Source organism: Halichoerus grypus, chromosome 5, assembly GCF_964656455.1.
Source record: "Halichoerus grypus chromosome 5, mHalGry1.hap1.1, whole genome shotgun sequence".
In the NCBI taxonomy this organism is placed as follows: domain Eukaryota; kingdom Metazoa; phylum Chordata; class Mammalia; order Carnivora; family Phocidae; genus Halichoerus; species Halichoerus grypus.
Window position 1 is genome coordinate 83,170,881 of NC_135716.1, and position 72,089 is coordinate 83,242,969.

Consider the following 72,089-nt stretch of genomic DNA (forward strand, 5'->3'; position numbering starts at 1 on the left):
GGACATAGGTATCTACTTGGATTTATTCCTGGAGATTTATTCCTCTGAAAAAAGTGATTGTCGATTCTCACTTTCCATGCAAAGCAACAAGCTAAAGAGCTCGATCATGTCGTCCTTCATACCATGGCCCTTTGGCCCTGGCATCCTGCAGTCTTGTGTGGCAACAGTGACCTCAGCCTAAGAGGCAGCTGTGGAATGGAAGGGACTTGAAGTTAGGTGACTGGATTTGGGTGCTCCCTATGCTACTTGTGAGCTATGTCACCTTGGACAAAGTCACAGCACTTTGCCTGACATAGGAGGCACTCAGTAAGTATTTGTTGACTGCTGAATGAATAGGCTTCTGATGACCAGTTACCTTGTCTATCACATAGGAATAGTAATATCTGTTTCGTAGGCTTGGGAAGAGGGAATACTTATAATAAACTGTAGAAGGTGATGCTGTTCTTTTTATTGTTTTCTCCTATTACAGCACAGTCTTACCTCCAACTTGGCCTGCCTTTGGACAGCAAGGCCAGAAGGGAGTCTATGGATAGCTAGAGGCAGTTCTTCAGTAAGAAAATACTCAAAAATTCTCCATTGACCCTGGACCAATAGCATCACTTCTGTGTATGAACAGCATGCTCCCCCCTTCTTTCATCACAGGAACTCAATTGCTATTGTTTAAGATATGGCATTTGAACTTTGTTCTGCCCACCTATATGTTGAAATGACAGCTCCAATAATAAATTGACTGTTAATTATGGTGGCTTAATGATCAAGTGATCCTGATTAGACTGTGGTCTTCAGAAACTTGTGGTGCTAGTTCTAGTTTGGATGGCATGAAGCCAGGCAAACCCACATGCTCCCCTCTTGAGAGAATAGCCAGAAGGGAAAAGCCAGGATCTGTTGAAGAAAGCAGGTTTCTCAGCTTGAAGGTGAGGCACCATGGAGATTTTGAAGGGAAACAGGCTCCAACTAGATGATTGCCATGGGTATAACAAAGAATGGTTTTATTTAGTTGGGCAGCACTAGAGAAGGGGAGAAAGTATAGACCATGTGCAGTTCCAGCACTGATCTGTGGACCCATGTTGATCCATTACTGTGTGTTCTACAGTCTGGAGGAAAATGTAAGTAAAAGGATGTCAGCAGTGCATTCTTGAGAAGGCTTTAATTTTGAAATCATGGCCTTCCTACTTTTGTGTGTCTTAAAAATGTCATTTCTTTTAAAAGTGATGGAAACTCCAGGAGGTTGTAGTTGTTTCTTTCAAGTCCTTACTTGACCAAAAAAAAAAAAAAAAAAAGGCTATAATAGAACAGTTACCATATTGTTTTGAGGGAGATATGACTACTCTATGAAATTCTGAAATTTGGGAACCTCAAGTGCAGGTGACCCCAAAGCCCCAAAGAGCTAATAATCTTCAAATTGCCATGTCGGTTTGGAGGGTTCACATTCTTAAAAGAAATACATGTCTGTGGGGAGATCACAGCTCTTGAGTTTGGGGAGCCCCAGTTTGAAAGAAGCCTGCTCATCACAATCTTTAAGTATCTAAAGCTACACACACACACATTCTTATGACTGAGTGCTAACAACCTACCTGAAGGTTAAAGGGCAGCAGGTCATTTGTAAAGAATAAAATGGACACAGGGCAAGGGCTCAGGAGCATTGGCAGGGCAAGCATAAAGCTTGGAAGCCCTTAGCATTGTTTACATTCAGTGGGAAAGTTTTCTCTTAGAGTCCTGCCCAGGAGGTGCCTCAGAGCCTCAGGCACCACCACCCCCCACACCAGGCTACATTTTTTGTCCTCTCTCCAGCCCTCCTGGGTTAGCAGTTGGAAGAGGTGGTTGTCTTTGTTAGAAGTCTGGGAGAAGGACAGCTCTGTAGTGGTTCACATCTGCTAGAATTACTTCTCCAGGAAGCTTCCTTAGATTCATCCACCCACTGGTTCCATCCTCTTTGACACTTGCCCTTTCCAAGTCCTTAAGGAACAACTGTACTAGTTACAGCCTGCTAATGACACATCCAATAGCCTTGTCTCCTTTTTCAAGTTATAACTGTTCTTGACAGCCAGGGCCCCATTAATTCTTTATTCTACACCCTAAGATTTAAAGAGAGTTCATAACATCCTGGGGCTTTATCTGGACAAGTTGACTCTTGAATGACTCTTTTGGGTACTCCTGGAGCTCACCCTTGCAGGGAGAAGGAGGCTCACAGCTAAGTTCTAGCACTCCTGAATAGGTTGTAGATGCATGCAAGATGAGTGTGCTCAGGGACCTCACTCAGACACTTTCTGTGTGGACAGACTCTGGTGTTTATGGACTGCTGCCACATATGTGTTTTGTCTATTCCTCACAAGGGTCCTCTGTGGGGCACCTGGGTGGCTCAGTCAGTTAAGTGTCTGCATTTGGCTCAGGTCATGATCTCAGGGTCTTGGGATCGAGCCCCATGTGGGGCTCCCTGCTCAGTGGGGAGTCTGCTTCTCCCTCTCCTCCCCACTTGTGCTCTCTCTCACTCTCTCTCTCTCAAATAAATAAAACCTTTAAACAACAACAACAACAGATAAGGAAGCAACCCATAGAGCTAATGAAATTGCTCAAATTTCCACGACCTTTAAGCGGCAAAGCCAGGGTTCAGTCAGTTCTTTCGATTCCAAATCTTGCATTCTTTCCAAGTACTACATGCCTCTTCCATTTGAATCAATATAAGCAGAATGAAGGGATGACATTCCAGTCTGGCTCAGGCTGACACCCTCTCAGAGGCAGGGAACAGAGCTTGCTCTCATGGACCCTCCCAGCTGCTCAGGGACAGTTCTATTTACTGGTGGACTGCAGGAGCTGAGGGGACATGTAGAGGTCATCTGATCGACCCTTACCATTGGTGAAGGTAGATGAAAAACCCAAGGCCCAGAGAGGCCAAACAATTTCCCATAACAGGGCTGATACTAGACCCTGGGTCTCTGGCCTCCCCACTCAGGGCTTTGTCTACTGTAGACTCAGGCTGAAGCTTTGTGCTTTCTCCTGACAAGAGTATCTCCAGGTGTTGGCAGTGAGACTAGGAGTAGTTAAAATGACAGTAAAAGTATTTCATAGCTGAACAGACATGTTCAGAGAAGCTCCTGGGCCTGGGTGCTGTAGCCTCTGGGCCTGGAAGTATGTGGCTGATGTGGAGGCCTTCCTTACGTGGGCAGTTGCTGTGTAGCCTGAGGGCTCAGGGCCTACCTCCTGGCCTCACACAGAAACTTGATACACAGGGAGGAGCATGAACAACATTTGTGGGCCCCAGTCCTGCCTCAAGATAAGCGATGTCAGAGGAGGCCTCTCAAGATTTTTGTGCATGGTGGTACTTGGTGTTCCCAGAATGTTGGCCCAGCCCATCCACTGATAATCCACTGATAATCCACTGATATCCATGAAGGGATAATCCCTGTTGCTTTAACTGATTCTCAAGTCAAATGGAATCTGGAAATCAGTACGATATGAAGGAAAAAGCACAAAGATTTCAGACCTACAGCCCTCTAGGCTCTTTGTTCTAAAGTTTCAACCCCAATGTTTTGGGGGAGCACGCTGCTTTAGATAACAATCACTAATATACCTCTCTTTTATCGGGGTCATTGAAAATCAAAGCAAGGTAAGTGCCCTTTCCGCTTTGGTCTCAAATCCAATTTTGATACTTAACAAGCTTCTCTCAGGAACTCCCTGGGGCTACAGCGGGCTTTGGGTGTGACCTCTCTGATTCACAGACAGCTTATGGGATTTACTACTGAAGACCAGAATTTAGGTCCAGTCTCTGTCTTGAACAGTAAAGTTTGTCAGACTTGCCAATTATCCTTAATTTTTGTTCATTCTTCTAACTACCCTCCTCATTTCAATAGTTGAACTTGTTGAAATTGGGTGGATTTGTGGCAAACCTTCTTACTGCTTAGAAAAGTGGGAATGATCACAATTTGGTTGGTGGCTCTCTACTGACTTCTTCACTGGTTCCCTTCATGTACTCAGAGAATCCCAGGGTGAGGGGCTATGGAACCATCACTCACATCTGGTGTGGATTCCTAGGACCTTCCCTTCCAGGCTAGGACCACCATCCAGACAAAAATCAGATCCTCCTAAATTTTCATATCTCCATCGAACTCAGAGTATTTGATAAATATTTGTTCATCAGCCAAGGAGATGATGAGAATTTAGTCTCATATCCCAGGGCAAATACAATCTGATTTAGTTTTCCATGGAAAGTAGCTTAAATAGATTGGCCATGGCAAACTGCTTTCCCCTGCCATCCCTCATCTTTCATCCAAGGTGCCTGATTCCCCGATCATCTCCTGCTTCTTATTTTTCAGAATATCCTTTGGATCATACCTTCCTAGAGCTTTCTAGAGAGGCCTAAAACAGCACTAGGGGCACTTCTGGGTTTTGCCAGTCTAGTCTGTTCTGAAGGGTAGGGATTAGAATCTTTCCTCTTCTGAGGTTTTGGGGTCTTGGGAGTTCTATGATCTAAACCTGTGAGCTTAGGTAAGGCATTGTCCTCCCTCAACCTCAATTTCTCCACCTATAAAGCCAATCTGACTTCTGACTGGTTTTCCTTTTGGCTCCTTCCCAGAGCACCTCTTTCCCAGGGCCCCCCTCTGGCCAGAGAGGAGGGACAAATGAGGGTCAGAGGCATTGACAGGGAAGAAACTTGGGTGGGATGACAAGAATCAGTGGTCCCTGGGAAAAGAGCCTTGAAGCTCTCATACTTCCCTGTGTGCTAGCCTTGGGCTCCGGTGAGAGGCATTTCGGGAACTTTTCTTCCACAAGAGCATTTCCCCCACCTGAGCTTGCTGCAGAGGAGGAGGGAGGGATTTAGCAGGAGGGCTGGGTGAGGAAAGTTGGCCTATGCTATGAGTAATCTTTGCAGAGTTACCCAGGGTGGATGTAATTGCTGGGGATTAAGAAAGGCATGTGGGCAGGCTGAGTTGGGAAAAGGGGAAAAAAAAGATCAAGATAAAAATACTGATCCTTCTGTGATTAACATATATCATTTTGGGTCTCAGAAAAAGGATGATTTTGGCTCCTGAATGTTCATGCAGAGAATCCCCTGGTGGTAGAACTGGTCCCTTACCCTCTAGTAAGTCATTTTGCTATAAAATGCAATGAAAAACAAATCAAACAAAACCCAAGTAACCTTGCCATGAATAACTTGAAAAGCAAAGCAGAGGGGTGCCTGGGTGGCTTGGTCAGTTAAGCATCTGCCTTTGGCTCAGGTCATGATCTCAGGGTCCTGATATCAAGCCCCACATCAGGCTCCCTGCTCAGTGGAGAGCCTGGTTCTCCCTCTCCCCCACCCTTGCTCATGCTCTCTCTTGCTATCTTTCAAATAAATAGATAAAATCTTTGAAAAGAAAAAAAAAAGAAAAGCAGAGAAAAAAAGTTATGTATAATTCCAGTATTTATATACAACTGGTGTTTAAGTGTTGGTGAGTATTTTTATCTTGATCTTTTTTTTCCCTTCTTTATACTTTCCTATAAAGTTTCTATTTTGGGTGCCGATTTTCCATGTGACATTGTTATCATGCACATATTCACATGTCCCTCCACAGTCTCTTTAACCATTAGCTTTAGTGGCTGTCTCCTTTGCCCACTCCTTATCTTCCAGCTGCCCTGTACCCTCTGTACCCTTGAGAACTCATTGATGAATTTTGTTGGGTCTTGACTGTCTCCCTGATAGACTGCCGGCAGGGACTTTAATCTTCCTTTATATGCACAGAGTGGCTACATAGTAGGTGAGGAGAAAAGTTAATTGCATGAGGACCACCCCCCAACTCTTTAAACTTCTCATCGCCCCTCTCTTTGTGTAGAACCTAGTGCCTCAATTCCTTTTGACTCCAACTCCATAGAATCATTTCTTTCCCTCAAATGGTGTTTTCATTTTGTTTAGTGGGGCATTTGGAAGACAAATCACTTAGGATGCTTGAGTGCAATGGTAGCCAAGCACCTGAGGGACAAGAGGATGTAGAGAAAAGAAGCCACAGGATAAGCCTTCTTGGAAGAGGGGTTTTGAGTTAGGATTGGGAAATAGTGAAAACTGTAGATAGGTTTCTCCAGGTTTGGGCTTTGGCTCTCATATTACCTTCATGTGTATGTGGCTGGGTGTGCACGTATGATGTGTGTACACATGTGGGATGTGTATGTGTCCATGTGTGATGTATGTACACATATCTGCATGTACATGTTATATGCTTATACATGTCTCTGTGTGTAGACATGTGTGATGTGTGTACATGTCAGTGTGTCTGTGTGGTGTGTATATATATGTCCACATGTACATGTTATGTGTGCATGTGTGTGTGTGTGATGTGTGTATATATGTCTGTGTATGTGTGTCTGTCTCCTTTCCACAAACTTCAGTATTGCTCCTCATGTCAGACTCTTTTTCACAGAACCTGTTCCCTCTCTCCTGAGAATCCTGGCCCTGGAATTGCTGTCAAACAGCCCTCGGTCTCCACAGTAACTGTATTGTGTGTGGAACCGGCCCACATCATTTTCCATGACTTGTGTCTCTAGCCATCGTAGTAGATTTGCCCCAATTAGGTCATTCTTCACTTAAAAGTCTTCAGTGTCCCCACATCAGGACGAAGCCCAGATTTCTTAGTCCAAAGGGCCTTTTGTGGTTCAGTACTGCCCACATCTGACTCTTCTCCAATAGAAGCATTTTGCTCTAGACAAACTCAATGACTCTCTCCCCAACTGAGTTGGCTGTGTTTAATGGTTTTGTATATTTTCCTGGTTTTTTTCCTGCATCTGTTAATTCCCCCTTTCCTTGATTTGTCTAAATCTTATTTTTCTTTTAATATCCTATCAGACATCACCCCTCTAGGAAACCTTGCTTAACAACCCATCTGATTGAGAGAGCACCTTCTCTGCAGCACGGTAATCCTGCCCACCCCCTGCCCCCCAAGACTGGGAGCTCCTTGCAGGGGAGCTGGGTCTTGTTTACTGTCCTGTATCTCAAGCATCCAGACATGCCTGGCATAGCCTGTAGTAGATGCTGGTAGAATGGAGGAATGAATAATGTACTCCACATCTGCCCACATCCAGAATTGTCAATGGCCTGGATATTGTGTTTTAGCCTGGGTGGGGAACGTATTTAGTCTCTGTCATATTTTCACTTCCCTGACAAGATTGTTTGCCCCTGGAGAGCAAGGATGGCATTTGCAGCTCTTAGTAAACCAGGAGCCTATGGACACACCAGGCACTGAGTCAGGATTTATTAAAAGGAAAGGAAAAAGGAAAGAATGAAGTGGAGAACAGAGGGAGAGAGAAAGAAAAGGAAGGTAGGAAGTGCAGGAGAATATGTTGCAGGTTTTGTAACACTACTAGCTTGAGTCTGGCCAAAATCCTGACTTTCTCTCCCTTCCCAAATTTGGGTTCTCTGATCTCATTCTGGCAACTGCATGAAGTTATAAGACCCATTTGACCCCCAGAGAAGGAGATAATCAGACATTACATCATTTTAGAAGTTTTCTGAAGGTTTTTAGAAGGTTTCTGAATTATTTTAATATGATTGATATTAATATCTGATTAAATTATTCATGGTATTTAATTGCTCTCCATGATTAATTAAGATATTTTACTCCTCATAATCCCTGATGGATCCTATATAGGTTATAGGGGAGTTACATAAAATGAGGTGTGCTGATGAATCACAAACATTCCTTATTGTAATAGCTATGTACTACTTTCCTCCCCACGCTTACCAAACTATTGATGTTTGTGCTAGGCCATGTATTTGATTCCTGAGTTATTCCCTTAAATAGTCTTGGAATCTGGGACAAGTCATTCGACCTTACCTTAAAGTAAGGTATAGAGTAATATCAACCTCGCAGTTATTGGGTTAGTATGTGAGAGAACCAAATTTCAACACTGGACCATGGTTTGAACATTTCTAATTGAGGAGAAAAGATTAGGAAACAGAATTGGGGAATATAATCACTTATTTGAGCATTTGAGAATGAAGAGAAAAAGAAAGAGATTCTTCTACATCTGTCCCTTTAAAAAAATGAAAATGGCTTGTTCATGTTTGAGATTGTGGATGGAGGTAGAAAGCATATGTAAGTATGTAACTGGGTGATAATTTGCAAAACGAGGGTTGCTGGAGTGGGGGGTGGGGTGGGAGGGATGGGGTGACTGGGTGATGGACACTGGGGAGGGTATGTGCTCTGGTAAGCGCTGTGAATTGTGCAAGACTGTTGAATCTCAGATCTGTACCTCTGAAACAAATAATGCAATATATGTTAAGAAAGAAAAAAAAAAAGAAGAAAAATGTAGCAGAGGGGAAGAATGAAGGGGGGGAAATCGGAGGGGTAGATGAACCATGAGAGACGATGGACTCTGAAAAACAAACTGAGGGTTCTAGAGGGGAGGGGGGTGGGAGGATGGGTTAGCCTGGTGATGGGTATTGAGGAGGGCACGTTCTGCATGGAGCACTGGGTGTTATGCACAAACAATGAATCATGGAACACTATATCTAAAACTAATGATGTAATGTATGGGGATTAACATAACAATAAAAAATTTTAAAAAAAAGGAATGGATAAAATATTATTAAAATGTTACTTTTGGGACACCTGGCTGGCTCAGTGGGTGGAGCATGGACCCTTGATCTCAGGGTTGTGAGTTTGAGCCCCACGATGGGTATAAAGATTACTTAAAAAGAAAAAAGAAAAAAATACCTTGTGGCCTCTGGCTGGCTCAGTGGGAAAAAAAAAAAAGCGCAAAAAATGTTAACTTTTGATCTTCAAAAGATCTTAATTGGTTTAATATTTTCTTTTTTTAAGTTTTTTTTTTAAGATTTTATTTATTTTTTTGACAGAGAGAGACACAGCGAGAGAGGGAACACAAGCAGGGAGAGCGGGAGCAGGAGAGGGAGAACAGGCTTCCCACTGAACAGGGAGCCCGATGAGGGGCTCGATCGATCCCAGGACCCTGGGACCAGGACCTGAGCTGAAGGCAGACTCTTAATGACTGAGCCACCCAGGCGTCCCTAGTTTAATATTTTCCTTCATTTGCTAATTTGGATAAATTGTCAAAGTAAAACTTTACTTAATCATCTCTTCATGCCATGAATAGAATGCAAAGGCTATAGTTTTATAAATTTTGAAATATTTTCTAGAAATATTTATCTATACTTTACAACTACTTTTAATGTGTATTAGAACAAGCACTTCAGATTTATGATTTTTATGGATATTATTGCTTAGGATAAGGTAAAAGAAAGTAATACTGTGGTAATATACCTTTTAAAATAAATTTGGCTTCTTTGTTCTTTTTTTTTTTTTAAGATTTTATTTATTAATTTGACAGACAGAGACACAGAGAGAGGGAACACAAGCAGGGGGAGTGGGAGAGGGAGAAGCAGGCTTCCCACCGAGCAGGGAGCCCGATGCGGGGCTTGATCCCAGGACCCTGGGATCATGACCTGAGCCGAAGGCAGACGCTTAAGGACTGAGCCACCCAGGCGCCCCTAAAATAAATTTGGCTAAGTAAAAATAGTGAGTGGATCTAGAGAAAAGTATTAATAATACAGGGATTAATACAGTATTAATAATACACGGATACGGGAAAAACTGTGAAGGAGGAATGTGAATTACTGAGGTTTTTGAAGCCCTAGATTACAACATGGGCCCTGCTATTTTCCTTTGGAGGGTTCCAAACATCTTCCTGGGAAATACAGACTGTGGCATAGGAGTTTGGTCTCAGGTTCAGCGGAGAGTGGGAAAAGGCTCCATTGTGAGAGCAGGCCCAACTCTGTCCTGCTGAAACAGCATGGACCTGGGGGACACCAAGACTCAGGAGCTGACCCAGAGCACTACCTTCAGGGGCAGGCCGGAGTCACCCTGAACAGGCAGTGTGTCCTCTGAGCCCTACTCTTTCCTTTGGAGCCCCCAGCCTCTTCCATTCTGTACCCAGGTCATTATCTGAAATGGTCTCTGCATTGTAGCAAGACTTTGGTGACTGAACAGGTGTCAGGAGACATGGAGTGGAATCCTGGTTCCACCACTTGCTAGCTATGGGACCAAAAGTACATTACTTAACCTTTTTGAACCTACATCTCTAGGTGCAAAATGGCTTTGGTCTGCCTATGTTTTGAGGGTGTTGTGAGGATTAAACAAGGTCTATTATTTGGAAAACCTATTGGAAAATATTAGATGTTTGATTAAGTGTCAAACTCAAGGAAAGATTGTACAATCCATTTAAACTAGAGTGTAGACATCTGATAGTAGTTCAAAGTAAGTCTCCATCTAGGGGGCACACAGTTTGTAAGGGTCAGAATTATAGTTGAAAGGATGAAGCTCTTATGGTAAAATGTCAGGTGTCATTGAGGGATTGAGGGTGGAGATGTGATCAGGGGAAATCTTTCGAGGGCAGATTTTCTCCAGTGAGGTTGCATTCCCTATGGTTAATGTTGGGTTGGGTGTCGGCTGGCCTTATCCTTTTTGTCCAGTTTTCTCCCATATTCTTCTCTGAGTCACTCATTCACTAATACTATTATTACCAATGTTGAAACTACCATTTGTTGAGCACTTACTATGTGACAAGCACTATGTTAAATATTCTAGTGTTTCTTTGTTTAAACCTTACCACATTCATATATACAATGGAATATTACTCAGCCATCAGAAAGAATGAATACCTACCATTTACATTGACATGGGTGGAACTGGAGGGTATTATGCTAAGTAAAATAAGTCAAGCAGAGAAAGACAATTATCATATGGTTTTACTCAGACATGGAATATAAGGAATAGCTCAGAGGACCACAGGGGAAGGGAGGGAAAACTGAAAGGGAAGAAATCAGAGAGGGAGACAAACCATGAGAGACTCTGGACTCCGGAAAACAAACTGAGGGTTGCAGAAGGGGAGGTGGGTTGGGGGATGGGGTAACTGGGTTGTGGGCATTGAGGTGGGCACGTGATGTGATGAGCACTGGGTGTTATACACAACTGATGAATCATTGAACATTACATCTAAAACTAATGATGTCCTATATATTGGCTAATTGAATTTAAATAATAAAAAAGAAAAAATAAACATTACCACATACTGTGAGATTATTACCGACATTTTATAGATGACAAAAGTGTGGTCTGAGGAGCATAAAAAAATTGTCTAAGGTCACATGTTCAAAATAACTGAGCCAGAATTACAGGCAGGTCTGTCTGACTCCAAAGCCCATGCTCTTCAAATTCTGTTATCCTGTGGGATACAAGTCAGCATCCACATCAGGATCAGCAAATGTTTTCTGAGAGCTAATTGTCACCCATTGTTTTAGACAGGGACAAATCATACACACAGAAATCCCCTTCTGGACCAAGACTTCTAAGGAACCTGGAAAATTCAGGACCTTTAGAAGCTGGAATTAAAGATAACTTATTAAGCTTCCATGATGGAATGGGGGACATTATTGTGGTTCTTTTCAGCAGGGGATGTCCAGGCTTTGGGACCCCAAGTCAAACTTGCTTTGCACTGGATGGAAAGGAGGTTCTCAGCCAAGTCAGATATTATGCAATCCAAGAGGCCTCTTCCAACACTAGGTTATGTGCCGCCTTTCTGAGCCCCTAAAATGATCTGAGCTTATTATATTTTTAAAAACCAATTGCCATACTGTGTTTACATTATGTGTTAATGTCTGTCTCCCTTGCAGTGCTAAGAACTTGAGGGTAGAACTGAAACTTGCTGATCATTCACCTGTAGTACTTAGCCCAGTGTCTGTCATGCAGTGATGTCCTATAGATATGGGAAAATATCATAAACAAGGTGATTGTAGCCAGGAGGGAGCAGGTAAGCAGACATTTGAGAGAAAAAGAGGAAGAAGGGGAAAAGAGTAATGATTTTAGGAGATGCATGGCATTTGTGACTCTAGAAGGATGCTATTTCATTGGAAGATAAACATGTCATGGTAAGTAGGTCACTCAGTCCTGGTTGGGAGTCTTTAGTGATGCCACTACCATCACCATCCATTATCATCACCATTTAAGACTTGGCTACAGACAGGATGTATGGATGCCACACTTAACCCTGAGCCTTGCTGAGTAAGTGTCTGATCTTGGAAAGCCAGTAATTTCAGAGGAAGACCCCAAAAAAGAGGTGAGAGCAGGGTGATGGTAATTGCTGCCTATTGTGCCTAATCCCCCAGGAAATCAAATGTGAGACAGTGGAGATGCTTTAGCCAAACTCTTGGCTGATGGAGATAGAATTAACTTGAATTGAGTCCAACTTACTTGTTGCCTTTGCTGGAATGAGTCTCAGAAATGCCACTGAGTTCCAGAGATGCCATAGCTATTGTGGTTACTCTGTTTACACAGGATGTTATAAGCACAGCAATTTGTTTTTCTTTAAAATAGTGTTCTGATTCCTGAACCTAATTGCTTACCTTGCTATCTGTGGCAGAACAGGCCAAATGTCTCTCAGCAGGACTCTGTGTCTGTGGGGGTGTTGAGCCAGGTGTGGCCAGTGGGGCCTTGCCACCACCACCGGAATGTGGCCTCACACTCCTACCTGTTGACCTCTCCCCATAGGAATGGCAACTAGTAGGGCCAGGCTCTGACAGGTCTGGCCATGGTTAGCCCAGGGTGGGCTAAGAGAGACCTGAAGAAACTGCCTTGGTGGGCTTACCTTACTTTCTACTCTCTTCCCATTTTTCTTTCTCTCAAATGCACACAGAAATTGCCATTCTGGACAAACCCAAAATGAAGTGGACATGGAAGGTTGAGATCCAGAACAAACTACTGTGGCTGAAAGGAGAAAGTACTATCCTGCAGACCACCCAGGCTGCTGCTCTCACTGCAGTCCATGTGCTTTCCCCTCTGCTTGTCCTGCCAAATGGCAGCAGTGAAGTGGGGAGGGACTTTGGTCTTAGTAGCCAGTGATCATTCCTCCATCTAGATGTGCTTTTTGCTTTGTGCCTAGTTTGAAATCAACATCTCTATTTTATCATCTTCAGTGCCATTGCCACTGTGCCTATATTGTCATGTCTTTCAATACCACATCAAGGGCCAAACATCATACGTTATCATCTGCTTCAACAGCATTGTCATTACCACTATCTCCGTGACTACCCCTGCCAACTCTGCTCATTCTCATCATCACTGTTATTGTTACTAGCTGGTGCTCCACCGCCTATACCACTGTCACCACCATGATGACATGTACTACCACTGCCACCTCTGCTCACTCTCACCACCCTCACCTCCACCACTTTTATCACTTCTGTCATCCCTTCCATCACCACTTATACCATCCCCACGGCCACGACCACTATCATATCCACTGCCTTTAGCACAATTACCACTGTCATCACCACCATCACCTCCACCATCTTTCCCATTACTATCACTACCATCACTTTGACCACCATCACCACCGCCACTGTCACTGCCATCATTGTCACCTCCACCACCATCACCACCACCGTCATCTCAACCACCATCACCGCCACCACCATCACCACTGTCACCACCACCACCATCATTGCTACCACCGTCACCACCATCAGTTACCATCTCCACTATGTCCACCACCACCACTGTTACCACTGCTACTGCTACCATGACTCATTCTCACCCTTACCACCATTACCACCGCCATCACCATCACTACTTGTTTTCACCACCACCATTACAACTAGCATGGGGAAGAGAAAACTTGGGGGTTGATGAATAGTCATCTTTGAGTGATTAAAGGGCTGTAGAAGAATAAAGTTACTTAGGATGGGTAAAGGAGTAGAGTTAGAAAAGTGGACAGAAATTAAAAGGAATTAGAATTACATTTGTGTGAATATAAGCAATGTGTTTCATGGAGCTAAGGCAGACAAGAAGGGTGAGAAGTTTGATGATAAAAGATGATGAATAACTTGCAGCATGTTGAGTTTATTTGCCTAAGATGACAACAAGCTGGAGTGGGCCAGTAGGTGGCCTTGTAGCCCACTCACTCATTGATGCTTGGACCCCTTCCAAAGAATTCCTTAAGAATGGCCATCTAAGCTGTAGATCATCAATCCTTTTAAGATTAGGGAACCCAATTAATTTGAAGTAGCTGATTCCTTCTAGCCATTTTTATTTTATAAGTTTCTAATCATTCTACAATACTGAAATACATTGTCTGATCAAAAGTTAAGCCATTTTAGAGCAAGGTGAAATTTTTTCTGGTCACCATTCCCAATCCTTGTGCTTAAATCTTGTTGCCTTGCATAGGCAACCAGTGTTATATAATTCAATATGATTTTTTTTTTGGTAGGTCATTTCCTTGCCTTTATGTACATATTTAGGAACAACGTAGTGTTATATTGTGTATACATTTCTGTGTACACATACTTTTTGTGTCTGTTTGCCCCTTGCTTTTTTTCATCAACAATAGATTAGTAGAATAGGGAAGAGGATAGACTCTGGAGCCAGACTGCATAGATTCAAATCACAACTTTGTCACTTGTTATTTGCATGATCTAAGTTTTTGACCCTCCCTTAGCTTCAGTCTTCTCCTTTATTAGTTGGGATTATAGTATACCTATATCCCTTAGGTTCATGTGTGGATTAAATGAGTTAATTTATGTAAGCACTTAGATCAGCACCCTGCACATACTGTAGAAGGGTATAAAGTCACATTGTTGCTTGTCACTATTCCTTAGTAATGTATTGGTTTTCCCACAGTCTCTTTAGCCATTTCTAAATTGATGGCCATAGATTGCTTTGATTTTCACTCTTACAAATAAGATTTCCATGCATATTTTTATATATGCGTCCGTATACACATGAACAATAGTTTCTCAAAGGTAGAGAGGATGTACAATTGTTGTGTTTATCATTTTAAAGGCTTTTTAAAGGAAAATATAATGAGTAGATATCTGCCTTTCTGTTTCTTCCACCTGTTGGTTTTAGTTCTTACTCCTTGGGCAGCCTGAGCCATATAGCAGCTCTAAAGTAGTAGACCTAGTGGTTAGGACTAATAACCTTAGGTTCAGATTAACTTTGAGGGAGAGGGGGGCACATTTTGGGGATACTTGCTAAGCATTTATATACAATAATTCATTTAATCACTATGATGTAGGTGCCATGACTATCCCCACTTTACTCATGAGGAAATGGAGGCAAAATTATTCAAGGTCACACAACTGTAAGTGGATCCTTTGTATAGGTGTGAAAATTGAATCAGTCCATATTAAGTTTCTTAATACTCTGTTCAACATACAGAAAACATTCAATCAATGTTAGCATTATTCTAGGGTTAATTGGTGATTAATAAGCTATAGAATTATTATTACTACCATTACCCTTACTACCCTGAGATTGTGATAAAGCTTATCTCCGGAAGTTCATTTCATTTGTCTTAACAAAATGATATGAAACTGGTTTCATATCATTGGTTGGCCAATGTCATTTATTCTTTTCCATAGCCACAAACCACATTCTTTTTTTTTTTTTTTTTTTTTTAAAGATTTTATTTATTTATTTGAGAGAGAGAGAATGAGAGACAGAGAGCATGAGAGGGAGGAGGGTCAGAGGGAGAAGCAGACTCCCTGCCGAGCAGGGAGCCTGATGCGGGACTCGATCCCGGGACTCCAGGATCATGAACTGAGCCGAAGGCAGTCGCTTAACCAACTGAGCCACCCAGGCGTCCCCACAAACCACATTCTTAAAGTTTGAGAAAGTTGCCATAATTAGCACCCTTGTTTCTGCCCACAGATAAGATATATGTGCATATAGTTAAACGCAAATGTGGATGCACATAAGTTCTCATTTGTGATGGGTGCCAGTAGGTAGGGAGCTGAGTTGTGCTGTATGCCTAAGAGAGAGTAATAGGGGCCTGTACCTGGCCTTTGAGGAGGACAGGTGGGCTGGCTTGAGATCCTGGAGAACTGGAAGCAGACTACAAAAAGAATTCCCTTCTGGAAAGAATGGCATCCATAGATGCACTGAGCACTACTCTGGGGTAGAAGCTGGGGATATCAAGCTGAAGAAGACATAGCCCCTGCCCTCCAGGGTTTAATGGTAGTCCGAAGGACAGACATATTGATGAATGTTCGCACCATGGAGTTATACACAGGGACACACTCTAGAGGCACTTATAAAGTGTGGTGCGGTCTTCCTGGCCCTAGGACCCTCCAGAATATGTCATAAGGACAAAAGGGTGGGCAGGAATTTGAGGCAGAGGGAGAAGCATGTGTGAAGTCCTGGGTGTAGCACAGCAGGGAACATGCAGGCCACTGTAGGGTCTGGGAGGGACGGCTCTGTGGTGCGGTGCACATGTTGCGGGGGGGAGGCATCATGAAGGGGTCTGAAAGCCATGGTAAGGAGTTTTTACTTTTAAAGCATATGGGCAGCCACTAAAGGTTTTTTAGAAAGGAAAGAAGCATGATTAGATCTTAATTGTACAAGGTGTTTCTTCAAATAGTGGCACCCTGAGGAAAAATTGAGCTGCCTTGAGGTGGGAGTGGGCTTGTGGGGGAGAGAGAGCACAGTGGGAATGGGGTCCAGGCAGGGGCTGGCAGTAGCCTCTGGAAATGTTGTAAGGTGGATCTTATAACCATGACTGAGTTTGACTGACTACATTGGTCTGTCTGATAATTTCATGTGGAACAAACAAATAAATCACCAAATACCTTTGCCCTGATCAGTAATCACAGAGTTGTTTCATTTAATCTTCAAAATAACTTGTGATTTTGGCATCATTATTACTCCCATCCTGCAGCTGAGTAAATGAAGGCTCAGGGAAGTCAAGGAAGTGGCTTCAAATCCCATAGTATGTAAGTGCCAGTGTTCATTTGGCACAACCCAGTATTCCTTTGCTGCCAAGAGCATCCCCACAGGGAAGTGAGTGCAGAGTTAATTATGCTGAGTTCCAGATTGGAGCATAACTCTGTGTAGCTGCAGAAAGCAGCAGTACCCAGAGATGACTCATTCCATGGTAAAGTGGCCCCACAGGGTGCCGTCTGGTGTGTGAGGAGATGTCCAGGTGTCCTGCTGAGGAAGAGAGGTGTGGGAGACCCAAAGAGCTACATGTTCTCCAGGTGGTTCCCTCTTCCCAGGGTAGAGGCAGTAGATAAGACCTCCAGGGTTGGCAAGGGCGAGGGCCCTGTGACTTTCATCACAAGCGAATGACTGGATCAGTACAAATCCATCATTGTTTCTGGAAAAACTGCTCCCAGGACATGCCTGACTCTGCCAACAGAGCTCAGCAGAGCAGTTTGGCAACATGGCTCCTCAGGTGGTACCTTTCTTCTGCAATGTTTTGGTGACAAGGGAAAGGGATTTCTTAAGTGCTCAGCTGTAAGAATATGTGGGTGGAGGGGGCTATGGTGAAATGGGGTACAACCCCACCCTGACCTGCAAGGCTTTCTGCTGCATCAGGACCCTGGGTCTTGGCAACTCTGTAGGCAGTCTCACCTCTGAGTTCAGGAAATTGGGATGCCTTTCATGTTTTAGTTCTTTGGTTCTTCAGATACAGGCATACCTCATTTTATTGCACTGTGCTTTATTATGCTTTTCAGATATTGTAGTTTTAATAAATTGAAGGTTTGTGGCAACCCTGCATAGAATAAATTTATTGGTACCATTTTCCCAACAGTATTTGCTCAATTCATGTCTCTCTGTCACATTTTTCAAACTTTTCACATATTTCAAACTTTTTCATCATTATTATATTTGTTATGGTGATCCGTGGTCAGTGATCTTTGATGTTACTATTATAGTTGTCTTGGGACACCACACACCGCTTCCATATAAGATGGCAAACTTAATCACAGTGTTGTATGTGTTCTGACTTGTGTGTGTGCTCCACTGACAAGCCTTCCCCCTGCCTCTCTCCCTCTCCTTGGAACTCAATATTCCTTGAGACACAACAATATTAAAGTTAGCCCAATTAATAACCCTACAATGGCTCCTAAGTGTTTAAAGGAAAGGAAGAGTCACCTGACTCTTACTTTAAATCAAAAGCTAGAAATGACTGAACTCAGTAAGGAAGGCATGTCAAAAGCCAAAATAGGCCAAAAGCTAAGTCTCTGGATTCAGTTAGCCAAATTGTAAATGCAAAGGAAAAGTTCTTGAAGGAAACTAAAAGTGCTACTCCAGTGAACACACAAATGATAAAAAAGCAAAACAGCCTATTTGCTGATATGGATGTGGTCTGGATAGATCAAACCAGCCACAATACTCCCTTAAACCAAAGCCTGATCCAGAGCAAAGCCCTAACTCTATTCATTCCTGTGAAGGCTGAGAGAGGTGAGGAAGCTGCAGAAGAGTTTGAAGTTGGCAGAATTGGTTCATGAGATTTAAGGAAAGAAGCCATTTCCATAACGGCTGATGTCAAAGCTGCAAAGTTATTCAGACAATCTAGCTAAGATCATTAATGATGGTAGCTACACTAAATAACAAGTTTTCAATGTTGATGAAACAGCTTTATATCAAAAGAAGATGCCATCTAGAACTTTCATAGCTGCAAAGCTGAAGTCAGTGCCTGGCTTCAAAGCTTCAAAGGACAAGCTGACTCTCTTGTTAGAGGCTAATATAGCTGATGACTTTAAGTTGAAGCCAATGCTCATTGACCATCCCAAAAATCCTAGGGCCCTTAAGAATTACATGAAATCTACTCTGCCCAAGCTCTAGAAATGGCACAATAGAGCTTAGGTGACAGCACATCTGTTTACAAAATAGTTTACTGAATATATTAAGCCCACTATTGAGACCTATTGCTCTGAAAAAAAGATTTCTTTGAAAATATTACTGCTCATTGACAATGCTCCTGGTCACCAAGAGCTTTGATGGTTATATAAAATAATATTAATATTGTTTTCATGCCTGCTGACACAACATCCATTCTGCAGCCTGTGGATCAAGGAGTAATATCTGCCCATAGATAGTGATTCCTCTGATGGATCTGGGCAAAGTCAGTTGGAAACCTGGAAAGGATTCACCATTAAGAACATTCATGATTTATGGGAAGAAGTCAAAATGTCAACATGAACAGGAGTTTGGAAGAAGCTGATTCCAACCCTCACGGATGACCTTGAGGGGTTCAAGACTTCAGTGGAGGAAGTAACTGCAAGTGTGGTAGAAATAGCAAAAGAATGAGAATTAGAAGTGGAACCTGAAGATGTGACTGAAGTTCTGCAATCTCATGATCAAACTTGAATGGATGAGGAATTGTTTCTTAGGGATGAGCAAAGAAAGTGGTTCTTTGAGATGGACTGTACTCCTGGTGAAGATGCTGTGAAGACTGTTGAAATGACAACAAAGGACTTGGAATATTACATTAACTTACCTGATAAGGCAGTGGCAGGATTTGAGAAGATTGACTTCTTTCAATTCTGAAAGAAGTTCTGTGAGTAAAATGCTATCAAACAGCATCCCATGCTACAGAGAAATTGTTCATGAAAGGAAGTCAATCGTTGGGGCAATTTCATTGTAGTCTTATTTTAAGAACTTGCCTCAGCCACCCCCATTTCCAGCAACTGCCACCCGGATCAGTCAGTAGCCATCAACATCCAAGCAAGACCCTCTGCCAGCAAAAAGATTTACAACTAGGTGAAAGCCCAGATGTTGGTTAGCATTTTTTAGCAACAAAGTATTTTTAAATTAAGGCATGTACATTTTTTTTTAGACACAATGCTGTTGCACACTTAATAAACTGCTGTATAGTGTCAACATAACTTTTATATGTACTGGGAAACCAAAAAATCCATCTGACTTGCTTTATTGCAATATTAGCTTTATTGGGGTGGTCTGGAACTGAACCTACAATATTTCTGAAGGATGTCTGTGCTTTTAATTGCCCTACACAATGTGTCAGCTGCCTTGACAAGAGTTTTATAACAAGGACCTGATTTTATTTCCATAACAACCCTGAGAAATAGGTACTGATGTCTCCATTTAACATAAGAATATATCATGTACATTACCCTGAATGTCCATTTGATGCCATGTCGATTGCCACTCCATGCACACAGACAAGTGCTGTTCTGGATGCTGGGGAGAAGCAGAGAATAGGACCACAAGGACCTAGGACAGGGCACCAGGCAACCTGCTCCAAAGATTGTGTGAGATAATGTGTACAAATGTGTTTGCTAGGCCATAAAGTGCCACATGCCCCGAGGGACATCCTGGCAGAAATGAAGGGTCAGTACACTATGAAAGTTGGATAACACTGTACCATGTGAATCAGAGAGCTTAGAAGACCTGTCACTTGTGACTGTCCCACCACAGCCTTCAACTGGGAGGCTGGTGGTCTTGACTTTCAAGGTCCTGGAGGTCAGACAGAACACTATGCTAGTTGCCCAATTTTCACAAGCTGTGAGGAGACATCCTCTCCACTCCACCCCCCATTCTCCACATGTTCCAGCTCCTTCCACAGTGCCTGTTCTGGGGCTGGGAGGATGCTCAGCAGAGAAAGGCCCAGAGCCCTGGCACTCCTCACCCTGGAGTGGGGCTGGGGACTCCTCCTGTTCTCTTGAATCCCTGCCTGGACTTGTGCTTGAAGGTCTGAGAAGCATGTGGAGAACACATGAATTAACTCTGAATTCACAACTTGTGTTTGTGATAAACTGCCATCTCCTGTTGACATTAATGCTTTAGTAAAAAATTGTTTATTGTACTATATTTTATTTGTTTATTAATATGCTGCTTTTAAATCCATAGCAAAGGGTACCTATGTTACAAGTTTTATGAAATAGAAATAGAAAATCACAACCAAGGAAAGGAGACATATCAGATATGGGAATCAAAAGGAATAGTTTTTCTTGGTCATTTTGAAACAATGAACAAAGTATATAACTTTCTATTATAAAAGCAGTGCATACTTAGAACATTTGTAAAATATAGAATGCATCAAAAATAAAAATATTCTGTTGGCCTAAAGTATACTTGTGTTACTTTAGAGAATACAATTCCTTATTTTATTATTATTATTATTTACAGTAGGTATTTTATTGTATGCTGCTGTCATATAATAAATATGTAATTTTATATAAATAAATAATAAAATAATTACCCTTGTGAAATAGAAATTTATGAAAATTCAGAGAGGTAGATGTTAAGGACTGACAAAAGAAGTTTATATGTATGGCACCTGTTATAGGGATAAGCTTTTGTACAGGCTTCAAATTTAGTTCTCCTTTGAACATTCACAGGTTCATTAAAAGTGGTTTAGAAAACAATCCAAAGATTCGTGGCATTACAAAATGTAACAGGCTTTCTGGGGTCTGAAGGGATTCTTACTTGAAGATACCCCAGTCAGCAGGGAGTCATGTTGAGCCTTCTGCAGACAGAATCGTTTCAAGTCTGTAGCTGCCTAGGAAACCTTCACCCAGTGGAGCTTGGCTTCCAGCAGGAGTTGTTGAAGGACTTTCTTCAGAGTGGCAACACTGGAGGAACCAGATATGACACTCATTAGAGCCAGGCTGGCTTGTGGGTGCGCCGATGGGTTGTGTCTTAAGTCCATGGGGCCAGAATGAGGGGCAGTGCAGCCCATATTTATTATTTTAAAGCCTACCTTTTTTCACTTAACAACATGTTTTTATTTTTCTACACTATGTCTTAATGACTAGTTGTATCTCAGTATAGTGAATCATTTCTCTACTGCTGATAATTTACATTGCCTTTTCCTCTGCTCTTACAAAATTTTTTGCGGTAAACACCCTTATACATAAGCTTGTAAATATTGCCAATTGTTTTCTTAGCCTAAATTCCTAGAAGCAGGATCCCTGAATCTCAGCACATTCATCACATTTTGTCCACAGGCAAGGACACAGGCTCTAGAGTCTGACCACTTAGGATTGTCATCCAGCTCTGCCACCAGCCAGCTGACTGGCCTTTGAAGGAAGATCTTGCAGGACCAAGTTTCCTTCCTTGTGAATGTGGATATTAACAGTACCTCCTTTATTGAATTGCTATGACACCCAAGTGGCCTAATACATGGTAAGCCCTTAGATCCTGGCCTGGCCCACAGTGAGTACAAAATTCTTGGCTGTCATCATTATTATTACAGTTATGGGTGCCAACATGTCATCCTGAAAGAGTGTCCCAATTTTAACTCCCACAGGCATTGTATGGGAGCATTCATTTCCACACACCTTTGTCAATGCTAGGTATTACCATTCCTCTTATTATTTCATTGTTTGCCAACCTGATAAGCAAACTTGTTGCTTTTATTTTACTTCTTTGATTACTAGTGATAAACACTTTTTTGATGTCTTAGTATTTATTCATTAGTGAATTACCTATTCATGATTTTTTTTGTTTTGGCTAAATTGCTCATCTTTTTCTTTATGGATTTCTTTAATATATTAATAATGGATATTACCTTTTGCTGGTCATGTATGTTGTAAATGTATTTTTTCCAAGGTTTTTTTGGTGCTATTTAATTTTGTTTCTACTTGTAGACACAGAAATTGTATTTTTTTGTTGTTCTTGCCTATTATGCTTGTATACTGAAAAGACTACCATGAGATAAGTTGTCTGTATTTTCCCAATTTTTTTTAAGATTTTATTTATTTTTAGAGAGAGAGAGAGAGAGAGTGGGTGAGAGAGGGAACACAAGCAGGGGGAGAGGCAGAGGGAGAAGCAGACTCCCCACTGAGCAGGGAGCGTGATGTGGGACTTGATCCCAGGACCCTGGGATCATGATCTGAGCCAAAGGCAGATGCTTAACTGACTGAGCCATCCAGGCGCCCCTGTATTTTTCCAATTTTTTTAAAAATATTTTTTTATTTTTACTTTTTGAATTCAAATGAAATTAATTTGAAATTTTTATAGTTAATTTCCCTACTTTTTTATTATTTATTAATTAATTATTATACACTAAATTATATATTTTGGTTTGTTCCTTGGTTATCTACTCTTTGCCATTAATCTCTGTCTTTTCCTATGCTTGTATTTTAAATTGTTTAGAGCTTTATAAAATACTTTAATATCTGTTGATACAAGTCCACTTTTCATTAATTTTTTAGAAATATTTTCTCAGCTATTATCATCTTATTATTTCCATAAATAAACTCTGGAATAATTTGTTACTGCTAAGAAGAAAAATGATTTTGATTAACATTCCATCCATTTTATAAATTAACTTGGGGAGAATTGATATTTTTACTCTTTGTACTTTCCTACCTAGAAACATGGAAGTTATTTCTTATTTAATCAAGGTATTTTAAAATAAATTGTTTCAGATTTACAGAAAAGTTGCAAAGATAGTACAGCATTCCTGTTTACCCTGCACACAGTTTTCCCTATTGTTAAGGTCTTGCATTATTGTAGTACATTTGTCACAACTAATGAACCAATATCAATATATGTTACTAACAACTAATGTCCATACTCAATTTGTCCATCTCATTTGTTTACTCCTAATGTCCTTTTTCTGCCCCAGCATCTCATCCAGGATACCACATTAGTCACCGTGTCTCCTTGGGCTCTCTAGACTGTGGTGGTTTCTCAGACTTTCCTTGTTTTATATGACCTTGACCACTTTGATGAGTACTGGTCAGGTAGAATACTCCTCAGTTTGGGTTTGTCTTTTTTTTTTTTTTTTTATGATTAGACTAGACATTGTTTTTTAGGTCATGGGAACTAGAGCAAAAAGGAAAGCAGAATAAGTTACAGAGGTCTTGTTTTCCTCAAAGGAGACTTAAAAAAAAAAAAAAAAAGAAGTGTCTCTCAGTGGGACCTTACAGAAGAGGCATCATCAAGTGACAAGGAACACCCAGTCTCCAGGAAGAGTGTGGTAACATACAGAAATAGTTTCCATGGCCCCCTTTTGTAAAGACATGCAGAAAATTCCGGGTCAGCAAATAACATTTTGGTTCAAGGAAGGTCACTTTTTGAGCAGCTAGGTTAATACATTTGACTTTTGAGTCTTATACTGATCTAACTTGTCTCCTAGATAGAACTTAGAGGACAGGAGTGATTAGATAACAACTTCCTCTGACTACCATTCCAGTTTTAGGAGTAAACGCCGACAGTCAAACTGTCCAGGTTCAAGTCCTGGCTCCACCTCCTCACTAGTGCTCTGACTTTGATATCTCTAAACTGTAGAGTCCTGGTCTCAGATGGAGGAAGCCATAGACTCTACTGTAGAGAGCTGTGCAGCACTACATGAGCAGCAATGTTGGTTATGGTCATCATTAGAATTCTCTTGGGATGAGCCTTCTGGACCCCTGAGTGAGAAGGTACCCTCTCAGATACATGCTTAAACTGCTGGTGACTGTATTTGCACAGGATTTGGAAACCAGAGAAGCAGGGAGCAGGCTTGACAATCTGTTATGAAATCTGAGAAGTCAAACCAGTGCTCTGAACTTGCAGGGCAGGAATCCTGCCTCTGTATGGAGCCAGGCTTTTGGAGCCACCTGCAGGTAAGGCTGAGTTTTCTCTAGGAAGCCCCTTAGGCTCAGCTCTAACCTTTATGGAGGTCTTTCACTGAGTCCCCAGTCTTCTGTCCCACAGCACAGGCAGAATTAATTTGTCCTGAAAACAAAAAGTTTGATGACGGGAATACCTTGGCAAGGTTCCCTTGATCCTAAGCCAAGTAGCTTCTCTCAGGACCCCTTGGTTTTGAATTAGCTGCAAAATGGCCTCCCACCCTTTCTGGTACAATGTATAAGTCTGCTTCATGGAATTACTGAGTCAACTGAATTTTGGAGAAAATTTTGCAAAGACAGCCATTTTCAGTAATGACCAATTACTATTTCTCCATACTCTCTGGTGGTAATTACAGTCTAGACCCTGGTCCCTTGAGGCCTACCTGAATCATGATGTAGAACTGCATCATGCATCTTCCAACTCTGCCTGGCCTGAAGACATAAGTTCATTACATCCCAAAGTGCTCTTGCATTATTAGCATAGTTATGAAGGGGATGCTAAAACGTTGTCATACTTACTAATATTTGGAAATGTTACAGCTATATTGAGATTTGAATGTTGCCAAACATTAAGGACTGAGCACTTACCTGAAACTTATTTAGTGCCTGAGCTCATGGCTGACTTTGACCTTAGAGACTGAATCATATTTGTGTTTTGGGTCCTTGCCTGCACTTGGAGTCAATGTATTCATTCTTTGATGTTCAGAACTTTATGAGCTGGACAAGAGCTCTGTGGACATACCTTCATCTTGTAAACCAAGACACTGAGGACACAGGTGATTTCCACATAGCTCATAAGTACCAGGAATTTGAGGTCAAGCTGAAGGGTTCCAGCTCTTTTTTTTTTTTTTTTTTTTAAGTCACAGCTCAATTATCTCTACTTTCTTGAATTAACTTCCTCACCTACATGGGCAGAGTTGCTCACTTGGCCACCTTTAAGACTAGGCATTTTTCTAACATTGTATTTCTTTCATCATATTGTGTTTTCTTTTCTTTGTTTCTGTGTTAGCCTCTCCCAGTAGACTTTGAGCCCCCTGAGGACAGTGACTTTGTCTTATTCTTCTCTGAATTCCTAGGGTCTGGCTCAGTGCCAGCCATAGCAGGTTCCCATAAGATGTGTATTGAACGAATGAACAGGCCAATGGAGACACCATGCCAGTTTCATGAGCAATATTCATATTTAATTGTCAGGCATTCTTTATGCCAGGGATTTGTTTCATATATGTGTGGGTGATTTCCCACTCCAGGGTTCCTCCTGACTCCTGCTTAGAGCCATTGGATGTGTCTAGAGGGCATCTAGTACAATCTGTTATTTTCACAGGTAAGGGGGCTCAACATGCTTTATATACCTGGCTCTTGTCCACCCCAGAGCTGGAACAGAGGGCAGCAAATGAGACTGATGATTTGATTCCAGATGAAGCTGAAACAGAATAATCTTTTTATACAGTTGAGTCCATGGGTGGAATAGCTAATGAGACTCACCCACTTTTAGCTTCTGAAACATCTTGAGCTATGGGCACCAAGGTGGATTTGTCACCTGGATATTCCAGTAGAAGCTATGATAATTATCAGCTGGTCCTCCTTTTTGCTGCCTCACATCCGGCCCTTTTCACAGCCTGCCAAAACTCACCTTGCACAACTGTCCTCTTCTTTCAAATACACACAAGGCAACTCATTCTATGAGTCAGCTCTGCTGAGCTGTGTTATCAGTCAAGTGGATGTGGCCTTGGGGGTGTCACCTGGGGTCTGGAGAGCTAGGGGCAGGGTGGGAAACTGGAGCATGGTGGCCCTGATGAGGGCTTTACCAGGGGTGTGTGAACATGGGACGGGCCACATTTACAGTCATGTGATACCATCCCCTGTTCTTGACCCCCTCTTAACCTCTGATACAAAAATTCTTGAATTTAAGATTGGGTCAAGGTAAATGTAGGTGATAGTGTTGGTGATAGGTATATTAAGCTGCAATGATAGACAGACTGGGAGTGTCAGAATCAATGTTTTGGCCCAGACTGGGTTAGACCTCAGCTGAGTGTTCAGTATATGGGTGGGAAAATCCTTGCCATATTTTAGACTGACCTCTTTAACACATGAATAGTTTAGTCAAGTTTGTGTGTGTTTCATTTGTTTTTTATACGATATCTTCTTTGTCTTTTTTTTTTTAAGATTTTATTTATTTATTTGAGAGAGAGAGAATGAGAGACATAGGGCATGAGAAGCAGACTCCCTGCTGAGCAGGGAGCCCAATGTGGGACTTGATCCTGGGACTCCAGGATCATGACCTGAGCTGAAGGCAGTCTGTTAACCAACTGAGCCACCCAGGCACCCCTTCTTTGTCTTTCTTTAAAAGATCTTATTTATTTATTTGAGCGAGCAAGAGAGCGAGAGAGAGAGAGAGAGCATGAGTGGGGTGGAGGATCAGAGGGAAGGGAGAAGCAGACTCCCTGCTGAGCAGGGAGCATGATGTGTAGCTCTATCCCAGGATCCCAGGATCATAATCTGAGCCCAAGCCACCCAGGTGGCCCCATTTTTTTTTTTTAATAAACACTTCTATTTTTCTAATTTTTTAAAAGTAAGCTCTATGCCCAAGATGGGGCTCAAACTCATAACACTGAGCTCAAGAGTCACATGCTCTACTGACTGAGTCAACCAGGTGCCCCATACCATGTTTTCTTAAAGACCAAAGTCTGGAAAGGGTGAGGATGGATGTGCATGAGGATGGGTACTCTCAAACTTTGTAGGGTCATTAGCATGTGGGGATCTTTTGAGGCCAGGGGCTTTTCCTTGCCCTTCAACCTGGGGGTGGCCTTAAGGTCAAGACTGTGTCTCCCTGGAGGCTCCAGAGGGTAGGGTTGGGGTCTCCCTGAGGTTAGCTGTGTCCCATCTTCAAACTGGGGGTCTCTGTTGGTAAGGGCTGGATCATGTGATGGGATGATCCCTCCAACACCAAATGGAATCTATGGACATGCCTCAGGCCTTTGACTGACGCCCCTATGATGGACAAAAATAGTAGAGGTGCACTATCAAAAGACAGAACTGTCATTTTCCTTCTGCCTCTGTGGCCACATGGCTTGTGCTTCAGGCTCAGGCAATAGACAAAGGGCAAGAGGGCAGGCATGGTGCCAGCACCCAGAGTAACCTGTACTGGCTCTGGAGGAGGACCAGCTCTGTGTGTGTATTTTGTACTCATGTGCATGCACATGTGTTATGTACATATGTGTCTGCATGCACATGTGTTATGTACATGTGTACATGTGTGTGGTGTGGTGTGTGTGCCCACAGAGGGCATGTGTCTGTGTTTGTTTACATGTGTTGTAGCATATGGTGCATAGAGGTGCAGTGTGTAAACCTCATTGGTGTCTGAGGCTCTAGAGGGTAAAGAGGAAGAGGTGCACCCTCTTCTAGGAGACATGGTAGGGACAGAGAGGTGGGGATGGGTAGGGTGAACTTCATGGTGCAGCTCCATGTGGAATCTGACTATGGCCTGAAGCACACTCACTATTTGGACCTGATTTAGCCTTTGTGGTGTCAAAGGCTCAGGTGGGGCTGCCTTTGTAACTGGGGTGCAGTGTTCATGTGAGTTCAAGGTCCACCCATGGAAGCCCTATAAATGGAGCCCAGGCTTCAGGGTTGGCTTCTCCCCTGGTTTTGGGAAGCGGCTACTCAGCCATGCTTCTGCCCATTAGCCCGTCCACACCCGACATCCACAGCCACACATCTTTCATTAAAGCCTCTTATGTCCCAGGGTAGCTCTGGTCTGAGATTTTCTTTGAACAACAAACTAATCCAACTGAATCGAGAGATCCTGTATTTAACATCACTATGTGCCAGTCTCCAAGCAGAACTTTGGGATGAAGGGAAGAAAATGATAGGTTCTGTTTTCTGGGGGGCTTGCTGCTAGCCTAGTGGAGAAGACTACCATGTCTACAAACCATTACATCCAGTGGTATCACCTCCAAGGGATGGCTTTTGTGTGAATAGGTGCAAATGGGGACACAAAGTAGTTACCTACTATCAGGAGAAGAGGCTCTGCTGGAAAGCCCCACAGAGGATGTGACACTCAGGCCAAGACTTAGGTGTTTGCCTGGCAGATAAGTGGAGAAAAGACCATTCCCAGCAGAAGGAAGAATATATGTAAAGTCTGATATATTTTGACAACTTCCAATGGTTTGGAGCAGTTATGGCTGCCAGGTACTGCCTACTTGATGAGTCTTTCATACTTTCTATTTCCTACACTCCCTTGCCCCTAATCTCAGCCCATGACTGTGGACCAAAAAGTGGGCTTTATTAAGAAAACAGAAGCCTTCAGTTGGGAACCCCCTTTTCTCCCCACCACCAAATCAACCAGACTACCTGCATTGTTGCCTGTCTTCCTCATCTTCCCTACAACAGAACACGTGCTCCTCCTTTCTCCACATGGGCCCTTCTATTCACACAAACTTATTAATACTCACTGTGTACTTGCTCCTGTTCTGATGGTATGAATATAGTCATGAACAACACTGACAAATCCATGCCCTCTGGGAGCTCATATTGAAATGGGAAAAATCGAGGGGATGGAGCAAGATGGCAGAGGAGTAGGAGACCTGGATTTCGTCTGGTCTCAGGAATTCAGCTGAATAGGGATCAAACCATTCTGAACACGTACGAACTCAACAGGAGATCAAAGAAAAGAATAGCAACAACTCTCTGAACAGAAAAGCTACCACTTTCTGGAAGGTAGGACATGCGGGGAAGTGAATCCGAGGTGATATTTGGGAGGATAGACAGCGGGGGAGGGGGCCTCCGTCAGTCGCTTCTGGCAAGTGATAGAGCCACGGAGCACAAAATCAGAACATTCAGAAGCCTGCTCCGCTGAGGGACGTCGCTCCAGTGGCTAAGGGGGGGGTGGAACCCTCGGGGGACAGTGTGGTCTCAGGACCCTCTGGGTCACAGAAAGGCTGGGGATGCCTGAGTGCGGCAGAGCTCCCAGGAACCAGAGCAGGGAATCTGGCTGCAGAGACGGAGCCAAGGAGTGGGCTCTCAGCTCGGGGTTGCCATAAACTGTGATCCTCGGCACAGTCGGGCCACTGCTCCTCCAGCAGGGACCCAACAATCGGCAGATCTGGGGAGACTCCCCTTCCTCCCCTGGGAGGAGTGGCATGGGAGCACACTGCAGGGATCTGCTGGGTTTGGAGACTCCACACCGAGTCGGGTGCCAGAGATAGAAATGCTCGGTCACAGGCCGGGTGAGCACAGAGTGCGTCCGGAGACTGGGAAGACGGGAGTGATTGACTGCTTTTCTTTGGGGGCGCACTGAGGAGCAGGGCCCCGAGTTCTCGGCTCCTCCAGGGCAGAGATTGAGAGGCCGCCATTTTCACTCTTGGCCGCCAAAGCTGTACGGAAAGCTTGCAGGGAACAAAAGCTCCTGAGAGCAAGCCCGAGCAGATTACTTAGCCCGGACCTGACAAGGGCGGGGCAATTCTGCCTCCAGCAAAGACATTTGGGAACCATGGCAACAGACCCCTCCCCCAGAAGATCAGTGAGAACAGCCAGCCAAGACCAAGTTTACCGATCAATGAGAATGGCAGAACTCCAGCGCTAGGGGAATAACGCACATAGAATCCATGGCTTTTTTACCATGATCCTTTAGTCTTTCAAAGTTAATTTTTTTTAACTTTTTTTTTTTTGAATTTTTCTTTTTCCCTTTTCAAGCAACATCTTATCAATCCCTTTTTTAAAAAACATTTTTATTTTTCATTTTTAGAGTCATATTCTATCCCTTCATAGTAGTTACCCTTTTTTTTTGCATATATATATATATAAGTTGTTCTCTCTTTAAAATTTTGAGATAGTTTCTTCTAACAGATCAAAATATACCCTAAATCTCTAGTGTATGGCTTTGTTCTACTCTCCTGCCTGATCACATTTTCTCCCCCCCTTTTTTTAATCCTCTTCTTTCTTTTTTCAAACAACTTCTTATCAATTCCTTTTATAAATTTTTTTATAATTTTCATCTTACAGTCATATTCTATCCCTTCATCATATTTACCCTTATTTTTGTACATATATAAGTTTTTCTTTCTTTAAAATTTTGGGAGGCACTTTCTTCTAACAGACCAAAATACACCCAAAATCTAGTATGTGGCACTGATCTATACACCAGCCTGATCATATTTGATCATATTCTTTTTGTTTTGTTTTGTTTTGTTTTATTTGTTTCTATCTTTTTCTTTTTTCTTTTTTTTTTTCTTTTTTCTTTCTTTTCCTTTCTTTTCCCCCAGCTTCAGGTCTTTTCTGATTTGTTTAGAGTACATTTTCTGGGGACGTTGTTACCCTGTTAGCATTTTGTTCTCTCATTAATCTGTTCTCCTCTGGACAAAATGACAAGACAGAAAAAATCACCTCAACAAAAAGAACAAGAGGCAGTACCGACTGCCAGGGACCTACTCAATATGGACATTAGTACGATGTCAGATCTAGAGTTCAGAATCATCACTTTAAAGATACTAGCTGGGCTTGAAAAAAGCATGGAAGTTATTAGAGAAACACTTTCTGGAGAAATAAAAGAACTAAAATCTAACGAAGTCAAAATCGAAAAGCCTATTAATGAGGTGCAATAAAAAATGGGGGTGCTAACTGCTAGGATAAATGAGGCAGAAGAGAGAATCAGTGAGATAGAAGACCAAATGATGGAAAATAAAGAAGCTGAGAAAAAGAGATCAACAACTACTGGATCACGAGGGCAGAATTCGAGAGATAAGTGATACCATAAGACGAAACAACATTAGAATAATTGGGATCCCAGAAGAAGAAGAAAGAGAGCGAGGGGCAGAAGGTATATTGGAGCAAATTATAGCAGAGAACTTCCCTAATTTGGGAAAGGAAACAGGCATCAAAATCCAGGAAGCACAGAGAACCCCTCTCAAAATCAATAAAAATAGGTCAACACCCTGACATCTAATAGTAAAACTTACGAGTCTCAGAGACAAAGAGAAAATCCTGAAAGGAGCTCAGAAGAAGAGATCTGTAACCTACAATGGTAGAAACATTAGATTGGCAACAGACCTATCCACAGAGACCTGGCAGGCCAGAAAGGACTGGCATGATATATTCAGAGCACTAAATGATAAAAAATGCAGCCAAGAATACTACATCCAGCTAGGCTGTCATTGAAAATAGAAGGAGAGATAAAAAGTTTCCAGGACAAACAAAAACTAAAGGAATTTGCAAACACAAAACCAGCCCTACAAGAAATATTGAAAGGGGTCCTCTAAGCAAAGAAAGAGCCTAAAAGTAACATAGACCAGAAAGGAACACAGACAATAAACAGTAACAGTCACCTTACAGGCAATACAATGGCACTAAATTCATATCTTTCAATAGTTACCCTGAATGTAAATGGACTAAATGCCCCAATCAAAAGACATAGGCTATCAGATTGGATACAAAAACAAGACCCATTGATATGCTGCCTGCAAGAGACTCGTCTTAGACCCAAAGACACCCCCAGATTGAAAGCGAGGGGGTGGAAAACCATTTACCATGCTAATGGACACCAAAAGAAAGCTGGGGTGGCAATCCTTATATCAGACAAATTAGATTTTAAACCAAAGACTGTAATAAGAGATGAGGAAGGACACTATATCCTACTTAAAGGGTCTATCCAACAAGAAGATCTAACAATTGTAAATATCTATGCCCCTAACATGCGAGCAGCGATTATATAAGGCAATTAATAACAAAAGCAAAGAAACACATTGACAACAATAAAATAATAGTGGGGGACTTTAACACCCCCCTCACTGAAATGGACAGATCATCTAAGCAAAAGATCAACCAAGAAATAAAGACTTTAAATGACACACTGGACCAAAAGGACTTCACAGACATATTCAGAACATTCCATCCCAAAGCAACGGAATACACATTCTTCTCTAGTGCCCATGGAACATTCTCCAGAATAGATCACATCCTAGGTCACAAATCAGGTCTCAACCAGTACCAAAAGATTGGGATCATTCCCTGCCTATTTTCAGACCACAATGCTTTGAAACTAGAACTCAATCACAAGAGGAAAGTCAGAAAGAACTCAAATACATGGAGGCTAAAGAGCATCCTACTAAAGAATGAATAGGTCAACCAGGAAATTAAAGAAGAATTTAAAAAATTCATGGAAACCAACAAAAATGAAAACACAACTGTTCAAAATCATTGGGATGCAGCAAAGGCAGTCCTAAGAGGAAAGTATAGCAATACAAGCCTTTCTCAAGAAACAAGACAGGTCTCAAATACACAACCTAACCCTATACCTAAAGGAGCTGGAGAGTGAACAGCAAATACAGCCTAAACCCAGCAGGAGAAGAGAAATAATAAAGATCAGAGCAGAAATCAATGAAATAGAAACCAAAAGAACAGTAGAACAGATCAACGAAACTAGGAGCTGGTTCTTTGAAAGAATTAACAAGATTGATAAACCCCTGGCCAGACTTATCAAAAAGAAAAGAAAAATGACCCAAATGAACAAAGTCATGAATGAAAGAGGAGAGATCACAACCAACACCAAAGAAATACAAATAATTATAAGAACATATTATGAGCAACTCTATGGCAGGAAATTAGATAATCTGGAAGAAATGGATGCATTCCTAGAGATGTATCAACTACCAAAACTGAACCAGGAAGAAATAGAAAACCTGAACAGACCTATAACCACTAAGGAAATTGAAGCAGTCATCAAAAATCTCCCCAAACACAAAAGCCCAGGGCCAGATGGCTTCCCAGGGGAATTCTACCAAACATTTCAAGAAGAATTAATACCTATTCTTCTGAAACTGTTCCAAAAAATAGAAATGGAAGGAAAACTTCCAAACTTGTTTTATGAGGCCACCATTACCTTGATCCCAAAACCAGACAAAGGCCCCATCAAAAAGGAGAATTACAGACCAATATCCTTGATGAACATGGATGCAAAAATTCTCACCAAAATACTAGCCAATAGGATCCAACAGTACATTAAAAGGATTATTCACCACAACCAAGTGGGATTTATCCCTGGACTGCAAGGTTGGTTCAACATCCACAAATCAATCAACGTGATACAATACATTAACAAAAGAAAGAACAAGAATCATATGATCCTCTCAATAGATGCAGAAAAAGCATTTGACAAAGTACAGCATCCTTTCTTGATCAAAACTCTTCAGAGTATAGGGATAGAGGATACATACCTCAATATCATAAAAGCCATCTATGAAAAACCTACAGCGAATATCATTTTCAATGGGGAAAAACTGAGAGCTTTCTCCCTAAGGTCAGGAATGTGGCAGGGATGTCCACTATCACCACTGCTATTCAACATAGTATTAGAAGTCCTAGCCACAGCAATCAGACAACAAAAAGAAATAAAAGGCATCCAAATCAGCAAAGAAGAAGTCAAACTCTCAGTCTTTGCAGATGATATGATACTTTATGTGGAAAACCCAAAAGACTCCACCCCAAAACCACTAGAACTCATACAGGAATTCAGTAAAATGGCAGGATATAAAATCAATGCACAGAAATCAGTGGCATTCCTATACACCAACAACAAGACAGAAGAAAGAGAAATTAAGGAGTTGATCCCATTTACCATTGCACCCCAAACCATAAGATACCTAGGAATAAATCTAACCAAAGAGGCAAAGAATCTGTACTCAGAAAACTATAAAATACTCATGAAAGATATTGAGGAAGACACAAAGAAATGGAAAAACGTTCCATGCTCATGGATTGGAAGAACAAATATTGTGAAGATGTCAATGCTACCTAGAGCAATCTACACATTCAATGCAATCCCCATCAAAATACCATCTACTTTTTTCAAAGAAATGGAACAAATAATCCTAAAATTTGTATGGAACCAGAAAAGACCCTGAATAGCCAGAGGCATGTTGAAAAAGAAAAGCAAAGCTGGCGGCATCACAATTCCAGACTTCAAGCTCTATTACAAAGCTGTCATCACCAAGACAGCATGGTACTGGCACAAAAACAGACACATAGATCAATGGAACAGAATAGAGAGCCCAGAAATGGACCCTCAACTCTATGGTCAACTCACCTTCGACAAAGCAGGAAAAAATGTCCAATGGAAAAAAGACAGTCTCTTCAACAAATGGTGTTGGGAAAATTGGACAGCCACATGCAGAAGAATGAACCTGGACCATTTCCTTACACCACACACAAAAATAGACTCCAAATGGTTGAATGACCTAAATGTGAGACAGGAGTGCATCAAAATCCTAAAGGAGAACACAGGCAGCAACTTCTGTGACCTCAGCCACAGCAACTTCTTCCTAGAAACATCGCCAAAGGCAAGGGAAGCAAGGGCAAAAATGAACTATTGGGACTTCATCAAGATAAAAAGCTTTTGCACAGCAAAAGAAACAGTCAACAAAACCAAAAGACAACCGACAGAATGGGAGAAGATATTTGCAAATGACATATCAGATAAAGGGCTAGTATCCAAAATCTATAAAGAACTTATGAAACTCAACACCCAAAGAACAAATAATCCAATCAAGAAATGGGCAGAAGACATGAACAGACATTTTTCCAAAGAAGACATCCAAATGGCCAACAGACACATGAAAAAGTGCTCAACATCGCTCGGCATCAGGGAAACCCAAATCAAAACCTCAATGAGATACCACCTCACACCAGTCAGAATGGCTAAAATTAACAAGTCAGGAAATGACAGATGTTGGCGGGGATGGGGAGAAAGGGGAACCCTCCTACACTGTTGGTGGGAATGCAAACTGGTGCAGCCACTCTGGAAAACAGTATGGAGGTTCCTCAAAAAGTTGAAAATAGAGCTACCATACGATCCAGCAATTGCATTACTGGGTATTTATCCCAAAGATACAAATGTGGGATCCGAAGGGGTACGTGCACCCCAATGTTTATAGCAGCAATGTCCACAATAGCCAAACTGTGGAAAGAGCCAAGATGTCCATTGACAGATGAATGGATAAAGCAGAAGTGGTATATATATATATATATATATATATATATATATATATATATATAATGGAATATTATGCAGCCATCAAAATGAATGAGATCTTGCCATTTGCAACGACGTGGATGGAACTGGAGGGTATTATGCTGAGCAAAATAAGTCAATCAGGGAGAGACATGTATCATATGATCACCCTGATATGAGGAATTCTTAATCTCAGGAAACAAACTGAGGGTTGCTGGAGTGGGGGGTGGGGTGGGAGTGATGGGGTGGCTGGGTGATAGACACTGGGAAGGTTATGTGCTATGGTGAGCACTGTGAATTGTGCAAGACTGTTGAATCACAGATCTGTACCTCTGAAACAAATAATGCAATATATGTTAAGAAAAAAAAAAGAAGAAGATAGCAGGAGGGGAAGAATGAAGGGGGGGAATCGGAGGGGGAGATGAACCATGAGAGACAATGGACTCTGAAAAACAAACTGAGGGTTCTATAGGGGAGGGGGGTGGGAGGATGGGTTAGCCTGGTGATGGGTATTAAAGAGGGCACGTTCTCTGTGGAGCACTGGGTGTTATGCACAAACAATGAATCATGGAACACTACATCAAAAACTAATGATGTGGGGCGCCTGGGTGGCTCAGTTGGTTAAGTGACTGCCTTCGGCTCAGGTCATGATCCTGGAGTCCCGGGATCGAGTCCCACGTCAGGATCCCTGCTCAGTGGGGAGCCTGCTTCTCCCTCTGACCCTCCTCCCTCTCATGCTCTCTGTCTCTCATTCTCTCTCTCGCAAATAAATAAAATCTTAAAAAAAAACCAAAAAACTAATGATGTAATGTATGGTGATTAACATAACAATAAAAAATAAAAAAAAAAACAAATGGGAAAAATCACAATAAACATCCAAACAAAAAACTATTATCTGGCCAACAGACACATGAAAAGATGCTCAACATGACTCATCATCAGAGAAATGCAAATCAGAACCACAATGAGATATCACCTCACACCTGTCAAAATGGCTAGAATCGAAAATACAAGAAACAACAAGTGTTGGCAAAGATGTGGGAAAAAAAAAGGAATCCTTGTGCACTGTTGGTAGGAATGTAAATTGGTGCAGCCATTGTGGAGAACAGGATTAAAAAATTAAAAATAAAACTACCATATAATCCACTAATTCCACTACTGGGTATTCATCAAAGAAAACAAAAACACTAATTCAAAAAGGCATACATACCACTGTGGTTATTTTAACATTATTTACAATAGCCAAGAAATGGAAGCAACCCAAGTATCCATCCATAGATGAAAGGGTAAAGAAGATATGGTAAATATATCCAATGGAATATAACTCAGCCATAAAAAGAGGTCTTTCCATTTGCAAGAACATGGATGGAGCTAGAGAGTATAATGCTAAGTGAAATAAGTCAGTCAGAGAAAGACAAATACTATATGATTTCACTTATATGTGGAATTTGAGAAATAAAACAAATGAACAAGCAAAAGGAGACAAACAAACAAAAACCAGACTCAAATACAGAGAACAAACTAGTGGTTGCCTGAGGGAAGGTGAGTGGAGGGATAGAAAAAAATTATTATCAATATTATTATTATTTTAGGTAAGTTCTAAGAAGAAAATAATAAACTCAATACATAGAAAAAAGAATGCTGATGGTAATAATGGTGATGGCGGCGTGTGTGTGCGTGCGTGTGTGTGTGTGTGTGTGTAGCTGGGAGGAATGTAGGACCTTTCTGAAGAATTAGTATGAGCTGAGACCTAAACAGTGAGGCTGTCAGGTCTCTTATTTAAGAACCTCAGTCTTCAGTTTCCCCCTTCTTCTCTATTCTCAGTCCCCCCCCCTCCTGGATCATTTCTTAGTGTCAGTTATCCTGAGAAAAACCAAACAACTAAAGTGTCCTTGACTCCCATTTTCCCTCCAGCTATATCCCCCTTTCTGTGTTCACATTCACAGCCAAGCACCTTGAAAGAACAGTCCATAGTGACCATCTTTGCCTCAGCACCTTCCTTTTATTCCTTAGACCCCTGCCACCCATTCTATTCTGGTTTCTGTGCTGCCACTATTGTCAAGGGTACCAGTGACCTCTGTGATGTTTGACTCAACTGATTCTCCTTGCTTTCTAAGACTCCTCTTTTCTTCTGTCTCCTGAGACCCCACTCACCTTCACTGTTTGCTTCTTATCAGCTGGCTTGCTGTGCAGGCTTCCCCTCTACTGTCCAAACTTGAGACTATGCAGTGTCGCCTTCTCTTCTCCTTGGGTGATCTCAGCCACTCTCATGTCTTTAAATACCTTCAATGTGATGACGACTCTCAAATTTATTTTTCTGCCCTAAATATCTTTGAGCTTGAGACTTGTATTTTCAAATATTTCCTACTCTTCACCTCTCTGTAAATGACCCAACAATGACTCAAGACAGAAACATGGGAGTACTTCTGCATTTTTCCCTATCCTTCACACCACACATTGAATCCACCTGTTAACTTCTCCTGCAAGACACTTCCCAGACCCATTCTCTTCTGTCTCCTCTGCTGCCATCCATCATCTTTACTCATAACTACATGTCCTTTCATGCATTGTCTATCATCCTTTCTTTATCTACTTTGTGGATTGAATCATTTTTTGAGGTCTTGAATCAAATCAAATGCCACTTCTATGCTTAAAACCCTTCAGGGTCTTCCTGTCACCAGCTGGACCCCAAGATCTGACACTGATTGCCCACCTACTTATACTCACTAACCTTTGTCTCACATTTTTCCTTAAACTCTTCTTTCCAGCTTACCTCAACTCAGGCAAATGAAACCCCAAAACACCCCTCAGGTGATGGTGACTGCCCTGACAAGACCTCCTGCTGGCCCAGACCACCCAGACATTTTGAGCTAAATGCCCAACTCATGCCTGCACTAATGGACCATAGAGTGACCTCTGGAATGACCTACCATTACCTTTATCTCATTAATACTAAAATCTCTGCCCAAGGAGGACCCCCAGCCTCATTTACAGAATATACGACGTGTGCATAGGCATGTTTACTTAAGCCACATATGTCACCTTCTGCCCACCTCTACACACAATGACAAGGCTTTCCTATCAAAATACTCATCCTAACCCTAAACAGAAGGAACCCATCCACCCTCTCCTGGGGAGTCAAGGTTTTGGAAGCCATTTTCCGTGATCTCCTTATTTCCTGCAAATAAAGTTTTCTTTATGTGACACCTTGCCTGGTACATTTTCTGTGACTCACCAAGGAATGAACTCATGTTGGTTTGGTTCCATTCCCACTGCACGTTGAATAAAATCGAACATCATATACACGTTGTTTGAGGTGTAGTGGGACACAGAGGTAGGTGCATGCTTATTTGTATAAACAAGTATATACATATGCATGTACATATTCACCCTGGCAATGATGTCCCCACACCAAGATAACCTCACTGTTATGGGGTCTGGGACCCATCAGTGTCTGACATACCCACAACAAAGTATAGTGCCTGGCATGTAATTGGTATCCAAAAATATTTGTTGAATAATAGATTAAAGAAGGAAGTTTATTTGATATCAGACTGAGCTTTACTGAATGGGAAGAGATTATAGATGTTAGCTTCAGCTTTAGAAGGTAATATGGAAGACATCTATTTTAAGTATAATACAGACTCTGGAACTAGGCAATCTGTATTTGAAGCTCTGCTTTCTCAGGTATTATCTGTGAGACGCTAAGTAAGTTACTTAACTTCTCTGAGCCTTAGTTTCTTGTCTATAAAATAGTGATAGTAAGATGACCTATTTCTTTTGGTCTTTATAAAGATTGTAATAGTTAATGTACATTAAGTGCTTAGAAAATTTCTGCCACATATTATTTGCCAGTATTACAATTTTCTCTCTATCATCTATCTATCATCTATCTATATCTATTTATCATCTATCATCTATCTATCTATCTATCTAGCTAGCTAGCTAGCTAGCTAGCTATCAGCTATCTATCATCTATCTATCTATCTATCTATCTATCTATCTATCTATCTATCATCTATCTATCTATCATCTATCTATCATCTATCTATCTATCTATCATCTATCTATCTATCATCTATCTATCTATCTATCTATCTATCTATCTATCTATCTATCTATCTATATCTATCTACCTACTTATCACCTCTACTCTCTACTTGGTATAGAAATGACCACAACATTCCTGGCAGGTAGTTTTGCCAAATCTAGTGATTGGGGGAAGTTCTTCCAGAAATCTTGAGCTATGTCTAACAGAATTTGAAACTATTTTGTCAGATTGCCCCCTTCATTAGCATGTAACACTATCTTAATAGTGACTGCTAATCCTAACTCTGTACTAACTGTAATTAAATGATGATTCTGGATCCCAGTTCCAATGTGGTAGAGGTTCTCCCACACTAACAAGTAATTCTCACACACCAGCTGGATGTCTTAACAATTCAACTCAATTCTGACACCATCTACCTGAAGGTGATAGCATCAGATTTCATTGGTTAAGGGCTCAGTCCCCCAGGACTGTTGTGTCCTCCTCCCTCCACCCACCCCAGATGCCAGCAGCTAGTCCAGGTTGTCACTTGTACTTCTGACCAGTCATAAATCAGAAGTTCCCATAATCGCTTCCTTTAGTTTGATTAATTTGGGAGAGTGGCTTACAGAGTCAGAGAAGCATTGTAGTTACTAGATTACTGGTTTATTATAAAAGGATATAACTCAGAAACAGCCAGATGGAAGGGATGCAAGCTGGGAGGCTACCAGCTGGGAGGCTCCATGCCCTGTCCAGGTGGTACTCTCCCTACATAGAAGCTCACCAGCCTGGGGACTTTCTGAACTCTGTCTTTTTAAGTTTTCACAGAAGCCTCATTATATTAGCATGATTGACTAAATCATTGGCTATGGTGATTCAGCTTTCAGCCCTACTCCCCTTCCTGGATGGAGCTCAGTGAGGTAGGATTGAGAGTTCCAGCACTCTAATTATGGGTTTGGTTCCTCTGGCAACCAGCCCCATTCTTAGATGCAGTCCAAAAGTCATGTGTCATTAACACAACAAAAGACATCTTTATTATCTTTCTTACTCAAGTAGTGCCAAGGGTTTTAAAAGTTCTGTGTAAGAGACATTGAAGACCAAATACGTATTTCTTATTATAAATTATAATATCACAGTAATAATCAATAATCCCTCATATTTAGCATTTACAATGTGCTTTCACAAATATCTTGTTTGATCCTGAGGATAGCCATGTAGGAGAAGGGTGGGTAAGTGTTCAGCATTTCAATTTCACAGATGCAGAATCTAGACCAGGAGATTTGCCCAGGGTCGTGGAGCTGCTAAGTAACCCAGAACGCCACTACAAAAAGTCTCTAGAGGGAGCTGCTCATCCACTGAGGGGGCATAAAACCATCCACTGGGACCAGGAGCAAAATATTTGGATGTTTTTCTGTGTTTATCTTTATTTTATCCCTTAAAATTGTCTACATTTTGTGTTTGCTAATAATTCATATGTTTGAATGATAGTATGTATCTATTTCTTGTAAATAATACATATGTATTATATGATGAACTCAGGATTTTAAACTTTGTATTAAAGTATACATTCAGAAAAGTATAAATGGATTTTAAGTGCACAGCTCAACAAATTTTCACAGATAGCACAACCAGGTAAGCAGCCCCCAGATTAAGAAACAGAATATTAGAAGGGACACACAAACCTCCTTCCTGCTGCCTTCCAGTTACCACCATCCTGCCCTCAATTCAAGTATAACTACTATCCTTACCCCTACAACACAGGTTTGCTTTGCTAGTTTCTGTAGGTTATACAAATGATATAAAAAGAGTATGCTTTATGCTGAACCATGAAATTGTCAATATTCAACAGTTTTTGACCTCCATAAAGGCAAGTTCACAAGGTTCATCCTAGTGCATTTTGTGTGTCTATTTCCTCTCCTCCACTTAATTTATATCTGTGAGATTCAATCATATTGCTGTGTGTAGTTGTATATCATTCATACACATTGTAACCAAATTCATTCCTTAGTGAGTCAGAAACTGCACCAGGTTGAGTTGTAGCACAAAGAAAACTTTTATTTGCAGCAAATAAGGAGATCACAGGAAATGGCTTCTGATGAGGGAGCAGAAGGCTGGCTGAAGACAAACCATAACCTGACACCCAGCAAAACTCCCCCCATCCCGCTCCTGGGTAGGATATGTGTGACAGTCTTCCAGGAAACTCCCAACTATCTTAATGTTAATGCTTTGCTAGAGGAAAAAAACAACCTTAACAATGGCAAGGCCTCCTGTATCCTGTGATTCTTCTTTAACATATGAAAGTTCTTTTGAAAACCTCCCTTTTTCCTTACTTCCCCTAACCCCATAGTATATAATCAATTGTTCCTCACAACCCCAGTGCAGCTCTTTCTGCCCATGGGTCCTGTCCCCGTGCTTTAATAAAACCACCTTTTTGCACCAAAGACGTCTCAAGAATTCTTTCTTGGCCGTCGGCTCCAGACCCCAACAGCACTGCTCCAAAACCACATCAATTACCAAATTGTTTTCCAAAGTGGTTGCACCAATTTGCACTCCCACAACCTCACCAACCTAATTCTAGCCATTCCAGTGGGTTGTGGTGTTCCATTGAGGTTTTAATTTGTATTTCTCTGATGAATAATGAGGTTGAACACCTTCTTCATATATTTATAGGTCATACACAAGTATATTTTTGTTATCAGGGAGTGCAACATAAAGAATTTCAAGGCTCTGGAAGACTAGGATATTTTCCTGAATAGTTTGGACTACTTTTTCCTCAGACCACTGTAGGGGAAGAAGTTCCCATTTCCAGTGCTGTGACAGGGAAAGGGGGCAGGGAGCAAACTGAGAGAGGAGATGAGGACTTCCCACTTATCTTTGCCAGGGTCTGCCCTGGGTTTGAGTAAAAGCTTGTTCTGTATCTGACACCCAGCTTTCTACCCTGATGTAGCATGTTCTTGGTCCTAGGACTCTGGGACAGATGTCCCTTCAATGACTGGCTGGCAAAAGCTGTTTTCACCATATTCAGAGCAACATACAAGTGATTCAAGTGCAAGAGTAGAGGGGACTTACAAGTGATAAAGGAAATTTTCAACTTTCAACATTCGTGGGCCTTATTCCTGGGTTCCCAGGGAAGCTATACTTCCATGTTTACCAACATCAAAATGACTTGGCAAAACCTCAAAACATGGGCTCTATTTTGCCCCAATCACACATTGTACATCCTCATCATTAAAAAAAAATAACCAAAAAGGAGCATTCCAAAAAAAGATAAGAAAAACCAAAAAACCTCCCTGGTTCCTATCAGATTAAAGCCATGGTCTTGCACATACTAAAAACATAATATAACATCTGTAGCTTTCTGGAATGTCCTCTGTCATGATGATTTGTAACTATGTAAAAAAACTGAAGTGGGAGAGTGAGGTTCTTGTCTCATGGAGTGGAAGAATGAATCTTGCTGACAAAGGAGAGTGAGTAAAGCGATAGAGTTTTATTAAGCAAGGATACAGAAAAAGCTCTCAGTAGTGAGATGGGTCCCCACAAGGTTGCCACTGAGGGCTTATAGGGTTGGTGTTTTATTGAAGGCTAGCCAGGGAACTTCAATCCTTTTAACACCCCTACTGTTAGCACCACTGAATAAGGATTAGTGATAACACCTTTAATGGCTTACATCCTTTTTAGGGTCCAGTAATTCTTTTTTGGTCACAAGTAGCTGTTATAACAAGACCCTACCTCTGACACCTAAGGCAGGGTGGTCAGGTTTGTTCTCTTGTCTCTGGTTTCCTTCTACTTCCTCATTTTTGGGATTTCTGTGAGCCTGATCCTGTAGTCCCCTACCTATCTCTCCTTACCTTGCCCCATCTGTCCCTTACTCAAAGCTTATATAACCTTATACCAAATATTCCTTCCCTAGAGCACTCTTCTTTATGAAGATTGTGTATCCTGGGCAGCTGTCCTAACTAGGGCTCAAATAAAACTCTTTTCTCTTTAAAATTTTAGAAAAGGTTTGTTCAATTTTGTGTTGATGCAAGATTTAAAAAAATCTAGTCCAAACTTTGTATTTACCTTGGCTAGTCATTTGGCCTCTTCTTGCACATTTTCAGTGATGGGGAACTCACTATGGTACAAGTAGCCCATTTCACTGCTGGGCCATTTGATTCCTGTTATGACCTATCTTTCTGTATCCTAAACTCATGGATACATGCTCTTCCCTCTGGAGTCACATTGGAAAGGTTTAAAGACCTTTACCTTGTAAATCTTTCTCATCTCTGGATGAAATGCTCCCATCTTTCAGTCACCACCTACACAACATGGTGCCCAGAGGCCTTGCCCTTCTTCTCACATTCATTTGAATGGACTAAAGTTGGTCAGTGTCCAACTTCAAATGTAGTGTGTCTGGGGTGATGTTCCAGAGGCCACTGCCTGCAGAGCTTCCTTGCAGTTGCTTATCTCTCTGCTAATACTTGTCCCTGATCCCCAATCCCTACATGGCTGGCTCCTCTGGGTCCTTCATGATTACACTCAGATGTCACCTGTTCAGAGTGGCTTTTCCCAACTAAAGAGCACCCCTCCTCACCAGAGTATCTTGTCTCCCTGTTTAATTCCTACATTTTCTTATTTATGCATTTGCTTAGGTGCTTTTTGTCTGTCTCCTCCTGCTCATGTAGGCTCTGGGAGGCAGGAACTCTATGCATCTAGTTCACTGCTGTATCTTCAGTGCTTGCAACAGTAACAGTGCTTGGTACCTACAAGACTCTCAGTAAGTTTTTTTTTTTTTTTTTAAGGGAAGATCATAAGTGATGAGTCTAGGTTTTAATCCCCACAGTCTGATTCCTGAGTTTATGCCTGTTTCCCCCACCCCATAAATTATTTAACTCTGTCTTGCTTATTAAGCCTTCCTCCTATTCTATTAGACGCTACATGTCTGCTCTTGCCTCCACCAGCACCTAGCATTGGCCAGCCCCATATGTGGCCCTCTCTGACATACAGCCAGGCTAGGAGGGACCACAAAAGGCACAGTGCCTCTGTGGCCAGTAGATGGTGCTGTTGAAAAGAGAAAAGCAGTCCCCAGGGCTTTTAAAGGAGGGCTAGTTGGTACCAGGCAGGTTGAGTGTGGGAGAGGCAGAGCCCTGCCAGCCCACCCCTTCTTTTTCCAACCACCTCTAGGTGAGAGGCAAATGTCCATGGGAGAGAAGAAAGAGCAGGAATGGGTAAGTTTAGGCCTGCTGCCCACTAGCCAAGACATCTTGAGGTTAATGATGGAGTGGGAGGACATGGGGATATCCCCCACTGTACTACTTCTCTGGCTAAGGACCTGACAGTTTTTGCTTATACAGGGTTAGTCTGGGGACCTGCCTGTTGATCTAGTGTTCCTCACCCAACACATACACATACGCACACCCAGAATGGGGCTGTGGAGGAGGGCAGGCAGTGGCACTAAGCCTTCTGGGTATGCAGTTTTTCAGAAAGTTCTGCCCATTCCAAACTTGGGTTGTGAATTCCTCCAGCATACAGTCTCATCTGCTTTCCCTCTGTGTTCCCATAGCACCAAACATCATGTCCTATACATGCAGGTACACAGTCAGGGTGACAAACTTGTCTTGGTTTTCTGGGGACTAGCCCAATTTTAACACCAAAAGTCCTGCATGCTGGACAGCCTCTCAGTCCCAGGCAAACCAGGATGGTTGGTCACCCTATCAATAAAAGAAACCTCTTTTGTCTGTGCCTCAGAAGTCATACTGGTTGGCTGACTCTGAGAGTGCTTAAGACCTCAGTGTCGTTGGCCCCATGAACACAGGCAAAGAGCACAGCAAGGCCCAAGGGCTGTTATCTAGGGCTCATATGTCAACAGGAGATACAGATAATTACACACAAGGTAGCTACAAGGGAGAAACAGACCCCTCAGAACCGGTGTAGGTGCACCCGCTGGCTCTTTGACATGGAAGGTTTCTGGGAGGAGGTGAGTTTTAAACCCATGGGCTGACAGACACAAGCAGAGGAAGAATCCTGGGTGAGAGGGAGAGGCAGGTGCAGGTGGAAAGGAGGCTGTGATGGGTTATCAGAGCACAGGTACATGGAAGAGATGGACCACTCTGGCCCAGGAGAGAAAAGAGGTCCAGAAGGCAAAGAAACAAGGAATAAAGGGAAGAGAGGTGTTCTAAACCTGGACTGGGAAGATTGGATTTGGGAAGTTGGTGAGGAGTTACTGTAAGGTGCCACTCAGGGATTAAGTGTTTGGGCCCCCAAAAACATACTAAGAAAACACCTAAATTTGGGGGAGCCACTTCCCATCACTTATCTCCTCCTTTCCTTTAGTCTCAAGCCATGAAGCACACTGTGCTGGTCCCTAGGGCCTCCCAGCAGTGTTCTAGAGTCCAGAGCAATTTTCTCTGTCTTCTGACCTCAGGGTCTGGCCTTCTGAGTCTTGCTTGTTAGGTTCCTCTGCCCCTAGGTCCCAATTTTGCCCAGGAGACCTAGATGAGCTAGTTGAGTCTTAGTGCCAGACAGGTTGGAAGGAGGCTTAGCACTTACACTTACTATCACTCCCTAGTTGCATTCCTCCAGTTCATGGGAATGTGGCACGTCCAAGGGAAGCTCCTGTCACCAGCAAACAGATCTCATCATAAGAAAGTTCTTAAACTGAACCAAATCGGTAACTTCTGTCTATCAGTCCCAACTGTGTCCTTTGGAACCTCACAGAAATCCAATCCCTCCCTCACAAAAGCACTTAAAGTACTGAGAAGTCCTCCCTTGGGTATTTTCTTTCCTAGTCTAAATATATTTCAACAGCTTCTAATATGAAAGTCTTCAGGCCATTGTGCTATCAACACGGGTCCCTTCCACCAGGGTCTCCAGAGCCTGGGTGGTGCCTCGCACAGAGCAGATTCTCCATAAATGTCTGTTTTCTTGACACATTTCCTCTTGACACGTGGAGCCCAGAGGCACACTCTTGTCACATATTGAGTTAACTGTGTCAAAACTGAGATCAAATCAAGTTAAAAGAAAAGAACAAAAGAATAGTTCACAAAACTGGAAGATTTCAAGCTGAAAGTGGCACTAAGCTCATAGAATGAGGGTTACAGTTCAGTTGATAAATCATGAGTACATTGATCTCTATTAATGATTAACCACTAGATGCCTACATTCCTTTTAGGGGAACAGTGTTGCATAAATTACTTGTTTGTAGCCAATAGGCTCAGGAAGCTGTGACGTCATGCTGACGTGAAGAAAGCTTAAGTTCACTTATGGCCAGAGCCCACATTTTGGGGAAATCAGGATAGTTGTAAATTTCAGTTATGCAGCTATGGGTGTTTGGTCTAGGAGTATATTCAAACTATGGGCTCCAGTTTTGTTTTTTCCTTAGGGATTGTCAACTAGAACTTCTAAATCCAGGCTCCTCTTGGTAATGTCCCTATCCCTCTTTCTGAAAGGCTTGATCTTAACTGTCCCATGTCCTAGGCCCATGTCATTAGGGCCCTGATTCCCTCAGCTACAGTGTGCACAGGGCTTGGGTCAGAGCTCTGTGAGCACGAGGAAGGTGTGGTGGTTCTCATGGCAGAGTTTGATGAAGGCCTTCTGGCTCCTTGACGTCTGTTCCTTCATCTACAATCTGTAGGTGTGTCTCCTTCCCATCTCCTGAGGCCTCCCCTATAATCAGCAGGCTGTCCTTTCTCTGATGTTGCTAGACTCTCTCTGCTTGTCTGCCCAGCCGTTCTGTTCAGCGTCTGAGTGTCCCATCTTGGACTCCAATCTGTGCATGCCTTTAGTGCTGGAGAACAAAGACATTTCTTGGGCTTGAGCCAGGCTGGAGAAGTGTCATGACCCTCCATCAGTCCAGTTAAAAGCTCTACTGCTAGGAGGGGTCTCTGGAGCCTCTTTGAAGGTTGTGGTCCCAGGGGAGCATGAGTTTATTCCAAAGTCAGAAATTGGAAGAGATAACTTATTCCGACTAAGCAGGGAGGCAAAAGAACTGTGATTCAGGCACTGGAAGATGTTCAGGGACTTGGGATGTCCAGGTTTTGGAGAGGCCCCCTAGGCACATGTGGCCTGTGGAAAGAAGCTCTCTAGCTCTGTGTAGGGATGCTGCCTGCCTGTTCACCACTGTCTTTCCAGCATCTGGCACAGCACCTGCCACTTGGTAGGTGGATGAATGAATGTGAGGACAGCTCAGGAAATCTTTCCTGTGTGCCACAGGCACGTCCTCATGCAAGTAAGAACTCTGTTCTGGAGTTAAGAAGGACTCCAGTTAGAATCTTGACTTCACCACTTACTTGTTTTGTGAGGCCAGACCAGTTCCCTAATAAACAGAAAGGGGCAACACATGTACCCCTTGAGTTGCTGCCAGGATTCCCTCAGAGAATGTGCATAGAGCTCGGGGCCCGTGTTTGCCATTTGCAGAGTCAGTGAGTTCTCAGGGCTTCAGGTCACTGCTTGAAATCTTCCCCCAAGTTGCCCCCTATCTCCTCCTCTCTTGCCTTAGAAAATCTCTAAGATTAAAAGACTTGGGTGACTCCAGTGCTGCAAGGCTCTCAGGTCAGCCAAGCAGCTCTCCATTGGGCATACCCATATGGGCTGACTCAGAAGGGGGGCCCAGGGGAGTGAGTGAGGGGCCCCTTTAGCTCTTAGGAGGCCAGGGTCCAGGTCAGACCTCAGGGCACCACTGAGGAAGCAGCTACAAGTTCTTTGATGTTAGTCAGTCTTGCTCCTGCTGGACCCTTTCAGTGAGAGGAAGTGGGGCGACATGGTGCAAGGAGGTGACCCAGGCTGACTGGCTTTCCTGAAATCTGGGATGGCAGGACAATTTTAGTCCTTGAGTCTATTTATCTCAGAAGCATGCTTAGTTGCTCCTTCTGACAGGGATACTATGCTTGTAAGATATCATGGATTCATTGGGGACCCCTTCTTCCATACAACTCTCCTCCTCCCCATTTGAGCCCTTTCCTCCAAAAGCAAGGATCAGAGAAGAAAGAAGCCATACTGGCAAGAATTTGGATGTGAAGTTCTGAGTGTGGGCAGATCCCAGGTCCTGATGGATTCTCCCAGGTGGGAAATGTGTGTATAGGTGAGCCCATGATACATTGTGGGTGGGGGTGGAATAATCCAGGTGACCTTCCAGGAGGTCTCTGTCAATTTTGCTATTCTATGCACCTGTGAGGTCTGTTTTTCATTCCTACTCCAGATTGTCCAAAAAAAAAAAAAAGGGAAAGGTAATCATCACAGGGATGGACTATGGTTGGGCAGTGGGGAGGAAAGAGCACACATCAAGTCAGACATCAGCCTTGGAATCAGCTTTATTCTGTATTTTACCTTCACCAGGGAGAAGAAAGCAATGAAGCTGGAGAGCAGACCAGCCTGCACCACACAGACACAAATCACATCTCTAAAGAATGTATGTGAAATTATAAGGCCCAAAGCAGACCAACCATCAAGCACAAAGATCAACCAGGACCCCAGACATCCCATCTCATCTGTCCTTATTGGCTGTTTGGATGCAATCATTTATATACTTTTGTTTCATTTTTAAAAGCACAACATCTAACATTCCAATGTCCAATCATTTGCTGTTCCTTTTTAGGATGCACGGACAAAGCAACCCAATTTTTTATTTCTATAACACCACCAACTTCTTCTCGGTATCCATGGTGGTGGTGGTGGTGATCAGAGCAAAGTCCATCAAAAGTCAGCATGTTTTGAGGCTCGAGTGAGAGGCTGAAGCTCTGAATGATGAATGGAAGCATCCTTGGCTGTTACACACTCAAGGCTGGATGAGTTCGTGCCCCATGGAACCTGAACAACTGCACTATTCCTACAGTTGAAACCTTCTACTAGACTGCTGAGAACAATAATTATTCACAGAGATTGATGAAACACAGACAGAAATGCCTTCAGAGACAACAGACCCAGTCCTGGAATACTGAAGAAACCGGGAGGCAAGAACAGGTGCACACAGAGGTACCCACAGGTGAAGGTTATCGTAGCACGGGCTTGGGTTAGGTTTTCATCTGTTGACCATCTTCTTCTTGACCCCAGATGGCATTATGAGATGCTACTTTCCCTTGCCAGGGGGTAAGCACTTCTCCTGGACTTTCTGTGGACAAACTTCCACACATTTTGTCTGAGATAGCTCCTGACACGGCTCCACACACTGAGATGTGCATTGGTCTTGACCTTGCTGTGGGCAACTCCCTTGGTTCAACTCCTGGCACTGAGGAAGACATACCTCCTGAACTTGCACTGAGCACTTCTCTTGGCAGGGGTCCTGGCATGGGGGGAGGCACACCTCCTCAGCCTTTGCCTGGCACTGCTCTTGGGCCTTTTGAAGACATGGAGGAGGCACACATGGCTGCTTGCACTGCTGTTCATGAAAGGACATCCTAGGGTGGGTAACAGAACCTGAAACAAACATGAGATTTGAAATTAACTGCAGTAACAGTACCAGGCTGGGTACTGGGAGATGATGGGTTGGTAGAAGGAAATGGGGAGTGAATGATTATAAACCATAAGAACTTATTTGTTTGCTGGTTTTTTATCCTTTTCTCTTTTCTATCCCTACTTCAGCTCCCTCTGACACCCATTTCCTAGGTGGGAATATTCTCATAGCTTTTGTATTGATACCCATAGCCCAATCATACCTGACACCCAGTTCTACCACAGGTTTTCCCTTCTCATCTCTTTGGCTAATCTTTTTGAAAATCAGGTATAAGAGACTAGACAGAATACACAGGATGGTGTGAGAGGCCCAAGAAATGGCAAACCACTAAAAATCAGTGGAAAGTACAGTCCAGTGGAGGAAAAGAACAGCCTCCTGAAGACAGAGGAGAAAGGGAGAGGGAGAGAGGGCACAGATGCCCCACTTACCTGTCTTCAACAAGACTCAACAAAGGATGTGGATTGCAAGGCCTAGCAAGGTAGGGACTTTTATATAGTGCCTGGTCCTGCCTCCTGCAGTAACTGACTGGCCACGTGGGTGATGTCCTAATTGTGGAGTCACCATAACGAGCTTCCTCTGAAATTGCCCATGGTTTGAGTCACTGCTTGGGATGCCTGTTAATCAGCCTCCATTTGGGCCACTGGGTCCTCACCAGACCTCAGCAGGGAGGGGCTCCACTCAGATCTCTATCATTAGAGGTAGCAGCAAAAGAATGTTCATAAAACGTTATCTCAGTCTGTTAAACTGGGACTGGGTTCCTTATCTGCCCAAACTGGTTCAGGATGTGGTGAGAGATAAGATCCACCTTACTCATCTTGTCTTCACCCATGGGAAGACTTTACGCCTAAGACCTGGGGTCTGTCTGGATCAAGGGCATGTATGGGCCATTTCAAACATTTCCACTGATGTCTCTTCATTGACCCTGGAAAGTCACACTTCCAGACCTATGGAAGATGGCTTGTCCTAAGACCCCAAGCACACAAAGGACATGGAGAGAGTGATTTTCCTACATAGAAGTCTTTAGGGAAATTTGAGTAATTTGTTACTCTTAGGTTGTGAAGTAGGGTGGAGGAAATGGGAGGGAGAAGGCAGGTAATCTTCATCTTCTCAACTTTGAATTATGACATTTCTAAAAGTGGAGTTACAGAGTTTTCACAGTGACCAAGAAAATAGGATGGAACAAGGTTGGTTTTCCTCCTTGTCTTCTGGAAAAACTTTTCTTAAAACTTAGGTCAATAAAAGCCACAGGGGATGAAAGGAAAAGTTTCAAAGAAAACACACCCAGTTTTCTCACTTCTGAGCCTCTGTGTGGGCTGCTACTTCTGTCTTGTGTGTCCTCTCTCTCTCTCTCTCTCTCTCTCTCTGTGACTTGTGAAACCCTAAACATTCTGCAAGGTTCCACTCAAATCTGCCTTGCAAGGGCCTTTGCTGATTACATTAAACCAGAAATGAATTCACCTCCTTCTGAACTCCCATAGCATCTATTGTTGGTGCTGTTTATATGATATTTACTATAGTTATTAGGAATTCCAGTTATCTTATGTATAAGATCTTATTACTACCTTGAGTTGTAGGTTCCTAGAGGGTAGGGGGCTAGTAAGTGGAAGATCAATGACCATTAATGGAATGAATGCATTAATTAAGGAATAAAGAAGGTGAATGTAGGAGACAATTGGGAGTAGAGGAGGATCTCATGTATTGGAGGATGGGAAAACATTTGTTATAAAAGAAGCCCCTAGGCCATAAAGTGGTGGCCTTGTGCTTGTTTGCTAAAGTTGGTTGAACCCCAGGGACTTTAAAGATGATGGTGTCCCCCTTAACTTGAAGAAGTGTGTTTAGGTCATTTTCTAAATATAGTATTTGGCTAAAATCAGATGTTCCTTTAAAGGTTTATACAGTTTTTGGACACTTGATCCCCCAAATAGTTTTTAAAATGTGAGCTGGGGACAGGCCAGGTGACATTTTGATCTTTAGGGATTGATGTAGCACCAGTGTAGGCACCATCAGTGTCTTGTAAGAGGCAGGTGCCAGTGGTGGACGTGGTCACAGGCTGGCTTCTGGGGGCTAGGTGAGAGTGGGCCTGGGTGGGATGAGGAGAGGGATTTGGAAGACCCATGGTGTATCTGAAGGGACAAGGTCATTTGGAGACTCTGGGAATCAGGTGTAGGATTGGGAGGCTCTCCTCATTTTCCTTCTTCTCTTTTTTCTTCTCTTTCCATTTCTCCTCTCCCCTTCATCTTTTGTATAAAATGTTGTCTAAGAAACAAGGCAACTCTGTGGAGTCTTAGCAGACAAGAAATTCTACATCACTGGGGTTATTCATTCATTCTTTCAGTCATTCATGACCCTGCTTTGAAGCGCTCCATAGTCTCATGAGAAGATTGGCAGAGGTAAGCCCCCATACTCCAGAAGAAGGCCCCTTCATCAGTCTTGGATGGATGGAAGGTCCTGAAAGGCTTCTGGGGGAGGAGCATCTGTGTTGTGTTTTGCTGGGCAGTAGGAATTACCAGGCAAGGAGGGTGGGCAATGGTGTTACAGGCAGCCTGGAAGAAGGAATGTTTGTTAGAGTCCTGCTGAGAGGAGAGTCTGAGGCTAATTCAGGAAAGTGGTGGGTGAGAAGCTGAGGGAGGGATACTGCTTGGTTGAGATTTCCAGAAGTTTTCTACAACAGGATGCATGAGCTGACCTTGCTTGTGCCACATGCATTTCTATGTCTTTGGCTGAGCCTCAGGAGGAGACCAAATAGGGATGTGCTGAACAATGGAGAAAGCAGGTCATGTTCTCATGGAGGAGGGTGAATGCAGTTAGGGAGAGGTCAGAGTTCAACTTCTCTCAAAGGACTCTCTCTCTCTGCCTCACAGTGAGCTGATGACAGTGAAGTGGGTCCAATGTAATTACCAGGGTCCTTTAATGTGGAAAAGGGGGCAGAAGAGCCAGTATCACAGTGAGGTGATGTGAGAAAGATTTGACTGGCCATTGTTGCTTTTGAAGATGGAGACCATGTGCCAGGAATGTGGACAACCTTTAGAAACTGGGAATGGCAAGTGGACAGATTGTGCCCTAGCGCCTCCAGAAGGAGATATAGCCCTGTTGGCATTTTGATTTTATTTTTTTAAATTTTTTAAAAGATTTTATTTATTTATATCAGAGAGAGAGAATGCACAATCAGGGGAGACAGGCCGAGGGAGAGGGAGAAGCAGACTCCCCGCTGAGCAGGGAACCTGATGTGGGACTCGATCCCAGGACCCTGAGATTATGATCTGAGCCAAAGACAGACGCTTAACCAACTGAGCCACTCAGGCGCCCCCATTTTGATTTTAGCCCAGAAAGACCTATGTCAGACTTCTGACTTCCAGAACTCTAAGATAATATACTTCTGTCATTTTAGGCCACTAGAGTTATGATAACTTGTTACAGCAGCAATAGAAAATTAATACACCTTCTCAACACCTGAAGTTGTTGGGAAGTCTCATATGAAGATGTAAAATCCCACTTAGTGCTCCCTCATGTAAGTATCTACTCACTGGTCATGTCAACCCCTCAGTCAAAGACCAGCTCTTGGTGATGCATGGGAAAAGAACTGGGCCCAGGACCTCAACTGACCTGGGGTTGACTCAATTACAAAGAGTTTGTGTATCCTGGATAAGCTACTTAGCTTCTCAGACCCTCGATTTCCTCTTGTTGGGAAGGGATAACATTATTTCACAGATTCCTTGTGAGGAATAAATTCGAGAACATATGCACCAACACTTAGGACCATCAAGCTACTTACAGAATGTTAGTGCCATCTGACTCTGTTCAGGACTCAGCTCCCTCATGAAGCCTTCCTGATTCTCTCAGTTCTTATTCCATCTCCTTTACTCTGTCCCCCTGGGGTTCCATCTTTTCTTTTGCTTTTCTACTCACTGGGATGTAGTAGACAGTGTACGGCACAGAGGCCCAGAGATCTAGCTCTGTCCCTAACAAGATATGTGACCTTAGGCAAGCCTCTGACCCTTTCTGGCCTCACTTTTCATCATCATTAAAATAGGAAAGGTAGCCTAGGAGTCAAGCTAGGTCCATCACAGCTTTGACATTGTGTGATACTCATGAATGATTAGCCTGGGCATCTATATGACTTTGTACGTACATGGATGCATGTCTGTGTGGTGGGGCAGGAACGGGGTGGTGTGTGGGGGGGTGCTCTTCCTCCTTGATTAGGTTATAATTTATAATCCACCTAGTCTTATGTCTTCTGTGGGTGGCAGTGGCCCAGCCAGGTGATTGAGTAACCTTAGGTGGCCTATATTTTCCTAGATACAGAGTGGGACTATTTGGGTTCCAAGTCCTCAAAAATCAACCTTAGTGGCCCAGTATCTGGGGTTGTGGCCTGGACAGCTTTGGGGAGATTGTTCCATCCTACATCTTAAGATGAGGTACCTAAATATTTTCCTTAACCATCCCCAGCCCTCCAGTGAGACTGGGGCTAATCTGATTGAATTCCATCTAAGATTTAAGATTTTAAATTTCTGCAGCTATCATTATTGGGAGCCAGGGTGTAATTATACAGGGTCAGCAGAAGAGAGTCCAGTGTGTGCAGGACATGCTTTTTCCCCCCCATTCCCATCAAATAACCATCTCCTTTGTTCAGATCATAAAACTTCCCAGACTCTTCTGATTCACTCGGCTGGTCCGTCTGCATATTATAGGGCAGTGGCTCTGATAAAGCCGAATGGTGCAGAATGTGGCTCACCCCGTTCCCTGGGAGCAGGTGCCACTAGAGAGCTTGTGGGCTCCTTTGGGAGAGTCCACTACCCCCTCACTTCCCTGCCTCCAGTAATGCCCGCATAGGGTTGTAGGAGGGGCTGTGAGTCACAGGCCACTGTGCCCAGAGGGGACATGACAGGCCACCTGATTCTTCTTCCTTGTTTCAGGCCAACACGTGCTTTAAATAGGAGGCACTAAATTGTTTATCAACTGCATTTTTTTAAGTTGAGGCAAATGAGGTACAAGAGTGTTGAGGGCCTACTTCAAGATCATGTGGTGAGCTCATGTCTGGACCAGGCAATGGCCCATGTAAAAACATTTAGGACACTACTGTATTGGGGATTCTTTACAAACTTTAGGGAGGCAAAAAAAGATGCAGAACAGCCAGTGGTTCTTAGTTGTATTGAGGTGATGAGGAATATACACAGATACACATCTTCACCCTCAGGAGGTTCATGGCACCCAGGTTAAAGACCACTGACACAGGAAATGGGGAGAAGTATATTCCCAAATTGTTTAGGCTGATATTGGTCTTCAGTCCTTTTCCCCTTTTGTCCTGCCTCATCGTGGCCGAAGTTGGGATTAAAAATCCTAGACTCTTCCAGCAACCAACTCAGTGTGATGTAAGTAAGATGCTTCCCTCTCTGGAGCTGCGTTTCCTCACCCAGACAACTGAGACACTGGGCACATTGTGTGCCACATCCAGCACTTATACTCAGTGCTGCAAAAGTCACATCTGGCTCCTACAGTGATTTGTGGGCTCTGGGGCCCAGTCTGGGAATGGGGTGGGGGAATGGCCCTATAAATCTACTTGTCTTCAAAGATATTTGTGTTCCTTTCCTTTAACTCTCTCTTTCCTTCTCAAGCACGCTGCATCACACAGCCCGATGGAAGAACAACACATGGGCCATAGCAGATGGGGGTGAGGACTCCAAGCGCTGACCAGGTTCTTGAGTGCCTTTGTGTCCTGGCTTTCTAAGTTCAGTTTCCCATGCCAGGGGCTTTGCATATACCATCTCACTGGTCAGTCCTCTCCACAACTCAGTAAGAATTTTCTTCTCATTCTTCAAGGGAAGAAACAGACCACTTCTCCCACTGAGGTGACACAATTGGCCTGGGCCTCACAGCTGAGTATAAAGCTCACTTCGAATCCACATCTTTGTGATGACAAGACATTTCCCTTTACCATACTACCTTCTAAAGTGAGAAATCTGCTCGGAGGCAGGCTGCACTTCCCAGGTGAGGCTGGGGGGAAAGCTGGCAGGATCTGTATCTTGTAACCTAAGGGAAAAGTGACCAATTCCAGGGATGCCTTTTTCTCAGTCACAGGCCAGCCATATTCAGCCCTGTCCCCCTCTCCCACCTCTGAATTCTGGGAATGACACATGTGGCGAGGGTAAGGAACACAGTAGCCAGGGCCTCAGCCCAGAGCAATCCCTTCCTCTTTGGAAAAGTGCATCCAAAGCCACTGAACATGCACTCATTTATTGTTACTGAATGTCTGCTCTGTGTGCCAGTCTATTCTCAAAGAACTTACAGCCCAGTGTAAACAGATGGACAGACTATGGTGGGATAAGCGTTACAGGAGAAAGGCATGGATGTTTTGAGATCATAGAAAGGGCCATCTGACCAGACTGCAGGGGGCAGTGGGTGAAGCTTTCCAGAGCAGGTGACCCCTGAGTTGGGTTCGGAGGGAGATGAAGACTGGCCCAAGTGAACCATTCAGAGGAGGACTCAATGGAAAGAGGAAGAATGATAGAGGACAGACAAGTGTAAAGTCATGCAGGCCAGAAACTCTCTGCCATGCCAGGAAGTGCCAGCGTTTACCTGTTGCCGGGATGCAGTTCTAGAAGGAGAGAGAAGTGGCCAGGTAAAGCCAGGCAAGGAGGTAGGGGCTAGCTGTGGAAGACTTTTGCGTGACTGGTCAAGTCAATTCAAGCTGTTGTTTAGGCAAAAAGGAATATTTTAAGGGTTTTAAGCAAGGGAGTGACATGTTTAGATTTGGATTTTAGCCAGCCAGCCTTGGCCGCCTTACACTGGAGGAAGGACTAGAAGGTGAACTTGGGACCTCAGAAGCCAGTTAGGAGGTTCTTGGTGGTGTAGGTGAGAAACTATTGGGGTGTTTCTGGTGGGAAAAGCACGAATCCTCAGTCTGAACATCATTTCCTTTGAGCCTGGGAGAGAGCATAGAGCTCTGTAGGTAAGACATAATTTATGCACCTGGTGCAGCTGAAAATACCCTGCTATGCATTTTATGATCAATTTGTATCTTAGCATCTTTATATATTTGACAATTGACTTACTGTATTTACCCACCTGTTTCTTTGCTGAGCATCAACAGCTGTGGCACAGAAGCAGTTATGACTTGTCATTGTCAATAAAGCCTCCCAGGATGTGCCTGTGCTTGTGTCCCTGGCTGGAATATTTGGTCATGTGGAAGCAAGACAGGGAAATAGGACAGGTTTGGTAACTGGCTCCTTGCTGCCATCTCCCCAGCTGCCATTTGCATGTGGAGGACACATGAAAGTGAGTTCTATGGTGCCTTCCAGCTTCAGAGCTTCAAAGCAAGACATCCCTGTGATTGTGTGCCAGCCCTTTCATAGAGCACTGACCCAGCTCACAGCACCGCCCCCAGCCGGCCTGGTCTGGGAGGACTTACAAGTCCTTTTGCAAGGCCAGCTGTACACTGCCTGTTTCTCAAGAAACCGTGATGCAAGGGGGTCTGTGGTAGAGTCTCTTCTTACAGCTTTTCCATGAAAGGAGAGGTTTGGTCCTGCCCTATCACAGTATCTGTGAGCCATCAAGATGAACACTGCACAGGTTCCCGTGGTGCCATTCTTCAGGTGTTGTTTATTTATTTATACAAACCTCTACCATTTGGGGCAGGGCCCTGGTGACTGCCCCTGGGGCTGGGAGTAATTATGGCATTCTGCAAGCAGGTAGCACACTCATCACGTTCTAGCCATCTTCCCTGGCATTGCCTTTGATCCTGCTTTTTGCTGGGAAAGTAGCCATTAAGAGATGTGTATCTTTGGTTTCATTTACATGAGAGAAAAGAGAACTAAATTGGCAAATGGATGTTTTCATGTTCTCAGAGATCGCCTCCACCCAGTCTGTGTCCAGAGTCCTCAGAGCCACCCAGGAGAGCACCAGTCCCTGACCCACACTGCCATAGAGCCACTGGAGGCCTGGGACTGAGACCCTACCCTTCAGAGGAAGGCACCCAAGGTGTGCACTCAGGTTTAGGAAGATGTTCTTCCTTCTTTTCCTTTTATTTATTTATTTAGTTAGTTAGTTAGTTAGTTAGTTCATTAAGCAAATGAAAGGACTTTGGTGGGTTTCTGAAGTATTCATGATTATATAATTTTTTTTCTATTACATGAGAAATAAAAGCTTATTTATGAACATCTAAAGACTAGTGAGAATAAAAATACTCCACAGGTTACCCATAACTCCATTGTCCTAAAATATCTAGAATGTTGACAAATTTCCTTCTATCATCATCATCATTATTCATAGAAGTTTTTGGTTAAACATAATTGCTTTTATGCTATACATCCAATTGGGGCCTTGCTTTTTTCCCCTTTAATACATTTTAGTAATTGCACAATGTTTCATCAAGTAATAGATCCAAGTGTATTTATCAAAATTTCTGTTAGATATTTAAATTATTTCTAAGTCACACTGTGATAATCAGCTTTACATAGCTTTTCTTTTTTCCATTTTGGAATTATTTTTCTTTGCACAGATTCTGAGATGTGGGACAACTGGGTCCAAGGATTGAATCATTTTATGCTTCTGATACATTTTCCATATTCCTCAAATTCTTTCCTAAAAGGATTTTTGTCTGTTTATGCTCTCATCAAGAGTGGCATACTCTAGCACTGGGATTCTCAGATTTATTATTTAAAAGTGATCATTAAATAGGTGAAGAGGCTGTCACATTATAGTGCTATTTCCTCTCTCTCTTTCCTTCTCCATCTTTTCTCCCTCCCTCGTGATTTCTACTGAGGCTCAAGAGTTGTCCATCTTTTATCAACAGTTGACCACAGGGCCCTAATGCCCTAAACTAGGCTTCCAGAAGTTCCCAGCATCCAAGAGGCACCTCTCTGCAGGGCCTCTGAGATGCTAAGGCCTCTTCATATCAGAGAAGTTAGTAGTCTTCACATCTGGAAAATGAGGGGTTGCATGCCTAAAAGCCTTGTTTAGCTCTCATGTCCTAAAAGTCTGCTTCTGCAACCACCTAATTATATGACTTGGTCTGGTGGGAGTCCCATGTGTCTTGGGCATATTTTGGACTATCTGTTCTTACTGCACCTTTGTGGTCCTATACCAGCTTCTAGACTAAGAAGGATGGAAAGCTGTTTGTGTGCCATGATTCCATAAGGATCCACCCCAGATTTGGCTTCTCTCATTTCCTCTTACTGTGACAGCAGAGAACCCTAAGCCTAGTTCCACTTGAATGTTGTGGGTTGTAATGACAAACTAGTTTGGTCTGTGTGGCAAAGCTCTCTTATCCACTTGGCCACAGGGGTAAGTTCATGTACTCCTGGGCATTCAGGTTTCTTTCCCAGAAGTAATCAGAGCATCTCAAGTTCAACTCATCAACAAGCTGGTTCTGCACCTGGCCAAGGACCTCACCACATGGAGGTGGTCCTAGAAGGGGAGGAGACCCACCCTGAAGATGCGTAGAGACTGGTGGAAGATGAGGGAGATTGAAATGGTGACCATGCTCCCAGGCCCTGACACCCCATTTCCTACAGTTCTAATTCTATGCCCCCTTCCCATTCTAATACCCTTCCCAGCAAAATGAACTGATACAGTCCCTTTTGTGAGTTAAGCAAAGTTGATGTGGACTTTCCCTAGCCACTTGTAAATAATCCCCACTTAACATAGCAGCTGTGAATACTTTTCCAGTTCATTCCTAATTGAGATGCTTTCAGATTTATCCTATCTTTTGTGTGAAGTTTTCCTTTTGAAATTTTGTAGATTCACAGGAGGTTGCCCTAATAGAGATCCCATGCACCCTTCACTGGAATTTTCTCCGTGGTGACATGCTACATAATTATGGTTCAGTATCCAAACCAGCCAGCTGACATTAGTGTAATGCACAACTTCAATTTTTTTTATTTATTTTTTTAAAGATTTATTTATTTCTTAGAGTGAGCATGAGTGGGGGAGGGACAGAGGGCAAGGGTGCGAATCTCAAGCAGACTCCCCATTGAGTGCAGAGCCCGATGATGTTGGGCTCAATCTCATGACACTGAGATCATGAAGCTGAAACCAAGAGTCAGAGGCTCCACTGACTGAGCCACCCAGGTACTGCTGTTTTTTATTTTTTAAAAGAGTGCCTAGCTGTGCTTATAGGTATAAGTTAGAACCTAAATATTGCACCTGATGAGGAAGAAAGGTACAGGACAATTATGTTCAGGTGTGACATGTGAAACCTGGGCAGGTGCTCTTTGAGTGCTGGCTATGTCCCAGTAAATCAGGCACTGGACACATGTTACCTCCTAAGCCTCATGACAACCCTGTAAGTCCACTGCTAGCATCAGGATTCCTTTTACAGAGAGCAGGAAACCAAAGCTTAGAGCAGAGCTAGAGTTTAAGCCCACACAGCCTGTTTTCAGAGTGTTCTGCCTGAGCATTATGCAGTGTGATTAACAGCGGAGGATAGAATTTTTCCTAAGCCTTTCTGGACTGGACCTTTCCTCAAGATCCCACTCTTCTTTCCCCCTTTTGCCCTCTTCCTCTGTCATGGCCACTTGGGCTCCTGAGGTGAACCACTGTTAACAGCCATATTTATGGCTCTCTCAGTCTGCATTCCCTGGATGCACCCCTCAGGAGATGCTACACCCCTGTATGTAGCAGGTGGGGCCAGAGGGGAAGCTGTCTTCAAAAATTATTGATTGTAGCGTGCCACGGTTCTGGCCTCACTCTCTAGGATTGCTTCTTGGTGGTTTAGTGCTGGAAAACAACAACAACAACAAAAAAACCCAAACTGCCAAAACAAAAACAGGAGAAGAGAGCCTTGCACAGCAGAGGAACACGTTTACTTGTCAGTTCATGGCTTCAGCTTTCAGCACAAGATGGTGAACATGGTAGAGTTGTTGGAGGTAGTTGGTTGAGTGGTACCCGTGTGCCTCACTCTGGGGGTGGGCAGGGAGGTGGGCATTTAGGAGGACAGGGCTTGGAACAGGGCTTGGGGGGACAGGGAGCTGGGCATGGAGGAGGGCATGGTGGGGGGCATGGTGGGGGGCACAGTGATGGAAACGGTGGACACTTTGGTGGTGCTGGGCACTTTTCCCGGGGGCACTTTTCAGAGCACCGTTGCAGCAGCTTCTTTAAACAGCTGGGCTGGCATTTGGTTTCACACTTTTGTTCACACCTGGGATCACAGTTCTTGGGCTCATTCTTGGGTTCACTAGATTTATTTTTATCATTGCTCGACATTCTTTGATTTTCTGGGCCCTATAAAGAAACATGCAACAGGTCATATGTGGGAGACCACACTGCAAGGTGGGAGAGGACCAGCAAGGCTTCCCACTCACACCTCCTGCCCATCTTTGCTTTTATGAAAAACTTTCCTGGGATGGTTCGGGCTCTAGACCAAATTCTCATTTAAGGGCTGTCCTCTTGTCCTTGGAGTGGATTGGTGACAACGTTTCTTGGTCTCTTCACACTTACCCTGCTTTTTGTTCACTTACACTTGTCTTAATTCCATATCCCCCAGCAGGAGTTTTCAACCTAGGGTCCGGGAATTGCCCGCCCCCCCATGATAAAACCATATTTAATCATATGTTATCAATATAATTGGTATCTTTTGCAACTCCATATCTTTTAATTAATTCATTTAAGTACATTGTTCTGAAGTCATGAATTTGGTCAGACTGCTAAAGGCATCCATGCCACAACAAGGGTTTTAACAATTCCTGCAGGGTTACCTCCCTAACCCTCTGGAGATGGAATGAGAGGGTATATTAGTGGGTTTAGGGACTCAGGACACTTCTTTCATTCCTGTGTCCTCCCTACACCCTCAGAGCCTTGAGAATTGCTTTCTTCACTTGAAAACTGGGGATGGCAAGCTAATTGAATCTCTACCATGGCTGGACTCCCATAGGTCACTCTGTGACTCCTCCCCATGATTAGGGTAAGGGAAGAACTCAGGAGAGGAGGAGATGAACTGGGAAATTCTAATTCCTCTGAAAATATGAATTTGAGATCCACAAAATATGATTTTAAGGAAGAATTTTTTTCCTCCTCTGTTAAGTTTTGCCCTGAGTTAGGTCTTCTGTGGATGATTTTACTTCTAGATATGAACAGGGCTTCTCAGTCCCTGACAATGCTTGCAAGTTGTATCTAACTGGCACTCCTTTAATTTCCTTTAACAATATAAAAGTAAAAGTTTATCTAATTTAGTTTTAAAAGCAATATGGCTCCCTGGAGAAATAAATCATTAAGTTAAACTCCAAAATTGTTACGAATCTCTTTCAAATGAGGCATAGCCCAGTTCTTGTTACTGAAAATGAAAGGAAGCTTTCATTCAAAAATAGCCATCATCTCAACCCTGTTCAATGCCTGGGGTGCTTTAAGTCACTTTTAGGAAAGGAGAGGAAAAAGACAGGGCATTTGCAGTTGTCCAAATGCAACTCACCCCTTTGTGTTGGTAGTGAACTTGACAAGTAGTCGAGTGAGATGGATGGTATTGCTGTGTGTGAGAAGGTGGATTTTCCCTCTGGTTCCTCTGCCTAGCTCTGAGGAAGCCAAGGGTGGGGGGTGGGGAAGGGGAGCCCCACTTGTGACCTCATCACTGCATCATCAGGTATCGATTGTTGTGTGACTCCAGAGCTCCCAGCTCAACTCAAGCCCTTGAGAATAAACTGTGCTTAATCACCCCCCTTTGCTGTCCTGTCCCCTCTCAGGGTCACTCAAAATTCATGCTGGTGAAATCAGACCATGATGAAGGTTACTGAACTCTAAGGATAGGGAGGTTCATTGTTGCTAGGAGCAGAAAAGCTCTGTTTACATGTGGTCTCTCTTTCCCCCCAAATTTTAACTCCTTTGAACTTGCCCCTTCTCCACCTTTCTAGGAGAGCTTCCCAGATTGCTCACAGCCATTTTGATTCTCTTCTCCCTATTTTTCTAATATCAGATTCTGAAACCTCTTTTTACTACTCCACACAACCTAGCCAAAGTCCAGGGATTATTTTAGCTCCTTTTCTGTGTTTCTGCCTATAACTCACTAATTGTTGTACTTTGCAATTGTTTATTCAACCAGGGAGCAGCACCCCTTGATATCCAAGGTAAACCCTGCTTACCATAAAGAACTTGAGTCTGATGCCCCTGACCAGTTCTGACATACTGGGTTAACCCCAGATCCTGTTTTAGAGTAGAAAGGTTTGCCTCTGAGAAAGTTCCTTCCTTGCCTTTTCAAAGGCCTGGCCAGTGGGTCTCTGTGGTTGGAGCAGGGGTGTGTCTGGGGTGGTAGGAGGAGGTTGGTGTGGGAAAGACAAATGGGGTGGAATACATAGTGCCTTAAACTCAGGAAGTTCATCTTGGCAGTCACTTACTACCAGCCACAAGTGACTTTTGGTTAAAATGGTGAAATGATCACATCTAAGGTGTTGACAGAAATTTCTGACAGCAAAGGGTGGGATGGACTGGGAGATGGGGCAAAAGCTGCGCTAGCCCGTTTCAAAGAGATTATAAACATCTCCAAGTCTGAAGGAAGGCAGTGGTGGTGGTAGTGAAAGGGTGCTGATAAGAGAAGTATCACCAGAGAAGCATGTTTATGGGATTCAATTAATGGGAAACTTAGATGAAAATTATGAAAGATGACTTCCAGGTATTATTTTTAATGGGTGCTGAGGAAACAGAACAGATTTATGTTAGAAGAAGATGAGTTTAAGTCTGAGCATGTTGAATGTGGTCGCAGTGGAACATCTTGAACGGTTATTGGAAATGTGGCTCCAACTCTGTGCCACTGAGCAGACTGAGACCTTGAATTTGATTCAGTACAACAGGTGTTTCCTGAGTGGATAAGGATGAGAGAGGATTGGAGGAGAGAAGAGAAAAGGTACTGGGGAGGATGGGGAACCTCAGTACAGGGTTTATTTGGTATTTACAAAGGAGAAAGAATGTCATACACAATTGAAACCCAAATGAACCCAAATAAAAGGGGAGAGTGGGCCAGAATTTAACTCCCTGCCACCAGGATAGCTGGTATTAGACTCATTGTATTGGTACAGCCTACCCCTCAATACTCATTTTCTTTGCTCTATACTTTTCATTGTTATGAACTCTAGTTCTTCAAAGCTGTTGAGAAGCAATTTCTGTACTCATTTCAAGAGACTCAGCTCCACCTACTGTTCAGCTCTGGACCAAAGCTAGCCATCTGGCTATGGAGAAGGCAGTTATTTGTGATGGTGATGTCAAAAGATGTGGTGATTTGGGGGCACCTGGGTGCTGCAGTCAGTTAAGCATCTGACTCTTGGCTTCGACTCAGGTTGTGATCTTGGCATCAGGAGATCAAGCCCTGCATTGGGCTCTGTGCTCAGCTGTATTCTGCTTACGACTCTCTGCCCCTCCCTGCCATGTGTGTGCTCTCTCTCTCTCTCAAATAAATTAATCTTAAAAAAAAAAGGAAAAATAGATGTGGTGATTTCTACTGGCCTTTGTCTGCTGTCCTCTTCCTCTCTCTCCTTTCTTCCCTCTCCTATTTCTTGCTCAAGAAATTCCCACTGAATGAAAGTATATCATCCATTGGACTTTCACCACGACATTTGTCCATCATCTTTTCAGTCTTTAAAACCCTCCTTTAAAGGCCAAGACTCCTGGCAGTGTTATATTAATCTCCTGGCTATCACCCTCACCTTTGGCTCAGTGTTTGGTCAACAGCATGGCTGGCAGCAAGGCATACTGAGGTGAACACAGAACAGCTTCTTGAGCTGCTGGATCTCAGAGGGAAAGAGGTTGGAAGGGGAGAAGAATGAGGGTCAAAGCCACTAGATTAAGAATGAGGACACTGGAGTCAGATCTCTAGGTTCAAATCCCACCTTCATTTTTTACTTACCAATGTCCCCTGGTATTTGACTTCACTTTCTAAGTCTCAGTTCCCTCATCCATAAAATGTGATAATAATAGCACTCGTTATAGGACAATATGTAACTCATATTGAGTGCTTACAATATGCCAGGCACATTTCCAAGTGCAAAGCCTACACCCTACACTCACACTCTCAGACCCATAGTTTGCTGGGAAGATTGAATGAGATTCTATGAATGAAGTACAAACTTCTAGGACATTTTGTCTTCAGCATGATTTATCTGACCCTCCCAGGCTGTTAGTAAATGTTTGCTGTACATGTGAGTTACTATTTTTGTCAGTGCTTTCCTGACCCTTTCATCCCTTGGCTTGCTGAATCTCCCCCTGCTCCCCTCACCATATCTTGGCCCTGAAATCCCACTTCTCCATATCATTTTTTTTCTGCCTTCCAGCCAAAGTTCCTGATGGAATTCACAGGAATATTAGATAAGCAGACCATTCAGTGGTTTATCTGTGTGAGCCTGCAGGGTCTGTATGCCTACATATTGTAACAGACCAGGGAATTCTATGTGTCAGCAGTTTAACTTCACTTGGACCCCCCTCTCTGTTTTTTAGGTGAAGTCTTCTTTTTCCGGCTTTTTCTATCTGTGTAATTCCTGTTGATAAATAGTCCTCACAGGATAAAGTCAGAAAGCAACTCTACTACTCCCATTGGTGCCTCTTAAGACCCTCTCTGTGGGGCTGGTTCTTCCCTTCCTCCTGGGATGGAATCTCTAGCATATGCTAGACTTGTAGGATCATGGTTAGACAATAAGTTCTCTAGTCACTTCTATTTATTCTAAACAATCTTGTTTCAGTAATTAGAAGGTATATTTCCCTGAACGTTGGATTTCCTTCTCTTTCCCTCTGGGACCAGAAAGGAAAACTCTTCTCTATTTGCTTTTTCGAGTTTCTACTCCTCTTCCTTCATCTGCCCAACTGCCCCTGGTTTCAGGAAAGGGGCTGGAGAGGGAAGAGGCAGAAGGGACAGGAAAGTTCTTACCTGAATGATATTTTTCTGGTGTCCTGATACCTAGGAGTTTTCTGGGCTTGGCAGGTGGTTAAAGCTGATCTTTTCTCTTGTGGGGAATTTAAATGTGTTCTTCAGGGGACCCTGTCACCCCTCATTGAGATGTTAAGCACAGTTCTGATTGTGTATAGCTCCTACAGCACCTAGGCTTTTGGCAGCTCCCCTCCAGCTTCTCTGTGCTGCAATTACCTCCCCTCCAGGCAGCCCTATTGGATAGGATTTCACATGGCACAGAGAGCCAGCTCTCCCTCTCTTGTGGGCCATATGTGGCCCATGGGAAACAGTCATAATCCTCCCCTTTCTTTGTTCAATTACTCTTAGTGATGTTTTCCTGATGTTTATGGATTTTTGCTCATTCACTGTGTATTAGGCGAGGGAAGTCTATGGCATCTTCATGGACATGGTTCTGTATTGATCCAGTTTGTCCTTACTGCTATATTTGACACTCTTATATTCTTTTTCACCCCTCTCACCTTGGGTTCCTCTAATGCCTGGATGGTGGCCCATTTCTCTGGCCTCATCTACCCTCCTTCATGACCTCTTCCTCCTCTGCTCAGTCCTTTCAACTTCACCTGGCTTCATTCACCTGACACATTGCTGCTGACCTCCTTCACTACCACTGTTTTCTACCACCTCTATGCCAAAGAAATCCAAAGCCCACACTCTTCCCTTTTCTCTAGGCCTAAATATTAACATTCATTGGATATATTTTGGCACCTCAAACTGATTTCACAAAAGTAGAATTCGTCACCTACCACATCTTTTCTTACATGCTGTCTTGTTCATTCCAACTCTGCAAGGCGTGTTCCCATATACTGAGACCTCCAGACCAGAAACCCAAGATCACCCAGCCTCCTATCTCCCACTCAGCCCTACACCAAACGAGCTAGCAGCACCTGCCAGTTCTATCTCCCAAACCGCAGGCTCATGCCCCAGGCTAGTATTGGGAGCCATGGTATGCACCTCTCTCCAGCCAGCCCCCCATCACCTTCATGGTAACTGCTGTGGCTTCATTGAATTTGTCATTGTCACAGGTCTCCCAAAGTGTCCCAACTCTAATTCATCCTCCACAGCACCCTTATAGCTAATTTTAGAATATAAACCCCAATTTTACCATCAAATTGAAGACAAGGCCCAACAATCTCAAAAGTTGGGTCTACAAAATTTTGTCTCAGGTTTTCTTTTCTTTTTTTTAAATTTTATTTTATTATGTAATGTTAGTCACCATACAATACATCATTAGTTTTGATGTACTGTTCCATGATTCATTGTTTGTGTATAACACCCAGTGCTCTATGCAGTATGTGCCCTCCTCAATACCCATCACCGGGCTAACCCATTCCCCCACTCCCCTCCCCTCTAAAACCCTCAGTTTATTTCTCAGAGTCCATAGTCCCTCATGGTTCATCTCTCCCTCCGATTTCCCCCCCTTCATTTTTCCTTTCCTTCTCCGAATGTCCTCCATGCTATTCCTTATGTTCCACAAATAAAAGAAACCATATGATAATTGACTTTCTCTGCTTGACTTATTTCACTTAACATAATCTCCTCCAGTCCCATCCATGCTGATGTAAAAGTTGGGTATTCATCCTTTCTGATGGCTGAGTAATATTCCATTGTATATTTGGACCACATCTTCTTTATCCATTCATCTGTTGAAGGGCATCTCGGCTCTTTCCACAATTTGGCTATTGCGGACATTGCTGCTATGAACATTGGGGTGCATATGGCCCTTCTTTTCACTATATCTGTGTCTTTGGGGTAAATACCCAGGAGTGCAATTGCTGGGTCATAGGGTAGCTCTATTTTTAAATTTTTGGGGAACCTCCACACTGTTTTCCAAAGTGGCTGTACCAATTTGCATTCCCACCAACAGTGTAAGAGGGAACTCTTCCTCCACAACCTCTCCAACATTTGTTGTTTCTTGCCTTGTCAATTTTTGCCATTCTAATGGGTGTGTAAGGTGGTATCTCAGTGTGGTTTTGATTTGAATTTCCCTGATAGCTAGTGATGATGCACATTTTTTCATATGTCTGTTAGCCATTTGTATGCCTTCTTCAGAGAAGTGTCATTTCATATCTTCTGCCCATTTTTTGACTTGATTATTTGTTTTTTGGGTGTTGAGTTTGAGAAGTTCCTTATGGATCTTGGAAATCAGAGCTTCGTCTGTAGTGTAATTTGCAAATATCTTCTCCCATTCTGTGGGTTGCCTCTTTGTTTTGTTGACTGTTTCCTTTGCTGTGCAGAAGCTTTTTATCTTGATGAAGTCCCAAAAGTTCATTTTTGCTTTTGTTTCACTAGCCTTTGGAGATGTATCTTGAAAGAAGTTGTTGTGGCCGATGTTGAAGAGGTTACTGCCTATGTTCTCCTCTAGGATTTTGATGGATTCCTGTCTCACATTGAGGTCTTTCATCCACTTTGAGTTTATCTTTGTGAATGGTGTTAGAGAATGGTCGAGTTTCATTCTTCTGCATGTGGTTGTCCTATTTTCCCAGCACCATTTATTGAAGAGACTGTCTTTTTTCCATTGCATGTTTTTTCCTGCTTTGTAAGATTATTTTTCCATGGAGTTGAGGGTCCATATCTGGGCTCTCTATTCTGTTCCATTGGTCTATATGTCTGTTTTTGTGCCAGTACCATGCTGTCTTGGTGATCACTGCTTTGTAATATAGCTTGAAATCGGGCAACGTGACGCCCCCAGCTTTGTTTTTCTTTTCCAACATTTCCTTGGCGATTCGGGGTCTTTTCTGAGTCCATACAAATTTTAGGATTGTTCGTTCCAGCACTTTGAAAAATGTCATTGGAATTTTGATCGGGATGGCATTGAAGGTGCAGATTGTTCTGGGTAGCATAGACATTTTCACAATGTTTCTTCTTCCAATCCATGAGCATGGAATATTTTCCATCTTTTTGTGTCTTCTTCAATTTCTCTCATGAGTGTTCTGTAGTTCCTAGAGTATAGATCCTTTACATCTTTGGTTAAGTTTATTCCAAGGTATCTTATGGTTTTTGGTGCTATAGTAAAAGGAATCGTTTCTCTAATTTCTCTTTCTACAGTTGCGTTGTTAGTGTATAAGAAAGCAACTGATTTCTGTGCATTGATTTTGTATCCTGTCACATTACTGAATTGCTGTATGAGTTCTAATAATTTTGGGTTTTCCACATAAAGTATCATGTCATCTGTGAAAAGAGAGAGTTTGACTTTTTCTATGCCAATCTGAATACTTTCATTTCTTTTTGTTCTCTGATTGCTGTTGCTAGGACTTCTAGTACTATGTTGAACAAGAGTGGCGAGAGTGGGCATCCTTGATGTGTTCCTGATCTTAAGGGAAAGGCTCTCAACTTTTCCCCATTGAGGATGACATTTGCTGTGGGTATTTCATAGATGGATTTTATGAACTTGAGAAATGTTCCCTCTATCCCTATACTCTGAAGAGTTTTAATCTGGAAAGGATGCTGTATTTTGTCAAATGCTTTTTCTGTATCAATTGAGAGGAGCATATAGTTCTTCTCCCTCCTCTTATTAATGTGTTCTATCACATTGATTGATTTGCAAATGTTGAACCACCCTTGCATCCCGGGGATAAATCCCACTTGGTCGTGGTGGATGATCCTTTTAATGTATTGTTGGATCCTATTAGCTAGGATTTTGTTGAGGATTTTGGAATCCATATTCATCAGGGATATTGGTCTGAAATTCTCCTTTTTGATGGGGTCTTTGCTTGGTTTGGGGATTAAGGTAATGCTGGCCTCATAGAATGAGTCTGGAAGCTTTCCTTCTGTTTCTATTTTTTGAAACAGCTCCAGGAGAATAGGTATTATTTCTTCTTTGAATGTTTGGTAGTATTCCCCAGGGAATCCATCAGGCCCTGGACTCTTGTTTTTTGGGGGGTTTTTGATCACTGCTTCAATCTTGTTACTGGTTGTTGGCCTATTCAGGTTGTCAATTTCTTCCTGTTTCAGTCTTGGCAGGTTATAGGTTTCCAGGAAGGCCTCCATTTCATCCAGATTGCTCAGTTTACTGGCATATAGTTGTTGATAATAATTTCTAATAATTGTTTCTATTTCCTTGGTGTTAGTCGTGATCTCTCTCCTTTCATTCATAATTTTATTAATTTGGGTCCTTTCTCTTTTCTTTTGGATAAGTCTGGGCCATGGTTTATCAATCTTATTAATTCTTTCAAAGAACCAGCTTCTAGTTTTGTTGATCTGATCTACTGTGTTTCTGGTTTCTAATTCATTGATGTCTGCTCTAATCTTAGTTATTTCTCTCCTAATGAGAGGTTTAGGCATCGTTTGTTGCTTTTTCTCTAGTTCTTTAAGGTGTAGAGTTAGTTGGTGAATTCGTGATTTTTCTAATTTTTTGAGTGAGGCTTGGATGGCTATGTATTTCTCCCTTAGGGCCGCCTTTGCAGTATCCCATAGGTTTTGGACCAATGTGTTTTCATTCTCATTGGTTTCCATGAATTGTTTAAGTTCTTCTTTGATTTCCTGGTTGACCCAAACATTCTTGAGCAGAGTGGTCTTTAGCTTCCAAGTGTTTCAATTTCTGCCAAATTTTTGCTTGTGATTGAGTTCCAGTTTTAAAGCATTGTGGTCTTAGAATATGCAGGAAATAATCTCAATCTTTTGGTATCAGTTGAGACCTGATTTGTGACCCAGTATGTGGTCTATTCTGGAGAAAATTCCATGTGTGCTCGAGAAGAGAGTATTCTGTTGTTTTAGGGTGGAATATTCTGTATATATCTATGAGGTTCATCTGGTCCAGTGTGTCATTTAAAACTCTTGTTTCTTTGTTGATTTTCTGCTTAGATGATTTGTCTATTGCTGAGAGTGGAGTATTGAGGTCTCCTACAATTAACGTATTGCTATCAATATGACTCTTTATTTTCGTTAACAGTTGGCTTATGTAGATGGCTGCTCCCATGTTGGGGGCATAGATATTTACAATTGTTAGATCTTCTTGTTGGATAGACCCTTTAAGCATGATATAGTGTCCTTCTGTGTCTCTAACTACAGTCTTTAGTTTAAAATCTAATTTGTCTGATATAAGAATTGCTACCTCAGCTTTCTTTTGAGGTCCGTTGGCATGGAAGATGGATCTCCATTCCTTCACTTTCAGTCTGGATGTATCTTTTTTTTTTATGTTATGTTAATCACCATACATTACATCATTAGTTTCTGTTGTAGTGTTCCATGATTCATTGTTTTCATATAACACACAGTGCTCCATGCAGTACGTGCACTCTTTAATACCCATGATAAGGCTAACCCATCTTCCCACCCCCCTCCCCTCTAGAACCCTCAGTTTGTTTTTCAGAGTCCATAGTCTCTCATGGTTCCTCTCCCCCTCCGATTTCCTCCCCTTCATCTTTCCCTTCTTGCTATTTTCTTCTTCTTTTTCTTTTTTTAACATATAATGTATTATTTGTTTCAGAGGTACAGGTTTGTGATTCAACAGTCTTACACAATTCACAGTGCTCACCATAGCACATACCCCCCTCAATGTCTATACCCAGCCACCCCATCTCTCCCACCCCCCCCACTCCAGCAAATCTCAGTTTGTTTCCTGAGATTAAGAATTCCTCATATCAGTGAGGTCATATGATACATGTCTCTCTCTGATTGACTTATTTCGCTCAGCATAATACCCTCCAGTTCCATCCACATCATTGCAAATGGCAAGATTTCATTCCTCTTGACAGCTGCATAATATTCTTCTTCTTTATCCATTCATCTGTCGATGGACATCTTGGCTCTATCCATAGTTTGGCTATTGTGGACATTGCTGCTATGAACATTGGGGTGCACGTACCCTTTCAGATCCCAACATTTGTATCTTTGGGGTAAATACCCAGTAGTGCAATTGCTGGATCGTATGGTAGCTCTATTTTCAACTTTTTGAGGAACCTCCATACTGTTTTCCAGAGTGGCTGCACCAGCTTGCATTCCCACCAATAGTATAGGAGGGTTCCCCTTTCTCCACATCCTCGCCAACATCTGTCATTTCCTGACTTGTTAATTTTAGCCATTCTGACTGGTGTGAGGTGGTATCTCATTCAGGTTTTGATTTGGATTTCCCTGGTGCCGAGTGATGTTGAGCACTTTTTCATGTGTCGGCCATTTGGATATCTTCTTTGGAAAAATGTCTGTTCATGTCTTCTGCCCATTTCTTGACTGGATTATTTGTTCTTTGGGTGTTGAGTTTGATAAGTTCTTTATAGATTTTGGATACTAGCCCCTTATCTGATATGTCATTTGCAAATATCTTCTCCCATTCTGTCGGTTGTCTTTTGGTTTTGTTGACTGTTTCTTTTGCTGTGCAGAAGCTTTTTATCTTGATGAAGTCCCAATAGTTCATTTTTGCCCTTGCTTCCCTTGCCTTTGGCGATGTTTCTAGGAAGAAGTTGCTGCGGCTGAGGTCGAAAAGGT

General features: G+C 42.8%; 2 protein-coding genes and 1 pseudogene across 2 annotated transcripts; all 3 read right to left on the reverse strand.

Annotated features, from left to right (window-relative positions):
- Positions 1-21,168: 21,168 nt before the first annotated feature.
- Positions 21,169-21,435, reverse strand: LOC118526151 (guanine nucleotide-binding protein G(I)/G(S)/G(O) subunit gamma-5 pseudogene; annotated as a pseudogene).
- A 27,206-nt stretch (positions 21,436-48,641) lies between these two features.
- On the reverse strand, positions 48,642-50,252 carry PRR9 (proline rich 9). Its single transcript, XM_036077159.2, has 2 exons — positions 50,227-50,252; positions 48,642-49,761 (listed from the first exon to the last, which is right to left on the reverse strand). The coding sequence occupies exon 2, from the start codon at positions 49,739-49,741 to the stop codon at positions 49,415-49,417; it is 327 nt and encodes a 108-aa protein (XP_035933052.1). The 5' UTR covers positions 49,742-49,761; positions 50,227-50,252; the 3' UTR covers positions 48,642-49,414.
- Positions 50,253-60,688: 10,436 nt separating this feature from the next.
- Positions 60,689-60,997, reverse strand: LELP1 (late cornified envelope like proline rich 1). Its single transcript, XM_036077174.1, has one exon. It carries the CDS (start codon positions 60,995-60,997, stop codon positions 60,689-60,691), a length of 309 nt encoding a protein of 102 aa, XP_035933067.1.
- Between the last annotated feature and the right edge of the window lie 11,092 nt (positions 60,998-72,089).

Excerpts from the sequence above, each read along its gene's own strand:
- PRR9 (XM_036077159.2), bottom strand. The coding sequence starts at position 49,741 with ATGTCCTTTCATGAACAGCAGTGCAAGCAGCCATGTGTGCCTCCTCCA.
- LELP1 (XM_036077174.1), bottom strand. The coding sequence starts at position 60,997 with ATGTCGAGCAATGATAAAAATAAATCTAGTGAACCCAAGAATGAGCCC.